At 43.1% G+C, this 72,089-nt stretch overlaps 2 protein-coding genes across 7 annotated transcripts in view; both read right to left on the bottom strand.

Annotated features, from left to right (window-relative positions):
• Nucleotides 1–14,862: 14,862 nt before the first annotated feature.
• lrrc4ba (leucine rich repeat containing 4Ba) lies at nt 14,863–53,059 on the bottom strand. 2 transcript variants are annotated; one of them, XM_020645744.3, is made up of 3 exons: nt 52,812–53,059; nt 27,898–28,438; nt 14,863–24,478 (listed from the first exon to the last, which is right to left on the bottom strand). In XM_020645744.3, the coding sequence occupies exons 2-3, from the start codon at nt 28,141–28,143 to the stop codon at nt 22,520–22,522; spliced, it is 2,205 nt and encodes a 734-aa protein (XP_020501400.1). In that variant the 5' UTR covers nt 28,144–28,438; nt 52,812–53,059; the 3' UTR covers nt 14,863–22,519. The 2 variants fall into 2 exon arrangements, with proteins under 2 accessions (XP_020501400.1, XP_065820783.1); XM_065964711.1 differs by lacking the exon at nt 52,812–53,059 and adding an exon at nt 33,170–33,278.
• A 6,884-nt stretch (nt 53,060–59,943) lies between these two features.
• The window catches only part of med25 (mediator complex subunit 25), a 21,783-nt gene continuing 9,637 nt past the window's right edge, over nt 59,944–72,089 (bottom strand). For 2 of the 5 annotated variants that reach the window (XM_020645747.3, XM_065964882.1), the window contains exons 14-20: nt 71,979–72,086; nt 71,331–71,507; nt 63,424–63,537; nt 63,133–63,204; nt 62,295–62,465; nt 62,064–62,184; nt 59,944–60,522 (exon numbers count right to left, since the gene is read on the bottom strand). In XM_020645747.3, the coding sequence (XP_020501403.2) occupies nt 60,419–60,522; nt 62,064–62,184; nt 62,295–62,465; nt 63,133–63,204; nt 63,424–63,537; nt 71,331–71,507; nt 71,979–72,086 (867 nt within the window). In that variant the 3' untranslated portion in view covers nt 59,944–60,418. The remainder of the gene's footprint in view (nt 60,523–62,063; nt 62,185–62,294; nt 62,466–63,132; nt 63,205–63,423; nt 63,538–71,330; nt 71,508–71,978; nt 72,087–72,089) is intronic. The other 3 variants (XM_065964881.1, XM_065964883.1, XM_065964884.1) reach the window with 3 other exon arrangements.

Below are 72,089 nucleotides of genomic sequence, written 5' to 3'. Positions count from 1 at the left end.
GAGCTTTGGACATTTTTGTCGTTGTTGTGCGAAACAAAATGTTTTGATTCGTGAGCAGCAGCATTGTCTCAACTACAGCAGATCAAAACATCACTGAACCTGCATCAGAAGATTGTCCCTTCTCTCCTGCCTTATAATGAGTTGCGGAGGGGTGATGGAGAGGTTTTCCCCTCTTGAAAGAACCTCCAAGAACCTCTCACCACATGCAGTTCATGACACCACATGAAAGCGTCTACTGGAGGACTGGAGCCGTTCTGAAGGTTTGCCCTCCTCCTTATTAGCTGCTTGATATTCACATATTGCTGGGGTGCCTCTGTTATTTTGTCAACCCCCTGAATGTGTTCATTTTGTTCTCTCTGCGTGCGTTTGATCATCGTGTCTTCACCTCTGCTGGCTCGTCATTGTTAACTGCCGGGGATCCTGCAAAAGTTTGCCTCCACAGTCAGTCACAGAGCGGATCAGTCTACTTTGTAATCCCACTGCCCTAGCCCTACCACACACACACACACACACACACACACACACACACACACACACTCACACACACACACAGAGGTTCCCAGAGAAGACAAAACGGCTAGTAATCTCTTCATATTCTGACTTTTTCCCTTCTGATGGTCTCCCCTGCAATGGAAAGCGCTTGACATTGAATTCGATTTGATTACTTTTCCTTAACGATCTTCAAAGGACTCAGATAATACCTTTGATTCATTTCTTGCTACTGTAGTTTTTTTTATTTCCACCAATGAGAAATTCCTGAGCAGCTCTTTTGGGAGCAGACTTGTGTATACCGCTTTCATCTGCATTAGGGTTAAGTCATAGTAATATTGTTCAAGGGCATGATTTCGCTGTTTGTTTTTTTCTTATTTAGTTTTTTGCTGTTAATGTTTTCTGTATGTGTTTTCTTCACCCCCCTGATTTTGGAGACAGCCTTGCGCTTTAGATGAGACGGACTCATCTGCTATCACATGGTGGTGAGAAGAAAAAAAACCTCGGGTCTTTTCATTAAAACAATTACAGTAATTTCACTTTACTTGCTAAGGACAAAGTGGAAACGCTTTATTTTAAGGAATCCAGGGTGAGGAAATGCAAGCGCCGAAAGAAGAAAAAAAAAGTACATGATGAAAGAGTGGGTGAGAAAGAGGACAAGAATAAGATTGCAATGATTCATGCAGAATAGCCATTAAAGCTTTATATTTGTTTCCTTGTTGAAGACAATCAGGGCTATATTCGCTGTTAAAGGGACGCCAAGATTTCCCTCCACTATCTGCAAGTCCTCCTTTATCATTAAGGATGGAAATTATTTTATCTTCAGTTTCATGTTGAGATTAATGCTTTTAGTTTCCCTGTGCTTGTATGAATACAGCCTTACAATTAGATTCCTCAGATAATATCAAGGCCTGCTGTCGCATCAGAGCTGTTGTGAGATATCAATTATTACAGACTGATCTAAAAGAGGACGGATTCAATTTCACAATTATGCCCCCCTTTTTTGTCTTTCCCTTTTTTGGCACACGAGAGGAGTCAATCAAAGCATTGTCAGTTCCATTCCTGTTCAAGTGTGTTCTCAAACATCTTTAGTCTCAGTCAGCACTGTCACATTAAAAGCCCCAGTACCAACAACGCTCAGATGTGAACCAAAGATTAATCAAAATAGGCAACTTTTAATGGCTCTTAGATGAGAAGTCAGACCCTGATCATGTATCCATGTGTGAGCCAAGTGAAGCTGTGATGTGTTTTTTTTTTTGGGGGGGAGGGGAACGTGACTTTTGCAAATTTGAGACACTTGACACTATATGCTGCAGAGGATCTTTCATCTGAAGAGGGCTCTATCAGAGTTGGAAAACGATGCAGTAAACATGTTGAGGTAAAAGCCATTTCAACCAAAATGCCTTGGTTTTATGTCCTCCTCTGTCATTTAAGTGAGCATCGGCAACATATTTATTGGCTCATGCAATGCAGTGCTCCTGTAGCCTTTAAGATGCATTGACGTTATGCTTATTCACACGTTAGAATGAAAACGAAGACTCTAAAAGAAAAGTTGTCTTTTAAGTGCATATAGCAACGACATGTTCATCTCATTTCTTCTGGAGGCTAAATCTGTATTAACTTAACTAACTTTATGATGCACCTACAGGAAAGCCAGCTTAATTAACAACAGAGTCTTTCTCTTTAACAAAATATGATCTATATATTTGCTTAATTTTAAATAGGTATGAACTTGTCTTTTTTGGTATAGGTTTAACCCCTTATCATGTAATATTTAAACAATGTTTAATTCATTTTTAGATCCTGTACCAACATATTCTAAAGCACATTTCCTCAGTACCTCTTCATGCTGCAGATACCAACAAAAGCACTTTACAGATTGTTATTCTGCAAATAACAAGGTTCTGTCGTCATCACGTCTTTACTTAAACACAGATTCGTAACAGATTCACATACACACATACTCACACATGTACACACAGCGCTGAGCCAACCTGCCGTTTCCAACGTTACACATTGCAACCATCTCACCCCCATTGTGTTTCTGCTACTCTCTCTGGTGGCAAACAAATGTGCACTATGCAATACCCGATTTATATACTAAACACAAATTAATGAACAGGTTTCAGAGAAAACAAATACCTAAATACTTTTTTTTACCAAAATACCTTTTTACCTGATGCTGTCATGTACAACACTTGAGCTCTCTTCATGGTCGCGTCGGGAGTGTAGGAATGAAGGTAGGGCAAGTCTTCTATCACAGTTCCATTTTAACACTCGCACCATCAACTCAATCATCAATCACCGGCAGGCAGGCAGCATCAGCTTCCAACCAATCAGCAGCAGGCACCTGCAGCACACCCAACAAAAAAAAAAAAGAGACATGCAACACAGAAAACAGTGCACGGCAGGGGGGGGGGGGGAATCACAAGGGAATTACTTTGATGGTGTTTGGCTTACGTTAACATTATGCTATGTTGGATGTTAACCCATGTTCAGCCTTTGTCGATTAAAGCCGAACATAAACTATACGGTTGTAATCATGTTGATGTTGATTTATATGCTCACAATGTATAATGGATCATTGACAATTGTCAGTAAAGTTTCCATTGAAACAGACGGAGGTTGAAGTCAGATGTATGTGTGTTTCAGTTGTCTCGTATGCATGCTCTTGCTTTCTCACACTCACTGATACACACTCAGCATCAGCATCAAACACAACTCATTCTTTGTTGCACAACTATGTACATACGACATGAAATATTTTTTAAACTTGATTTGGTGGCTGCAAACAAAGTTTTGTAAAAGCTGTGCCTGGACTCCCATGCCGCCAGTCAACTCAGTCTTACTCCGGTTCACATCATCAGACTGCATCCCTGGGGAGGAGTCTCAAGTTTGACAGGCGGGCATGCAGCTGAAACACTTGAAAGGACAGGCTCAAGGTAAGTCGTGGAGGAGGAGAGGAGGAGGCTTAGGCATTATGCACTCGCCCATAATCATGTTTGCTTCACGCAGAGAGCGCGCAGGAAGAGGATGCAACATGCACGCACACAATGTGTGATGGAGACAATCAGCTCACACAGACACATGGTCAAAACACAAAGCTCAAATCCATGCATGTGGACAATGAGACAGCTTTGGAAATGTGGCTTTAAAGTTAACATCTTGGGTTGCACAAACAGTTGAATAAAAACACTAATAACTACGACTGCAACAATATTTTCTATATACTGAAGAGGAGAAAAAGGAGGGAGTGAAGACAGCATGAGGGAGAGGGAGAAAGAGGTAGTAGAGGGGGACGAGTGCAGCAGTTTTTTTTTTTAAGCGTTTGGCTCTGTTCAAATAGTTGCCATGGTTTCTAGATGTTTCCATGGAAATGCTAGCTGCCAATAAAATGAATTTGAGGAGGATCTTTGCGTCAGGTTGGCAGGAAGGTGAGAGCGAGGCAGGAGAAGGGGACAACAGAGTCGGAGATAAGGGGGAAAGAGGGGAGGCCATTTCACAGAGCGAGTGCAGCAGTAAGTTGCATGCATTTGAAAATGATTTGGGGACAGGGCAGAGGGGAAGATTTAAGGGAAACAAGATGAGGGAAACATGCCACACAATGGAGAGCACACCAGAAAGAGACTATTCATTTGGATGGCAGCAAAGAAGATTGCAGAACACAGACACAATACAGAGGAGTCTGGCCGGCCACTGATTAACAAGTGTGCAACCACACGTGTGTTTGTGTGCGTGTCCGATAGAGATGGAATGAGAGAAGCGGAGTGTATCAGAGAGCGTATGCATGTGATAGTGGTCATGTGTGTGTTTTTTTTTTTGCGCAAAGAAACTCACTCAAAAACACTTTGGCTCTTTTTTTTGAAGTAGAGCAGTGAGGAGAGCTGCACGCATTAGCGGGGCACCAACTCTGACGCACATCTGTTTATGTGTGTACCCAAATATTAAAGATCACAATGTTTCATACTTTAGCTGCTCCTTCAAGAGCTTAACACGGCCTTTTAATGCTCAAACCCTCACCGACCCCCCCACCCCCCCCCCCCCCCACCCCCCTCTTCCTTTCCTACCTTCTTTTCTTCCTTGCACCCTTTGTCTCATTCCATCTCTTCCTTCTCTCCTCTCTCTCTCTCTCTCTCTCTCTCTCTCTCTGAAGGACAGAGGTATTCCCACAATTCTCCGTTGCCATGGCAACGCTGCAGCAAGAAAAAGAAAGAGAGGCCGCAAGAGTGAGGGGGCTGGGGGGGGGGGGGGGGTGCATGTGGGGAGCTGGGTGGAGGGGTTGTAGGGTGGTGGGGGGGGTTGAGACTGGGGTTGTGTGAACAATGTTAATGCTACTTGACTAATCATTGATTGTGTGTTTTTCCCCTCTCTCTTTCTGATTCACCAACTAAGCCAAAACTATGACACCCCACTACCCAAAGCAACAGCACCTTGACCCTCCCAACATGCAATCCCCCTCTTTTTTTTTTTTTTCATGCACTTTCATCCTTCATCCTCTCAGGCTGCCATCCTTCTTCTGCCTGTGGTTTTAAAACTCAATATCCACACATTGCTGTCATTGTTATCATTATTGTTATTGGGTCATTTAGCAGGCAACGCTGGTATCCACGGTAACCCGGAGAAGTGGCAGCAGCTCCTCTGTGAATACCAATATAGACAAGCATCCATCAATATCCTAGTGACTCATTATCAGTGTAATGGTGAGGCCATCGCTGTCACACTAGACTATAAATAATGTAGTCTCATTAAGCACCATGCACTGCTGGGCGTAAACAGGTGCTGCATTTGTGGTGCAGGGGTGGCCACTGCATGGGCAACCAAGTGGGGACTTTGGTGGTTGCACTGAACTGCGGGAGGGGTGCAAATGCTGCCAAAGCCTAGTTAGTTAGCTCACAGAGGTAGACGAGGCAGCTGCATCCGAGCCTGACTGAGGGGGCTGACTCAATAAAACTAGGTTGTGGAGTAAATAAGGCTCCCGCACTCCCTTGCATAGGTGTGCACGACTATAGGCTCTGCCCCCGTGTCTGATGTCTGCAGCCTTATCTGTCGTTCACACTTACAGGCCAGCAGATATCCACACATAAACACACTAAGGCAATCCTGCAGAACTGCAGAGGCTGCTGCTGCCTGTCAGTCCTCTTCTGGAGCTAATCGATGGATTGAAGACGCTGATGAGATTGATAGAGAGAGAGAGAGAGAGAGAGAGAGAGAGAGAGAGAGATTCAACTCATCCGTTGCGTCCTTACCTTAAGTCATTACCACAACCACATGAATCGTTTAGCGCTGCAGCATAAAGATGAAGAGGAGGGTTGGCAGCAGTGACCACACACGCAAGCAATGAATGGCAAGAAATGAAGGACCAAGTGCGCATACATGATGCACATCACCTTGGGGGAAAAAAACACAGTTACTCTATGTAACCAGGAGACTCAGAGCGAGGAAAAAGAGCACTTTCCAGACGAGGGTTGGGAGGGGTGAGGTGGTGTTTGCACGTCAATCATCTCAAATCTGTAACAAACCTGAGAGGACTCTTAATTTGGAAGGATTATGCGACAAGTTTTTGTGTGTTGATTGGCTGTCTGCTGGATGATAATGCATTCATAATGGCATTGTGTTTGTTTGTACAGATTGTCTGTGGCTTTTTCTGCTCTAGTCTGGAATGCTGAATATCAGAGCTAATTATCCAAGATAGCAGGCCGCAATCCGACCAACTCCAACGCTCTGCTGGAAGTCTGGATTTGAGCAGCTGAGGTGCAGACTGGAGCGTGGTATCACAAGTTAATACCCCGCAAACACTGGCACCCCCTTAAAGCTCTGTTTTTTACTGCGTACACACCTTGGCTGATGGACTAGTGCTACGTTCATTCCTCCACCGCTGTCTGACAGAACATATGCTTTCTCTCAGGGAAAAAAAAGACATCTCTTCATGGATAGCTGTGCGTGAAATAGTGTCCCTGGGTAAATCCTTGTTATAAATTACATCTTGTGTTGTCTGCTGGATTTTTTCGACCTTCTCCTGGGATGACATATTCTCTGCTCTGTCTAACTGCAAAACTGCCGGTGTCGTATACCTGCCCTTGTATGTGAGCCACATGTGGCCCTGAGTGTGTAGATTTTTTTCATTATGTTATGGTGTGCTTAACAGCGCGATTAAAACGTGTCATAGTCAGATGAAAAATGTGTTCCCCTTCACGGGAATTGGAAAAAAAAACAAAAAAACTTGTGTTGAATTTGACCAACATGCAAAGCTGCCCTCACTCTTACAAACTCTGTCATGTATTTTAGTTGGGAAGACATTAACTGATTAATTTAATTCAATTTAATTATTGCCCGCCAAAGCTTAGCATCTCATCTCAAGGGCTTTTCATCCGATACAACTAAACATGTTTCAGCAGTTTTATCGTAGGGAAATTAAGATTCATGTTTTACTTGTAAGTCGTGCAATATTTTATCACAGTTTTCCATAAGAGTCAGCTGTCATCCAGGCATGTAAAAAAAAAAAAAAACAAGCCTTCTACGTTCATAGTGTTTCAATACATAATGCTGTTTTATATGTTCTCATAACTTCAATTTACCCAAAAATCAATCACCCATAAAGATGATTTTTAGATACTCGTTCGGATGATTTAGAGTTTGTTGTGAAGTGGGATCTCTGTAAATAATATTAAACTACTACAGTCTAGACCTGTTCTATATTTAATGTGTCATGAGATAACTTCTGTTTGGGCTCTATCACAAAAAATTAACAATGTTTGGTTGATTGTTAAAAAAAAAAAGGTGATTCATGCTGCATGCTGTGGGCATATACCACCTTCTCCATCCAATGAAGTCCCTCCATCCTGACACACAGGACGAGTTAGCAGTTACAAGATCTAACTGTGTACTAATCATCTCACATTCATCACTTAGGCTGCTGAAAACCAAAAAAAAAAAATGAATCCGCCGTGAATACCCTTGTTGCTATTTTTAGGGTACAAAAGTAAGTACTGTAATATTCCAACAACTGGAGGATTATGGTAACGACTTAATTCTTAAACCAGGTTTTTTTTATTTGTTTTAATCAACAACTGTATTTGTTTTTGAGAAGAGAAGACCTTACTAATGTGTCTCCCACAGTGAACACTGAAAGATCAATTTGAGACTGTTTTAAGAATTATAGCCTGCAATGTTGTAGTGCTGGCATTCCTCTGTGTGCCTTGCCAAAGCCTTTCAGGGCCTCCTCTGTTGATGGTACTTATGTTTTTTTTTTACTTAGAGTAGTTGTTGATCTTAAATGATTAAAAACAGAGAAGCAGTTACTGAGTGTACATCCTGGTTGTCACCTCAAATATATTCAAAGGTAAGTTGAGAGAATACAAAGCTAACACATCCTGAATAGCTGTCATAGCCAGTCATCTTTTGTTTTGTTGAAAGCGTGATCCAAACACCAGCAGAGTCATGTCAGTCTCCTCCCACTGAAGACACCCCTATAATCATCAGATCAAATTTAAGGATTTTAAACACTGTAAATGTAGCCAAATTTTTTGTATAGCCTGGCAGGTTGTTGATTTCTCCACCTGCTGCCAACCATGCGTCCCTTAATCTGTCACACATCTGAACAGCAAAGATTTTCACACCGTGGTGTCAATTTGTGCCACCTCTAATCACGTGTGCATGTAACAGTGTGGGACACGCAGCACATGGCACATATGTTACAGTGGCATGCGTGGGTATGCTGCCTTCATACAGTATGCAGGATGTGTCATAGGTTGTACGTGTCATCCTGTCTCCTCTGTCTCTCTCTTTCTGAGTCGCATTACCTCTCCCCTGCAACCTGCTTTCTAATCAATAACTCATCTCTCCATGTCGATTCCCCTCTACCCCCACAGGAAAACAAACGTCCTTCCACAGGACAAACAAAGAGAGAGGAGGATGAAGAGGAGAAGGGGGGAGGTACAGAGGTAGGTAGATAATTGAGAAAATACTGTAAACCCAATGTAATAGCTAAATAGCCTGTTGCAGTGGAGGAGAGGAGGTGGGAGGCGAAGGTGAGGAGGTGTAAAGAGACAGTGAGGTGGAGGTAGAGCGATTGAAAGGGTAGCTATGGGATGGATGATTAGCCCCCGTCTCCAAGGTTACACTTTACAACTGTATCACTGCAGAGCGGTACAGTGGGGAGGGGGAAGGGGGGCTGTTGAAGGTTGACATGCACCGTTCATCACCGAGGACTGAATTAAAGAAGACAGAGGCACCCTTTTTTTTCCGCTTTTTTCTCAGCTCTGACCTTCACATCCAGGACTATCGCTGGCCTTGACCTCCAGGCGAAGCAGGAGGAACCAACGACGAAGACGACGACGACCATGCCAACGCAGCAGGAGCATCGGTGCAGAAAAACACAGACAAATGGCAGCAACGTGGAGAAGAGTGACATGCGACAGGCCCCAGAAGGGGAGAGGCAAGGGGGAGAAATCACTTAAATTCCAGCCAACTGAAAGAATTGGCCTTTTCACAAGAAGGGGAGGCAGAAAACGGAAACTTGTTTGCTACTTTAGGAATCCCCTCCTCCTCCTCCCCTTCCTCAAATTTCCATCTCTTTCCTTCCAGCAGCCCTTGACAGCACCCCCTCCCCTTCCAGTCCCAACAATTTTAACCTAACTAGAGCTGAGAGAGAAATAGAGCCATCTGATTGAGTTGCATGCTTTAGCATCCCTGCAGTCTGTTCCAATCCTAAGTACGTACTTTCTGCTCTACCCTTGAGTCATGTTGAAACTGGAGTCAGTGAGGTGAAAATGAGAATTGTTAGGTGGTTTTGCATAATCTATTCAGTGCGACCGCTGGCTGCCCCCTTGGTAGCATGTATGAGAAACGGAGGTGGTGTCGCATCAGCATTTTAAAGTTCCAACATGAGTCCTGTAAAAGGAACCCTCACATTTTTCTCTTACTGATAACCTTCCAGCTCACGCATGCAGGGAAACAAGTCACTTTTTTTCCTCTTTTAAATATGGTAAGACAACTCACACACTGCTCATGTAATTCAAACCTGTGTGTACAGACTTCATGCAAAGGAGGACAGTGCTTCATAGCATTTTTTTTTTTTTTTTGCTACTGCTGCTTCTTTTACGCACACCCACACAAAGGCTGGAGGAGTAATACATAACGTGTAACTGGATTACAATAATCTGATTACAGAATTTACTGAATTTTTGGAGCAAAAAAAAAGGAGAGCTAAATTGCTAGATTACCAGCTTTGAAGAAAAAAAAAAGAGTAAACGCTTCCTGGTTTACATGTGAAAGCTGTTAGGAGGGAAACGGCAGTTTACTGTATGCAGGAGTCTCAAACAATAGCGTGCACGATGAAATACATTTCAGTACATCGTAGCTTTGACCTGTATAACTTCCAGATATCATTTAACAGATTCCTGTCAGATTATTTGGCATTTTAAAGAGGTTTTCGATTAAATTCTTCATACAAGTTAAGTTCTGAACATGTTAAAGCAAAGCTTCTCTCTGAAGTCCTTTGGAGAAAATATAAATCTCAGGCTATGTGTCAAGCCTTCATGAGAAAATCAGAGTCATCACTTTTTACATGTGTCAAAAATGACCTAAAATTAATAACACCTTATTTTTTAGATGTTGAGCACCCCAAGGAACAGCAATGTCTCTCTGATAGTTTGTTCACATGTCAGGCCACAATTCATTAATAACTTAGATTACATGGATGGAAACTTGAAGTATCTGAGGACAAAGTAGTCATAACCTGCTGATAGTCACTGCAAAATGAGATTCACATTTCTAGTAAAATCATTTAATTCAAAGGGATGAACATGTGTGTGTCCTTTTAATTGGTACACACATTAAATCCTCTTTATGATGGCTGTCAACAACTTTCTCTGCCCTTTGACTTTTTCCCTCATTACAATCATCTGGACACATTTTAAATTCAACATGTGGGTATATGATGATAGAACCTGCTAAACTGAAGATGAGCTGGTATGTGTGTTCACTGCTCATTTGGAGATGTGAGCATGCTAAGGCACTAAACTGGCATGGATAGGGTAAACCTTATATCTAATGTTATCATGTGAGCGTGCTATGGCTGTAGATGTCAGCTTTAAACTACTCTTGGGAATAAATGAAGTCTCGCTTGAAAGCGCCATCTATTGTTTTAAGTTTTTCTTTCAGGAGCATAACTTTTGCTTTCTTCAAAACTCGAGTCTGCACTACTTTTGCATTTAAAACAACATCAGGGAGGGATTCGGATTGGTGCGCTTTGGCGCCAACCAAAGGTCATGGAGAGCAACTGGACTGTCGTCAAAACAACATAGAGAATAGACAGAGCTTGCTCGACATCAGGACTTGCAGCCTACCGTTTCAGCTATTGCCAAAGTGTAAAACCTCTCCAACATTTACTCTAGTCCATCTTCTTGCTCGGTCACTGACTAATTTTCTCTCCTTGGCTTCATCCAACACTGTCCTCTTCCGTCTCTTAGCCTCGGCCAGTGTACCAAACAGTGGCGAGACGGGCTAACTGGATCTTTAAAGGCTGGTGTGTGAAGGAGTGTGGCTCCTAAGCAGTACGCACTGCTCATGAGCGAACTGCAGCCTCCCACCAAAGATAGTGCCGAATGGACGCTATACTCCCTGTTAAAAGTTATTCTACTATAAAATCGAATTTGAAACACATTTATTACGATGATGAAATTCCAAAATGTTGCTTTAAAGGCTGAAAACTAGCAGCCTTCACCTCAACCCTCCACGATTTGTCATATCAACACAACGTAAAGAAACACTATGAGACTCTGCTGACCTTGTTGTTTATGCTAGCTGCTGTTGTGAAGCTAAACACTGCATTCGAAGATTGTACATCTGCCAAAATGTGCAGGAGACGAGCTCCTTTTCAAGCAATTACTGTGACTAGCAACCTTATTAGTCCTGTATGGGGCATCCCTCTTTGTTTACAGCATGTGAATGCAAAGTGTTTTGTGATATACATTTTCAGGCATATGAGTCTGGACAGAGATTGTTTTAGACTTAATTCATTGTTTCTGTTGTATGTATTAGAGTTGCAGAAGCCTTTGTCTTTTCACATAGACCTGTGTGCTTTAAAAGTTAAGGTCTAACAATGTTTAAAACTTGCACATTTTTTTGTCTTGCTGTCACATCCACTCAATTATTTTGTCAGTCAAGCAATACAGCACCCCAGGTCGTTTAGGTTATTGATTGTGTTTAAATCCAGATGACATCATTGAACAGTTTAAGCCAGGGTTTTTTTTATATATATATTTCTCATGTGCTGATAAGGACACACACACATGCAGTTAATCTGTTGTGTATCATTGGTTGTGCTCAGCCAGCTGTCAGCAGGTTTGTCAGCTGATATGTTTCGAAGGCACTTCACTAAAAACACATCTCACACTTTCAGAGTGCGATGCCTTTGAGCTGATTGACAGTTAGCTGCCGGAGTTCAACATTAAAATAGATTAAATAAACAAACTTTAAAGGAGGATCAATGTTAACCCACCCCCGACAACCCCCTTCCCCATTCTCCCTCCACACATGTAAACACACATACACAGTGAGATAATTATTGTAACCTCGAGTCAGTAGCATTCAGAAACTGACCTCTCGGCAAACCCCCAACCAGCACGAGCTAAGTGTTCACCGCAGGCTAAATAGCATCCCACGAACAACACACACACACACACACACACACACACACACACACACACACTCACACACACACACATATACACATGGGCAGACGTGGGGCGCAGGCGGAGGTCAGCCACTTGGGTCACGATACACACCCTGCAGCCAGCCGGTCCGCAGCCTCTGTGTCAAATCAGCTTTGACACACTGACACAAAGCCTTCATAAACACTTTCACTAACACATACACATACACACAAACACACACACACACACACACGCACACGCACACACGCACACACACACACACACACACACACACTCTCTCTCTCAAAGACTGCAACACTGCTGCGGCACACTGGTGGGAAAAAAAAAGATTCTGACAGAAAGAAGAGGGGGAGGCTCTCAGAGAAAAGAGCAGCGATGAGGAAGAACATGCACATTTCTCACACACACACACACACACACACACACACACACACACACACACACACACACACACACACACACACACACACACACACACGAGCCAGAAAAACAAACATTGGACTTCCTCTTGCTTTCTGATTTAATACAGCCTCACAGTAAAAAAAAAAAAAAAGAAAAACACCCAAATCTTCCTTTGAATTTTGTGAAAAAAAACGTTATTTTTATTTCATAAATTTCTCAGTATGGCACATGAACAGAGTTTGAATGTTCTGAAAAAGATTTGGCACAGAACCTTGAAGCAGAACAAATCCACCCTCCTCCATTCACGCATACACACTTTCTCTCTGACACACACATGCGTGCGCACAGACACACACACACACACACCCCCAGTGACATGTTCCTCCAGTGTTAATACGTACATCTGTGGTTATAACAGGTTGAAACACAGTCTTTAAAAACAATCACAAGAACAACCATAGTCAATATTGCAGAAGAGAAGCCGAAGCGAAACAAAGAAGCAGATGGAGGCCATGTTTAATTGAACAGAGGGAAGGAAATATCAGAAGCCTTGTTTTTTTTTTTCTATGTTGTTGTTGGTTTTGTTTTTCCATTTTCCTGAGAGGGGATCAGAGTGATGCAGGGGGGCTAACAGGAGCGTGGGAGATTGTCTGTGTCTGTGTGAGAGGGGTTTGTGAGGATCAAGGGGTTAATACAGAATCACAAGTTGACATCTAGCTGCAGGGTGGTGAAAAATGGCAGCGGGAGAAGGTGGGAGGGGTGAGACAGGAAGCGTGAGGTAGATAGAGAAGAGTGAAGGAGGGGAACAGGAGGGTTAAGGGGGTGAGGAGCAAGAGTACAGGGAAAAAAAAAAAGGGGGGGGGGGGATAATGTGAGACGTATTCCCGTAAGCAAGTGAGCATACGACTATGTGAATCACAGAGAAAGAGAGAGAGATAGAGGGAGAGGCCGTGACTGAGGCTTTCGCTACATTTCTGAAGGAGAGGGTGAGAAAAAGGCAGGAGAGCGGGAGAAGTCAGCCGTGCTCCTCCTCTGCCTCTCGTAGGTTGGGGACAGAGAGGAGTCATTCCCCCTCCGGCGCTGGCTGACATATAAGCACCACAGCGGCCTCCTTCCTCCGTCATGTCTTTATCTCTGCTGCACACAGATACACAAACACGGATGCTGTGCGCACTCGAGTGCACACAAGTATGGACGCAAGCAACTTGGACGTATGCATAAATATGCATACTTACGCTGCTCATGCAGATATTACACAAACACATACACTGTATCGCACTGAGCCGGGGCCCCTGTGTGTGTATGATACATCGCACACACGTGCAAACACACTCTCACATGTGGACTAAAAGCCTACAAAGATATGTAGTGACAGGATGCCTCTCATTGTCATCTTTCATTCCTCCTGCCATCGTCACATCTCTTTTCAATCTATCTCCCCTGTCTCTCGCTCTCTATTTCTGTCTCCCTCCGTCTTCCCTTGTCATTCTTTCCTGTGGGCGCAGTGGGGTGGGGGAGGCCCTGAGGTGACGCAGAGACTCCACCGCTGGGTGAACCTGGTGAATGCTGCAAAGCCATGACCATAGCCCCATGAAGGCTTGCTGTAGCGCCCGCTGAATGTCACAGTTTTAGGTTTCAAAATATTGAACATAGACAGTTGGATTCACACATATGGGAGCAGGAATTGAAGCAGACATGGAATGAGGGTTTTAAGGATTGGACTGGATAAATAAATCAGCACCAATGAGGAAAAGACAGCATGCCTCACTTGGCAGAGACAAAAAAAAAAAAGGGTAAAGAAAAATCTATATCTGCAGTAAAAACTGCCTCCTGTTTAAAACAAACAAAAAACTATTTCACTTTGAGGATGCTGCAGGTTGGATTCTAAGCTCAGCTTGGGATTCTTTTTTTGGGTCAGGCTGGACTTCCTGCTCTGGCTTTCACTCTCTTAACACAACTCCTGAGAGCAGGGCAATAAAACTTCTCCATGAAGGATTGAGACGAAAGTAATGTGGATAACAAGATCAACTTAGGACATTTTTAATCTATGTGGACACACCAACACAAGGAATAATAACTCCATGTAGTTTGACGGCTCACAAGAAAGTGGAATTAACACCACTTATCCTTCAAGAATAGGAAATTGTTCATCAAAAACAATTGTAACATGAATGTAATTACAGGAAGAGAGGCAGCTCAAGTAGCAGCCCACTCACCGCACGCACATCCTGAGTTCACCTCTGTCCACTGAAGAGCAATAGAGAAATACTTTTACACAAAGACTGCTTTATTCAAGTTTTTTTTTACTTTTAATCAGCAAGATTTTTAATGCTGGAAAAGAGGAGACCTCTGTGGAAGATTCAGCTAGCCGGTAAAATCTTCATGAATGATGAACATGAAGGGAATCCTGACCTAAAAAACAGGCCAAGCTCCAACAAACAGCTAAGGGAATGTTAGCACTGACTTGGCTGTAGCGGCGTCTCTTGTCGCCAGAGAGACAGCCATTTTAAATATTAAGCTGCTTTATTTCATTTTTTTTAAAGATAGTAATGGACAGGTCTACTGTCATGGAGAAAATGAGACATCCCTTGGATCTCTGCTCCTGTGAAGCTGAACACTGAAAGAACACTAACGTAACACAAGCTGAGCTCTTAGCGACAAGCTAAGCTAATGCTAGCTGTGGTCCTCTGACTCCAAGCATCCATGAGACTGGTTTTGAGTGTGACTCCTTCTAATTAAGTGTTTTTACAGGGTTTTTTTTTCATTCTTTATTAACAAAATAAAGCCTGCAAACTTACAATTAGTGACTCACTTCTGTTTTTATCAGGCTATTTCTCAGACAGAAAGCATTATGAAACTATCAATTGTTGTAGTATTGATTCTGATAAATATAGAAACTTATATCATCTTTGTATTATTGTCCAGCCTTGCCAAGTTCTCGGTTTGACCTCACGCTCTCCCACACTCCTGCATCGTCAGCAGATAGATGTGGGTTAGACAGCTCTATTATCACACACGCAGCTCATATCCATATGGCCGCCGCTATCTCCTCGCTGCCTTCCATACGGTGCTCCAAACAGACCTGAATTTACACTTCAAAGCAGGGAACTGTATCCCGTGGCCTCCGCCCAGCTTCAAACAAACATGACACACAGCAGAGTACGATGCCAAGCCAAGGTGTCCATAAACAGTAAATCTGGGTGCTGTGTGCATTTGGAAACTTAACAGTGAGCGTGTCCCCATGAGAGGAGCAGTGCTGCTGGGTCAGCACTTCCTTTAATGGTTTGGTACAGTTACATTTGAGTGCAAGTCCAAGAGTCCACACACATCACAGAACCGGAGGGGCGGGGGGGGGGTTTCCACATTGCTCCGAGGCATGGAGCCACTCCAGAAGTACGAGTCTAAATCCCAAAATCTGTACTAGAATGCCCAATCTTTTCATTCATGTCGTCAATAGAAGCTTTTCCCCAGGAATCTCTTTTGAACTTCACCCCACGAAGCTGTGGGAGAATTTCACCAGCGCGGAGGAGTTTTCACAGTGCAAATAGAAAAATGTAATCACTCCACTGACGCTCAAAAATGCAGCTGCAAGGTTTTAACATGACGACACTGATATCCTCCTTTATAAAGCATTCAAGTGAAGCTCGCCGCTAAGCAGCGCTCCGACTTTACTATTCCCATTAACGGCTACTTTACAATTACACGGGCTGTGAGCGTGTCCATTTGACTATTTTCACTGAGTGTGTGGATTTTTCTTAGCTGCAGCTCACAGGCCTGCTGACCCGCAGCTGAGTGACACACACAAGATAGTCATCTGGGCTGAGACACAACTCATCACTCTCACGTCATGGCCCACACACACTGACAGTGTGTGTAAACGTGTGTGTGTGATTTCACATGTGCATGTGTATGTGAAGTTTAATGATCAGCTTCAAGGCAGGGCTTTCACAGTGATGACACAGAAAAAATGTCCGCACAGATCACATCTCGAACAGCAGAAGCAACATGACAGTGAAACACACACAAAGAAAGAACTCGTCATTTTCTCATCATGTGACTGAACAATACGACGGTGGCGTAGAAAACAACTGGTGCCATCAAATCGACCCTTGGACCTGCAGAACGGTGACAAATCCAGCCCCTTGACTGCCAAAAATCACACGGCAGCGGCCAACAGGGGGGGGAGTGGGGGGGGGTGGGGGGGGGGGGGGGGGGGGTGGTTGTTCGGGGTCCTCAGAGACACAATCACAGCAGCCATCATGAGCTGCAACTTTTGGCTCTTTTCTGTTTTGTGGTTTGATGCTTCTGGCCTCTGCAATTGGAGAGACAATTAGAAGCAGCGCCTTAGCACATGCCTCATCCACCACGTGCATCAATAATGCATCGGGCTCAGCTGTCTTTCGCGGCCATTTCTAAATGGAGGTAGGGCAGACATGAAATTAAGCAGCAGTGTGCAACACACACTTGGCTTGTAGCTCCAAGGTTAACACCCCTGCAACACTGCCCTCGGGGACAGGCACAAGTTCAGCCGTGGCTTCTGACACCGCCTGACACAAACACAAACATCTCAGTCTGTAACATAGATATCTTTCATATGCTAAACAATATGACTTAAAGTTACCTCCCTGTCAAGGCAATTATCTTTATAATTGATGGAAATGCAAATTTTAAATCACTTCAGCCGTACAAACATAGGTTTTACTGTTGTGTAAAGGAGAGATAGGCCAAAACAACCGACTGTTACACCTCGCCCGTCTACATTATTGTCATGAAGGCACAAAGGTGGGCATCAGAGTTAGCAGCAGAAGCGCATCAGAGGCAAAACAGCAACTCTGTAAACGTTTGGGTTATGGAGTTAGGGTTAGTGTGTGTGTCTATGTGTGTCTGAGTGTTTTTGTATGGGAAGCTTGCGTTGTTTGTTTGAGATCGGGACCTCATGCTTTAATAATGCCGCGACGCTATGGATCAAACACATCAGAACTCCAAAATAAAGCCGTTGCAGGGTTCAATGTCAAAATACAAAGGCTAAGTGACTGCGGAGCTTCGTTACGGCACTGAGGCAGAATCCCCAATGTAAAAACAGGCTGCATACTCACTTAGTTACTTTTAGAAACATTTTGGGAAGTTCCCTGTGGGTGGCGGTCTGGGTCAAGGGATGAGTCAAGCAAAAATGAAAAAGGAATATTTGTGCCCGAACAAATCTGAACAGGCTACAATGGTGTTTTTCATGTTCATAATATCACATGCAGCGACATCACTGTCACTTCACTTTTTAAAAGGGAGCTATAAAAAAGTCAAACGTTTGATGGTGGATATCCGAGGAGCAGTCTTGTCGTACTTTTCAATCACTGTGACACTATGGAGACGCTGTGATGGCTTACCTACGGTGCTTCGAAAGGGACAAAACGCTGAACTGATTAATGCGATAAAAAAAAGAATGAGTTCATTTCGGACTTTGATCGCATCACGTTTAACATGTTAACCCTCATTTTCAATAAATCCTTTGAAAAGATTTGGAAATAACTTCATGATAATGCAGATTTGTAAAAAGCTTTTTTGATAAGAGTTCAGATGGACCAAAAACACTTTAAAAAGATGTCATGTTCTGTACACACTGCATCATTAGAATTTCTGACAGACAGGAGTCTTTCGTGCAACCAGACTTGACCCTTGAGTCTTAACTTGGTGTCGAAGAGGAGAAGCAAGTGTTCTGTTGAGAGTTTTTTCTGATTGAACAGACTTTTTTTTTTCCAGGATCACCCAAATATGAAGAGAGAGACACAGAGTGGAGGCTGGAGCTGCTTAAGCAAAAAAAAAAAAGTGTCAGTGAGAAGATCATAAAGTAGCCTGGAGCTGAGAGCTGAGAGAGACAGACAGATTTAGTTTGAACTGGGGGATTTAAAATGGAGGTCTGACCATCCCCTCCTTCTTTTTCCACTCCTTACACAACCTAAAGAGCGATAGCCCACCTGAACATACACACACACACACACACACACACACACACACACACACACACACACACACACACACACACACACACACACACACACACACACACACACACACACACACACACACACACACACACACACATTATGCACACACACACGGGCATTGCATCAATAATGGTGTAACATCTTTAGCCACAAACAGCGTACCACTTCACATGTCCTGATTTCTTTGCCTTACACAACAGTACAACAGGCTTTTTATGATCCAGCTCTGCGCACACAAACGCACGCACACACACACACACACACACAAGCACACACACACGCGCACACACACACACACACACACACACACACACACACACACACACACACACACACACACACACACACACATTGTGTTGTTCTTCACCTATTCCCTGAATGGTTGAGCAAGAGGGTCCCTTCCTGCACAGTAAAAACAGTATTTCCATTAGAGTGTTGGGAGTGTGTTCGGCTCTCTGTGACTCAGACACTGCAGCACTGTGACTTTGTGTCTCCGGCTCAACCGCTGCTCTCTCTAACAGCGAGCCTCAATAACATCCCCTCTGGTTTGTGCCACTTCACACCAGCTATAAGGGCAACACATAAAGCTTTTCCCAAAGTGATCATCTGCAGGCGATATGCAGGGCACGCACTTTTTTTGGGGGGAGGAATTAGGGCTAAATAGCTTTTGTAACAGTCCTTGCTTTTTAGCCACACAAACCTGACACAGAAACACACACTCATACCCAGGAGCATGCCCACATGATAATGTCTCTGTTATTTGCACACACAGAGGCAGATGAATATGTAAATAACTTGTGAGGAGAATATGGATCGCTTGTGCTGGGGAAAGAATATGTTAATGACTGGTGCAGGGAATGAGTGTTAATCACAAGTGTAGGGTGCATAAATGCGTTTAGAAATGGTGAGGCCTATGCAAATGAAATACACAGGGGATGATTGCATGTAAACCGCATGATGCACGGACAGGGGTGTGAGAAAATATAGATGCAGGTGTAAACAAATCACAAACATGAACAAGAAATTAGGTACAAGTCTGAGCAATGGATGCCAAAGGATGAGATTCTATAGCGTCTGCTTTTATCTGTTTAGCATTCGAAATCAAGACCCTGTTATAAGGCCTGTCGCAGCGGCAACAGTTACCAGGGAAACCTGATGGCAGGATGCAGAGGGCTGAGGAGGGGGGGGAATGGAGTGTGGGGGGGGACGACGACATATATGCAAGGACATGGGTACAGTGCTAAGGCTGATTTGCTACCATTGAAGGAACAGTGGCAAGCTCTTCCAGATATGGCACCTTAATGAAACAAGACTGACAAGTGGCGTAGAGGCGCTGTACAAGTTGGTGATGTTGCCGCCGTTTGGTGCATTTTGTCTGAGTGTGTAGTCATGGCAACGAGGTGTTGATATTGCGCAAGCGCACTCTGAAAACTGAGATGGCGATGACATTCAGGAAAGCACTAAGCGAGTGTGAGTGAGCTTGTAAACCAGAGCAGGGCCTTTCCTGTCCCTCTGTTGCAGAAGAAAAAAAAAAAGTGCTGACCATTTCACATTCGCAAGGTCTCATCTCAAGCCGAGCCAAAGGGATACAAACAATGATACTACAATTAAAATCATAACAAGAAGAAAACAAAAAAATAAAATAGCCACCAGATTTCACAGACTTCAAATGCCATTGTATGTGCCAGGTTTTTTTAATTTTCAAAGTGACCTCTGCTAACAGAACATCTCTCAGAATTATAACCAGTGTAATTAGCTAATTATAATAACAATATTACAATAAAGATAACACTTGATTTAAAAAAACAGAAAATAATCAAACTTGATAAAAACCCAAAATGAAAAACACTTATCATAATAATTTTGTATTTTTTTTTAAAAGAGATCTATAAGCTTCTATATTTTTTTTCATTTAATTGTCCTTTATCTTTAGAAAAAATTCACCCACCACTGTATACTGCACTGTATGTTACCTTCTGCTTCACTGAACGAGCTCTGCTTACCTTTAAAAATGCTCGTCAGTGCCTGTCGTCCATTTAGCGCCCTGCTGCCATGAAATCCACTCATACACGATAACACTGAGATACAGTTGTGAAATAATCCCCTGCAAAGGAGCAGTCCTCGTCAAAGGGTTCATGTCCAGTCCTAACTGTGTGATAACATGAGGGGTCCTTGCCTGCTCAAGAAATCAGAGCAGATGAGTCAGTGAGGGCTGGAATGAGGAAGCCATTTTTGAGGGCCAGGTTATTTCCTGCGGATGCATGTGGCGTTCACTTAGTGGCACGCTGAGTCCGCCCCAGTGCTAATTGTTAGCCGGAGTCCAACTGGATCAGTCACTTAACAACTTCAGTGTCATATACAAATGAAAAAATATGTATTCTCAGCTATCTATAGGCACAAGTAGTAATAATAATAGTCATGTCAATGATAACAATGATAACATAATACCAATAGTATGTCATATCTTCATTTTAAAGGATCATTTAAGTTGGAACTGGATCTAGCGTCTAGCGAGCATGCTAGCATGTGTGACATTTTTAGTAATAGTAATAATACAGCAAAATATTGTAACACATTATTCATTATTAAATGGCCATTATGACAAATAAAGCTAACGCCTGTTATCATTATTACCATTATGATTATTATTATTCATACTCTAGCTATGCTGTATACCAAATGATGAAGAGCTGTAGTCTTATTTCATATTTTTCGCAGCGGAGTGTAAAGATTTCCCTTCTGCAATGACCCTGTTTGTGTGAACGAGACAGGAGAGAGGGAAACACTTTCGTGTGGCTACAAAAAAGTCAAGACCCAAAAAAATTCACTCAAACACATTGCCAAGTTGTTGTTTTAGCTCCCTCTCAACGGATGCCGCTCTCCCACATGTGTTCTTATGCAGCACAGTCAGAGCGGCCATCTTGTTCCAAGTTCGGAAAAGTCATAAGGGAGGTTCACTACAACAACTTTGTGTAATCTTCTTTTTTTTTTTCTTTTTTTTAACTATTCTTCAGACTTTGTAGTTTTAAGTCTCAAGCTTGATAAAGATTCTTTATAATTAATTTCTTTGAATGAAAATATATTTACGGTATATATAATATGTACTTTCAGTCTGTTTTATATCTCTCGTTGTCCTTTATGCCGTGGGAATTACCTGTGTTCAATTTCCCATGATAAACCACTTGTCCTCATTCAAAGAAGACAGTAGCCAGTCAGGTGTAAAAGGGGAAAAAAGGTGAGAAATTAAGAGTGAAACCACTCTGAAACGAAAATATTTTTGTGTTGTTTTCTGTCTCCCTGCAAAGTCTGATACGTGTGTCCTGGACAGAACCATTGCACTGCTCTAAATTAGCTTTCTCTGCTTTGTGTTAGTGCTTCCTGGAAACCTGGGAACAAAACAATTGTTTGTCATCAAGAGTCTCTGCCAAACACTAATACGACAACATGTTCAATGGCCAATGTGATGTCGCTCTTCAAATATATAAATTGAATGTGTCTTGATATATGAATTATTCTCTATTCAACCTAAAGAGGCGCATTACTCATGTTTTATTTATAGCATTCAACTGTGATTGTGTAGGCAAATGAAAAGAGTTGGTTTCAGCTTTGGCAAAGACTACTATAGGGTTAACGGGCGACTAATTGATTCAAAATGTTTGGCATGTATATCTTATATGTTTGTTTCTGACTGAGTTTAAAAGCATGTGCAAATGCTACTGTTGGGACTAGTGCTGATATGATATTGTACTCTGTCTCCTTCTGTCTTACTATCTGCTTCTTGCTGTCAACAGACTGACAATGTAAAGCAGGGACTTGGTGAAATATAATCTTTTCTGGAATCTGTCCTCGAGGACAGTAGGCTACAATCAGTCCTGTTTACCCGGTCTCACAGGTTCTTTTCTGTCTCACTGTCTCTATTAAGCATATTTAATTCTTATTCCACTCTCAATTTATTTAAATTTGAGTCTCTTGCACATTTTCCTTGGAGCCACTCTTAAAAAGCAGGGGCTCGTTCTGGCTTTTCCCCATAAGGCCTTTGAGAGAACTGTGGAGGCCCAACTGGGGCAGGGGCACAGGGGAGGGCAGGGTGCCACCTGTGGGTGCTCCTCCACTGGTAGAGGTTGGAATCTGGGAGCAGGATATGGACGTATTCTGAGAGCAAGGTGAGGGGTTGTTGTTATTGTTGAGGCCCACACCAGAGCCTGTGCCGATGCCCAGGCCCATCATGTTGTTGTTAAAGTGATGGGTTTTGTAGTAGTGGTTGAGGTGCTCTGATCGCGCCAGGTTTGGCAAGTTGACTATCTCCGGATGGTGCAGCCTCAGACTCTGGCCCCCTCCTAATCCACTGTTTCCAGTCTGGGTCATGGTGGAGCCTCCTGAGATGCCGCTGCCCCGACTGCTGGCCCCAGCCCCCAGCTCATCCTCCACATTAATGATCTCAATGGCTCGAGCAGGGCCATGGTGCTTATGAAGCTGGTGCTGCTTCCTCAACTTATAGAACACCACCAGCATCACCGCTGCCATGAAGGTAATGGCTACGAAGCAGCCGATGATGATCTTGGTGGTTTTCATCACATCATCCAGGCCTGAGAAGCCTGGTTCAGTGATGGGCACAGTGAAGGTGGGTCTGGTGGCCCGAGGAGAGGATGAGGACCAGCCGGCTGACAGAGAGGACGCTGTGGTAGAAACATGTTCCGGCCACAGGTGGCCCGAGGGAGTTGGACCAGGGTGAACACGAATGAAGGTCTCATTGATGGCTACCAGTGCAGACTCCTCTTCTCCTGGGGTCTCCACTGTTTCCACAGTGACAGTTGTGAAGTAGGTGTAGTTGACACTTGCATCAGCAGCAGTGACATTGAGGACAGCGGTTGCCGTTGTGTTGCCAGCAGCATTGGTCACCATGCACGTGTACTGGCCCGTGTCACGTAGAGTGACGTTTGTGAAGTTGAGCGTGCCGTCGTGCAGGACAGATATCCGAACCCGGTAAGATCCATGGGTCATTAGGGTTCCATTAGGAGTGATCCAGTTGACCGATGTTGTAGAGGTGCTTGTACGACACTTGAGCTCAGCAGCCATACCCTCAGTGACATTGAGATCTGTAGGTGGCTCCACAATGACAGGCGCGTAACACGTAAAGTGGCTCTGGTCAAGCTCTCCAATGTATTTACCCTTTAAGACTGGCGGAGCGTGGCAGCGGGCACAGCAGGTGGTGTTGCTTGGCACCGTTTCCTTCAACCACCAGCTAAGCCAAAGCACATCACAGTTGCAGATCCATGGGTTGTGATTGAGGTGGACCCTCTCCAGCTGGTGCAGAGGTGTGAAGAGGTCATGGGGCAACGAGTGCAGAGAGTTATGTGACAGGTTGAGCTCTTCTAGGTTTTTCAGGTCATCAAAGGCATTACGCTCAATGACAGACACCTGTGAGTGCATGAGCCACAGTTTACGGAGAGACACCAAGCCTTGGAAGGAGCCAGGCCGAATGATCTCCAGCCTGTTTCCTGACAACTCCAGCTCCTCCAAACGCACAAGGGCTGTCAGTTTGGGAATGTCCTTCAGCCCACACATGCCAAGGTTCAGGTATCGTAGATTGATGAGGCCAACAAAGGCTGCATCAGAAATGAAATCCAACTTCTTGAGCTCACCCAGGTCCAGGCGACGTAGCGAGGGCACTCGGTGGAAGGCATAGCCCGGCAGAGTCTCAATGGGGTTGTTGCGCAGCCACAGCTCCCGCAGTTTGCTGAGGTACTCAAAGGCATGTGATGGCACCAGTGTGAGGCGGTTGTCAAAAAGCTCCAGTGTGTTGAGGTTGGGGAGGCCATTGAATGCTCCGACTTCAATCTGACGGATCTGATTCTTGGAGAGCTGGAGGATCTCAAGGTGCCTCAAGTGCTTGAAAGTGTCTGACTTGATTACCTGGAGAGACAGATAACAATAGAGTTAGACATTTAGGTTTTAATGTGATAACATTTGACAATGGAAGGTTTTGGATAAGGTTAAAAGGAGGAAATCAATTGTGTTTAACACTTTTCACAGTGTGAACACCATGTAGCTTCATTTCAAGGTGGCCCTGTTGTTTCTAATTAATGGAGCTCAACGTACAGAACAAAATATGATTTGTTTCTGTTACAGGTTATAACTATATAGTGTTACATGCAGTGTAAGACTTCGTTAAATTTTCAGTTGCGCTTACATTTTTTTTTTTTTACTTAATGGAAGACAGATTCATTTACATATATATGCAACACTAATGCTGAATCATTATTTATTTAGATTTGGATATGGTTTGGATGAGCAAAACGTTTCACAACCATTTAAAGAAAGTTAGAAAAAAAGAAAAAGATTGTCAATGAATGATTCAAAGACAGACATGGATATGGCTGAATGCATAATTAAACAAACAAACCACACAAATATAAATGATTCATTGCTCTGCTAATAATGGAAACAGCTGACCCTTCCACTCCAATGACTAGTGCTGCTGTCTGCAGGGGAAGGTTAGCTTTGCAGACGGACTCCTTCTGACTGCTGACAACAAGCCAGTTAACATGTGACTCCCAACCTCATTTTGGCAACAAAGACCCCCCCCCCCCCCCCCCCCCTCCCCAAGCTGTGTTGTTACTTCCATGACATGGAGTTATATTTTCACTATCTTTTTAAGAGATATCTGCATATTAATGTAGAATCAGTAGGCGAGAGATATTTTGGTGGTGGAAATAGTCTGTTTTTTGTTAACAGTAGCATATGTTAGTATTGACTCATTACCCAATCCAGAGTTAGAATGCATTGGCTAAATGCAATCCCAGGACCCATTTGCTATCGGCTCTAACAATGAATACACTTTAAATTAATCTCTATACATTCATCTGCATATGTAGGTACTTGTTCAAACTGTAAAGAACAACCAGGAAAAAAGACAAAGACATTATTGCCCAGAAGTCCTTAATCACTCCGGTAGTGATGACTTTTCCTCCATTTTAGTTTTACAGACAAATAAATGAAGCTTTATAAATAGTGACAAAAAAAATAGGATTCTGAAAAGTCCATCCATCTCACTTAACAAGAATGGCAACAATGAAAAACACAAATTATGGGGTACTGAGGGGGGGAAATGGCTAAAAAATCATCCAATTTAATCTGTTGCTCAATGCTTATATTCATCAAGCAGGTGTTAAAACATGGCTTTATGTTACGTCTAAGCTCTATCATTAACCTACTGCCGATCACATTTAAGCACTTTCTCCAGACTGAAGGACATTTTTCTTTGTTTTTTAATTAGACTCAGGGGTCTTTCTACAGACACTTCATATTTCCTTGGCAATAAACAGGAAATCAGTGTTGTTCTGTTAACACCGAGGAACACCACGGAGGAAGGATCTGTGACACTGCTCAAATCTATCCATCCAACTGTCTTAATAGTCTGTGTGTCACCTTTTTTTAAATACATTTTTGAAATGAAAAACTTTAATTGAGGTTGTTGTTTATTTCCTGCAGGGGGACATTGGTCTGAAAAATATGACTGCCACAGGACCTGGACAGCGCCCACTCGTGTCTAACTGGACATCATTTGGTGAAAAGTTGAAGACACACGCACAACTAAACTGTCTTTGAATCTCGGACTGTTTGAGAAGCATTTGGCTAAAACCCCTCCACTCCCTGCGCGACTCACAGAGACTCCTGGAGTCAGGCCATTGCCTCTTCTGTATGTAGAGCAGGAGCGGGGGGGAAGGGGGGGGGCATGTTAAGAGGGGGTGGGAGCTGTCAAGGCTTTACTCTCAGGGTACTCAGTGAAGGGAAAAATAAGCCACAGAATCTAGGATGCCTTCAGGTGTTAAAACATTTTTAGATTTTTAATCATTTCAAATGGGGCTGCAGGATACACAAAATGAATCAGAATTTGTAGGCTAAAAATGAAACGGGACCAATATTTTCATCATTATTTATTTAAATGTATTTATTTGAACTGATTCTCTTTAAACCTTCCAATTCAAATTAACATTAAGACGTGAACGTCACGTAATGTTGAATAAGATGGAGTTTTTTTTCTGAGGACGGATGCACTGGACAATTGTTGATTTCCATTAGAGGAGATAAGATGTAGTGGAAATGAATTTAAAATCACAAAAGAATAAAGCACTGTCAGCAACACGAGGAAGGATCCAATTACCTCAAATGCTGCTGCAAAGAGTAAAATCAACCCACTCTGTTTATAAACGTGGAGATTCATGTGCTTTGTATCGATGGTTTGTGGTTAAATGATCTAGCCTCGCAGCTGTAAAGCCACAAAACGATGTCTGGGGACTCTAGATAAATTGGTAATGCATACAAAAGGCAGCATGGTGTCATGGAAATATGCCTTGCTTTCAATTCATAAAATATTCCCTCAGTGCAGGAGAGGCTTAAGTGCCTTTTTTCTATTGCTGTTTACGATACTGTCTTTGTAAGAACTCAAGTTTTTTAAAGAGAAAACCTGTATCAACAAGTTAATCCTCACATCCACAACTAGCTGCCAAAACAATTGTTCCAACTGGTTATGCAACTGCACAAGTGTTTAAGACACATTTATGTGAATGTCTCTGTATTGCATTTATCTGTGTTAAAAAGTGTTCTTTCCTTGAGGTTGCTTTTTCTCCCCAATCAATGACTTCATGAACAGTAACGTTATGGATCAATAGCTGTAACCAGATGTGTCAAAAGGCTTTATGCTGAAAAGACATGGTGAGAAGCAGACATGTTTAAAATGTTAAAAAGAAATCTCCTGGGGCGCTGGTGGCGCAGTGGTTAGTGCGCGAGCCCCATGTATGGAGGCTATAGTCCTCCAAGCAGGGGGGCCCAGGTTCAAATCCAACTTCTGGCTCCTTTCCTGCATGTCATATCCCAATCTCTCTCTCCCTGATATCTGACTCTATCCGCTGTCCTGTCTCTCCAATAAAGGCAGAAAATGCCCCCCAAAAAATAAAAATAAGTAAAATGTAAAAAACCTCCATCAATAAATCACACTTATTATCACAAAAATAAATAGGCTACGGGTTTCATATTTAGGAATTATGAGGAAGCGGAGCATCTACGCTCAAATGCTGGCCTATGTCATCAATGGACAAAGTATTCAGATTGAATGAGGGACCAATTTTTGCATAAATTGTCTGCCTGTTTTTTCCCCCCAGTCTGGCCTCTATGTGGACTGTAGTAGACAAGGGGTAGGGATAAATAAGTTTATACTCCGTTGTACTCATCTTTCTAATTACATTTGGCAGGTGTTTATATTCTTATTCAAGACTCCTGAAGCAAAACACAATCAACCCTAACAAGATGTGACCTGGCGAGCAAACATTTACCTGTATGGAGTTCTCCTGCAGGTTGAGGTATCGAGTGTTCACAGAGATGCTCTCCGGCACGTCATCCAGGCTCTGCCGGGTGCAGATGACTCGACTGGCCTGGTTGGAGCAGGTGCAGTGGGAGGGGCAGGAGGAGGCGGCTCCCACCAACTCCGGCCCAGGGAGGAGGAGCCGCAGTAGCAGCTGGGCCAATAGAAAGAGGAAGGGGGAGGGGCCGGGGAGGCAGGTCAGCGTGGCGATGCGCATGGCAACTGGGACATGACCCTGCTCTTTAATCCGGAGGTACAGGTGATCTGACTCCACACTGGTGGATGTGCGAAAAAAAGGTTTATCCAATCCCTTTGGTCCTCCAGCGACAATTTGTTCTTTCTAATTCTGCATCCTCGGAGGTGTTTCGTGTCCTCTGTCGATCTCTGTGTTTTCTCCTCTTGTGTCTTGAACATAGAAATATGCAGATAAACAGATGTTATTCCCCTTTTCTCTCGAGCAGTCTGGGGATTTGAGCGATGCTTTTTTGGAAGTGAGAGGAACCCAGGAGTGACTGTGGAAGAACAAAAGAGAGAGAGAGAGAGCGTTATTAGAGACAGAACACAGACTGCCATCCGTGTTTTTACCAACAAAGAATGAACAGAACAAATAAGAGGCAGACATCTACAGTATATCATGGGAGGGTTTGCAACAAAAAAAAAAAAAAACCTTGAGGAGCATTAGAACTACTATGTCACTGCTCATATCAAATCCCACATAATCCCTGAGCAGACATATAGTCACAAATCAAATCCTTTCACCTGGGGCAGGTGGAAGCTGGTTCCTGTAATTAACGGTTCAAGAAGGTGTTGCGGAAATATGGAAACAGAAGTAGAACAACATTTCTGTTTTTTACAGCACTGCATCAAGTATGTAAACATGAATTAAACAGAAAACATTCCTTTTTAAAGTGGTATGACAGAAATGAATAACAAAAATGAACAAGTAGAATAGCAGTGAAGAAATGACAAGTTAATGTAAAACCTCATACCAAAGCCAAGGCCAGTACTAGCCTGGTGAAAGTTTTGACAATAAGGTCTCAATTAGAGGCCGAGAAGAACTTCAACATCAGTCCAAGACAGACAAGAGGCAAGTATACCAGTGTGAGAAAGAAGGTAAGCGTGCGCACCTCTCAGAGTGGTCTGTATGATGATGTGGATTAAGACTACAGAGATCTAAACCTCAGTGAGAGACGGGAGGGGCAGGGAGGACTCTGCTTCCTGTGCTGCCTTTAGAGATGGAAATAAATGTTTTAATTACGAAAACAAAAATTTTTCTTCCATCTCTCATGCAAAGTTTTTGACCCTTCAAGCACTCAACAACTTAAGACATTCGGAAATGTTTAGGGCAGCTCCATAGGCCAGCACAACATGTTACTGATTATATTAACAGGAGTTTCTCTCTCTCTCTCTCTCTCTCTCTCTCTCGCTCTCTCTATCCAACATAGCCACAGGTTGACATAGACGGCTGTCAAATTACTGATTGAAGTAAGTTAAGTAAGAACAGTAACAAATGCCAAGTGAATAACCTTTTTTAAATAAACTGCCAGGCAGAAATAAAAAGGACCTATTATGTTGCAGATGAACACTGTCATTTGACATTTTTTGTCTGACAATAAAAACTTATGCACTAATATAAAAATGTTAAATCATATAAACTACAGCACACCAAAAAGTAGGAGAAAGGAAACAGGTGTGTTTTGTGTTTCTAGGTTTTATTACCATCTATGGAGTGTGGAACAAAGACGTCTTCTCCCCTGAATAAAACACCCACCCTGTTATCTGAGGCATGAGGGTCTATGGGACAGGTGGTCTCAGGTTTAAGGACCATTAATAACAGCACTGGTGTGAGAGAGCGGCGTCCAGTCATCCAGCCAAGCTCTCATTTGTTAACACTAATTACACCAAGTAGGAACCATTAATAGGACGGTGATACATTAGTGTTTCAACATGCTAACTTTAGCAGCTTTAACAGCATTCTACCAACATATTGAACAGACAAGGAGTAAAGAGACATACAATAAAATGTGAATGTATTTTCTCAAAAGATCATTGTTAAGGTCATGTCATCTGAAAAAAAAAGGAGAAAACTCATTCATCACTTAATCTACTTAGTTTCTAAGTCTTTCTCTCATAATGGGCAACAGTAAAGCTACATATCCCAGTGTAATCAGTTGAGAACTTCTGATTCTTATTTGCATTTTGTTTGAAACTGAGAAAATACTCACTCGTGAAGGTCTATTTCTGCTGTATCAGTGTCTCTGTCTCCTACAAATGACTGAAAAAGTGCCTCTTCTCTGCCTAAAGGAGTGTGAGACTGTACAGCACCCATAACAAACACAATAAATTGTTCTATTAAAACTGCGTAGGCAGCATTTAGTGAATTTGTAGAGGTTGTTTTTTAAATACTTTCCTCTATTATATGTTTGTGAAGCATTTTGAAAACCAAGAAAATTGAAATCTATACAGCATATAAAAAAAGTTATATCTATGATATTAGTCTATACGTACTTTTCTTTTTTTAAATGCCTAATTAAAACAGAATGATAAAAAAATAACATGATTGATAAAGTTATAAAAAGTTGGAATAATAGAAAATAGGACCTGTGATATTTGACGGAAAGTAAACCTCTAAGCCCTGCTGGTACCCTTATCAGCTGCATACGTTTTTATCAAAGCAGGCCTCAAAGGACCTAAAGACCAGTAACAGACACTAAATCCAGAGTGCATCACCACTTTTTCACCACCAGCAGCATAAACACAGCAGTGCGACTGAAACTGTTAACTCTGTTCCTGCACAAGTGCAGCGCTGCACGCTCTGGGGGCTGCAGAATGGTGAAGCGAATGAATGGTGCAGTCTACATAACACTAATAGATGGCCGGCTGATGTCAGGCTCCAGCAGCCTCTGTTCCCTCTGCAGGTTATTTAGACCTGAGCAGCCTTAATAAGGGCATCCAGCAATCTAGATGTGGTTATTAATGATGATGGTTGTAATGATGGGATTCTGACACGCACACTCATTTGACACGCTGAGCATCCTCACTTGGCACAGTAAGAAAGGAGACAAGAAGGGGGGGGGAGAGAATGAGAAGGAGAGGAGGATTATTAATCTGATAGATGACTGTATGGCTGCAGGCAGAGAAGGGAATTATCAACACTACAGTAATAGATGAATACTGAACAGCTGCAGAGAGCCGGCCGGAGAAAGAGAAAGAGATGGAGATGGAGACAGATGGAGGGAAGGTTGAGTGAAAGGGATGATGGGGGGAGGTAAAGATCCAGAGAGAGGTATAAATAGTAGAAAGGAGAGATCAGTAGTAAAAGAAAGACAAAAAGGGGTGAAGAGGGAAAATAAGGAGGAAGAGAAGAAGAAGAGACGCATTAATATTAATAATCTCTCGCTCAGTGAGAGAGAAAGACGGGAGAAGGGAGGGCTCAATAGAGAGATGAATATAAAACAGACAGAGATGGAGGGAGGGGAATGACAACACAGAGTAGCATATAAAACAGAGAGCGGCAGGGAGGTGTAGGCAAAGAGACAACACAGAGGGATGAATATGAAACAGGTGGAGATGTAGAGGGAGGAGAGGAAAGGTGGGGGCGAGTTGATCAATAATGCCTACGCAGTGGTTCAATGACATTAAAACACACACAAGGACACTATGATAAATCATATCGGCGGCAGCATCTCTGTCCAGCAGAGCAGGATACTATCACTAAGAACTGCAACAGCTGCAAAAATGCTAATGCAAACTGCAACAACTGCTACTGCTACAATTGCAACAACTGCAACAAGCTACCGCAAAAAGTGTCACTCTAACTGCTTCTGCACAACTGCAATAACTGCTAATGTAATAACTGCAAAATGCAACCACTGCACCTGCCACAGTTATGATGCAATAACTGGAACTTCAACAACTGCAACAGCATCATCTGCAAAAGTGAGAAATTAAGCTGGAACTGAAAGTACTCTTAACTGCAACAACTCTGATCACATCCAGTGCAGCTGCATCAACTGTGGTTTTAACAACTGGAGCAGCTGTATCTGCTACAACATCAACTGCAAAAAAATCCTAATGCAACTGCAACAGCTGCTACAACTGTGACTACAACAACTGCTATTACAAAAACTGTGACAACTGCAACTGTAATAGCTGCTCCCAGTAGTGCGAGGTAACTGTAAGTCCACTATGTGTCTTAACTAAACTGTATCTGTTTCCAAATTCAATAACGCTGTTACAATTACAGAAATTTAAAAAGCACTCATTACTCGTTACTGGACAGTATGTGAGTGGGAGAGATTATGATAACATTATTTACTCGCCCATCCCTGCATGCCACTGCAACTGTAACTGAAACAACTCTAACTACAACAACTACTAATGCAATAACTGCTACTGACGCGACTGCAATGCAGACAGAAAAAAGCATCTACTGCATCAACTCCAACAATTGCCAGGAAATAACTGCATTATCTGGTACACCTGCAATATCTGCAACAACACCGACAACTGCAGCTTCGACAGCTTTAATTGCAATACCTGTAATAACTGCCACAGCAACCGCTGTAAATAATGCAGCAATTGCAGCAGTTGCATCCGCAGCAAATGCATTTGCAACAGCTACAACAAGCACAACGAATGTTGGCGGAGCTGCAATATCTGCAACTGCAGCACCAGGCAACAATGCAGCTGTCTGTCTCCTGTGTATCCTGGAATGAGAAGCAGGTGTTATTTTTGGATTGACTCTCACCTTTTTAATAAATTTTAACTTCCAGCCACCTTTTTTTCTTCTTGCCAGCGAGAAATAAGTGCCAGAGCTATTTCAGGTAGAGTTACGAAAGGTGCAAAGAAAAAAATAAAGGGAGAGAAAGAGAGAGAGAGAGAGAGAGAGAGAGAGAGAGAGAGAGAGAGAGAGAGAGAGAGAGAGAGAGAGAGAGAGAGAGCAGGTGGACGCTGGGGTTAAGATGGAAGCTTAGATGTTTTTGAGGGAGGGAGAGAAAAAGGAGGAGGTGGAGAGCGGGAGTCAATAGAGTAGACTGAGACTAGTCAGAGGTGACAACTGGTTAGAGGCTGGTTGATTGCATTCAGTCTTGCTGCAGTCACTCTCCACATGTTACAATAGTCTCGACCTGTAACTCTCCCTACTCCTCCTTTTCTACGTCTCCCCTGATATCGTCCTCCTCCCATCGCCTTCCGAAAAGTAGGAACTCTTCCCCTCCTCCTACTCCCACCAGCTGCCTTACCTCCTTCCTCCCTAGTATTTCCTGGAGCCCGACTTCTCCCCTCACCCCTGTGAAGTGTCCGGTTTTCGGGGTTAAGCACTGTATTGACCTCTCAGTTTGATGAAAGATTAACCTGCTACAATGATGCATTTTAACCCTTAACCCCCCCCCCCCTCCCTCCAACCCATTCTATTAGCGCCAAACACACAAACACTCTGCAGCTTCCTTTCCCCCTTTTGCTCTCTCTCTCTCTGCATTCAAATCTTAGCCAACAGAGTAACCATGGTTACCTATTCACCATAGCCTCCCACTCTGTCCAGCTGTATCCCACCAATTCCTCCTCCTCCCTCATTAGCACCCTATACACACTCTTATACAAATGGCACAACCCAAACTTGAGTGTGAATGACATCAACACTACAAAAAGCAGCATTTTTTTTTTAGCACACAAACTGATGATACTTTGATTTACAGTGTAGTAGCCTACACTTTAATTTGTCTGCTGTGTCACCACAAATCACAGGTGCAAAGGTCAGGGGCATGTTACCTGTGAGATGATGAGGGAATAAAATGGGAATTGACATTCTAGTGATATAGAATATATATATAATACATTTTGTATTATATCTAATGGTCTACACTAGTGTGTTTGCAAGATTCAGCTTTTTGAATGCCTTAAAAATATATAAATATTTTTTCTCATTTAGTGTTACCCTAAACAAGAAGGTCCTTTAAAATAAAAAATAAAAAAGACACTTAAAACTCCTCGCAAAAGGAACAGATACTGTCCGAGAAATATACTATATTTTTTCAATGGTATGTCAATAAAGGTAAAGGGTGAGTTAAACCTTGAGATTAAGTTAGATTTGGGTTTAGGGAATAGTTAAGTTATAGAGGGAAATACTTTGTAAGGTGAGAGAAACATTGTTTCCCTTTTTTTTTTGTAAATATCCAAAATTCAAAAACTTTTGTTCCTGTGATCTCGGAAAGTGGAATCAGGGGAAAGAACCCAGATGCAGACCACTGCAGGGTAATCACAAACATGTATCAGATTGCTGGGCTTCCTGGTGGGCACACACAATGGTGAATAGTCCAAAGCAAATCAGGAACAGAGCAAAAAAAAAGTCTAATGGCATGCATCACCTTGGGACTTCAAATAATTTGTACTAAAAGTAAAGGCAGAATTTGTTTTCTTAACCCAGTGCAATTCTGCCATGTCTGTGATTTAAAAAAAAAAATTTAATTCCCATCTTTAATTTCCAAACAATACTTTGCAGAACACAGAAGTAATGTTAATAATATTATCATCAGTCACTGGAGTTGTGGAAGGCCATATTGTTAACCATGTTTTTCCCTTCCCTCTGTGTATCCATTGTGTCTCTTTACCAGCCAAATATTGTGGAGGCTGTACAGTCATAAAAAAAAAATTAAAAAAAAGTTTCTGACAGAGGAAACTCTAATCCATTAGAATAGAGAAAGATTTGATGGATTACATGCATGGCAGCTTGGGACATTTTTGGAATTTTCAACAGGCTCAGCTGTGATAATGTGCTATAATTTATTTAAAGTTATGTTATGAGGAGCTTTGAGTTTATGTCTGGGTGATGAAGAGAAATATTTTGAGTAAAAGTGATCCTTACATGGGGGGGGGGGGGGGGGGGGTCAATTTCTAAATCATGTGAAGGCTTATAAAACAACTGTCAAAGGAATGAAGGAAATGGTCCAACATGTAAGAAGTGATGCTGATGAGGGGGGCTGGAACAGGTTAGTATATGGCCGGGTAGTCAGGAGGAAAAAAAAAAAGATGGAAAAGTCTGGGGGAGGATGATGAGAAATCACAGTAAAGAGGCTGTGGGAATAAAAATGTAAAGTAAAGGGATGTTAAAGAATGAATCGTGCTAGAAGATGAGCTGAAACATCCAAAGCGTCTGGTATTCTGCTTTAAATGTAATGACGGGGAAAAAAAAATGTAATTCAAGCTTTTATCCCCCTTTAATCGCCAACGTGGAGTGTTCCCAGTGTTCCTCTTAGCTTCTCCCCTGAGCTTCAAAGAGTAGCTTCAAAGTTAAATAAAACATTTTCCCACTCTGTTAGACAACATTACATATACAGTATATTCTGTCTTCTATGAAATATTCAATTCTAGACTTGCCAAAGGCTCCGTGGAGTTGAAGGTTAAAAGACCCCTATCTCCGTGTTTTTGATCCCTGGTGCAAGAAGGTTTCCTGTGAGTTTTATTTCATAAAGATTTATGTCGGCCTCTAAAGGTTCGGGTAATTGAGTTTGGATAATTTTACCCTCCACTACATCTCCAACTGTGACCACAGAGCCGTAATGGAAGAGGGGAGGGCTGCGAGCAGAAGGAGAGAATATAAGGTGTGTGTGATATTGTTTCCTTTGTCCATCAAAAGTCACGGAAGTACAACAACTATAATGAACCGTGCAGGAAGATGGCTGGATAGAAACTTTTCTAACTGACACAAAGAAAGGAGGAGAGAAAAAGATGATCCGACAGCCGCACAGTCAGAAGTACGCTCCCTCTCTCCAGTGTCCTGTCTGCACATCAGCGTGGAGGCCCATCAATAATGGCTCGACACACACCAAGATGGCAGCTCATGCAGCCATGAGAAGGATAAAAAAAAAAAAAAAGAAAAAAGAGAGGAGCTCATCATGTCTGTTGTGTGCGTTGGGAAAAGAGCCATGACCTTTCCTGATCACTGTGACATCGTGGCAATCAGGGTTGTGCCTGTGAGGCTATAAGTCAGAGGAACATCTGCTCCCACACACACACACACACACACACACACACACACACACACACACACACACACACGACAATTACTCAGAACTATTTAAATATGTTAGAACACTGATTTTATTACAAATTGTACCAAGTCAGATTATCTTCAGCACCAGAGCTGATACTGGTGTTATGTCGGGGTTATTATATGTCACGGCAGCTGCTGTTTCAGTCAATTTACTGCATGAATTTAATCAATTACTTCTTCATTAAAATTCAGTTTGTGGTCAAGCATGTCTGATATGAATGATATGATAAGTTTCTCCTGATCAATATCAATCCTGATCAACACCCACCCAGTCATAGGCATTGAATCTGGAATAAATTCGGACCCCACATTTTGATTTTTGTTTTTTCAGGGGGGGATTTCGGGACAAGTTTTCTGTGCCCTTTGCTCTACAGAAACGGATCAACAGCGCTGAGAAAGATGTCAAATTGACTCCTTTGATCGAAAACAGCATCAATAACATAACAGCTATCAATAAAAAATGATTCAAAAAATTGATTGTTCACAATTTACTACACAAGATTTATCTGTTTGTGGACTAATCCCTTGCAATAGACCATTTTGGTGTTTGTGCACAGTGATGATGATGATGATGATGTGTTATGTGGGCGGAGCACAACTGGTGGCAGACGATTAGCTAGCAGTAGCTTGCGGTCAAATCACATCAGGAAGTTATGGACCATCTTTGCACCACCTCCAATTATGTTAATGGTTTGGCAGCCCAAAACAAGTTGACTTACAGTGACAAGCTAGCCATTAGCAACGGGCTGAGGTTTCCTGACTCGTAATCACTGTGGAGTCAGCGGGTCAAAGGTCAAACTAAATGGACAAAGTTACAGGGGCCGGACTTCGTATACCTTGTGGAGAAACCTAGTGTCTATACTGAAGAAAAACTAAAGGCATACCAACCCACTGGCTCGTATATTTTGTAATTTGCGGTCATGTCCAGGACATTGAACACTGAGATTTGATGGGTTTTTTGTATTAAGGATACCGTACTGCCTAGGCAGCGACAAAAACATCAAACGCAGGATTACAAGATGCATACATGTTGATGGCAAACTGCACTCTTATCGTTGGGTTACAATTAAGTCCTTGTTAATTATTTAATTTAGTTTAATGTATGTGCAAGGATGTAAATCTCTTATCTCTTGCTTTTGCTGTTAGCTGTCAAAATATGCGGTAGTGCTGGGACTAAAGTCAACAATATTATGTCACTTTTTCCACCTTAAAAGAGAAGTTTCAAAGTTGATCTAATTACAAACTTTCTACAGCAATAGCCAGTTAGCTCGTCTTGATACTGTTTGATACAATGGCTGAGGCTACGAGATGGACGACGATGGTGACGGATGAAACTAAGCAGTCAGCACCTTAAGATTGGTCTTCTCAAGATTGGTTTCTTACAACACAGCTTGTCAACAAATGCACATTGTCTGTGATGTTTTACAACTTTCAGTGGGCCCCAAAGCGCACCAAACCAAAGTCCTACAAAATGTTGCTTCAATCGTGACGTCTACTCCAAGTTGGCTTATTGGAAGCGGATAAGTGTAGCAGAGGGAGTAATGGTGCTCGGACACATGCACAAAACTCCTGAAAAACTTCCTGATTATTTCAGGGTGAGCTGCATTTTTAAATGCAAACAGCCAAATGTGAGAATGCAGCAGGAAATATAAAGAAAAATTCACCATGAGTGAGTGGGAGGGGGCGTTGACATTTATATCATGTGACCAGCGCACTACCATAGACTGTATAGCGCTCCAATGTCCATGCACGTTTACAGCTGCTACATTATGTTTTTCTGTTCACCACTATGTTCTTCTCTTCTCTTTCAGTTGATATTATGAATGTGTGGAACTACACGTAGCATTGATGGGAAAGCAAAAAACTGTCATCATAGTTTCAGACTCTATATCTTTGTCCGCCGCGTTGTTCTTTTTACATCACGTCCTGCTTCCAGAGACAACCGCCAATCAGATGGTGGTTCAAGACTTGAAAATGGCTGAAGAGGGCAGGAGGCTGCCGTGTTCCCTCCAACCCTTCTGCCCCCCCCCCCCCCCCCCCCTTCCCCACTTCAATATTAATAAAACAGAGATGAGACGATGTCAGTGACTGAGTCATAATCTGACACAGTCTCGGCCCCTTGAGGCGTCGCTAGGGGGCGAAGTCTCAGTGGAATAGTTTATTCTTTTTTATCAAAGATCCACACAAGATCCTCCAATTTTACAAGGTATTTTTGGGGGATCATATAAAATCCTCTCACTGGGTCGCTGAACTGTGTCCCAGGCTAAACCAGTTTTAAATGTCTGTAAAAAGAAGCTCATTTTTTAAATGTTTTAAGCAACTTACCAAATGTTAGTTTCATATCATGAGCAACCTTCTCTACTTTCCGATGATGGTAGCAGGACGCAAAGGTTTAATCAGTTGTATTTCATGACTAAGTTTAAATAAGTTGTAGGCTCTACTGGCTCTAAAAGTACTGAAGGCCCAGTCTTCAAATATTGTTAAACAGCCTATCCAGTAGCAGCTAGCTGTTCAAGCATAAGTCTGGTTCTGCTTGAGATTTATAAAAGGACTTAGTGAATGGCCTCAGTGTTGAACATATCCTCCAACCAAGAGCTTTTGAAACTAGACAGACAACGTTGGTGTCAGAGTTAAAAAACACAACTCGACAATTCTGTTTACTGAAATGATCGCATTAAAGGAAGAGTGTTTGACATTTCAGTGTTAAATACAGCAGAAACCAAGTATATCCTAGTTATTGTGGTGTGTCCGGCTCCGTCGCTACCTGTCAGCGCCTGTCGGCCTTTGAATGTTTATGAATAATCAGTGAATAAACTCAAAGCTCACTCCTCTCACACAAGTCAATGCTAAGTGTTAGCATGCAACATTCAGCAGTCTAGCAGGCAGGAATCTCTTTTTTTAGATTTCTCATCATTGAAAAGTCCGGCAGACAAATGTCCTCTAAATACCAGAGCGGCTCAATCATCATTTCTTAAAGTGATTCAGATTTCCAAAGAGGGCTGGCCCCCCTCCAGTGAACTGCATTTGAACACAAAGCGCCAAACCAAATCAGTTTCATCTCACTGCTTCTTATTAGGAGAGAATATGACGGACCACAATACAATCAAGTGAGAGGGCTGCAGCGAGGTCTCCAACTTTCTCTAGGATCTCCACCTTGCACAGAGCTCATAAGGCGCACACACATTTAGGAAATGATAAATCAGCGCTAATATGATACCCTTAGTGTCTGCTAGTTAACATAAAACAACCTCTAAATTTGCACTTGGCAGGCGCTCCTCACTCAGCGTGCGATCGCTTGTTTTTGTCCCAACCAGGGAAAAAAGCCGCTCATGCAGAATAACATACAGCGTGCCGAGGCCAGACTGAATATAATCTGTGCCACCTAAACTCAAAACAGTGCCTTCTCACTTCTAAATAATGAAACACATTTCATTTGTTCCTTCTGTAGTCATGTCAGATAGTGTAGTAATCCTGCCATGGAGACAGTTTCTACATATTCAGCCTATTATAATCCCATCCAGACCGTCCACATGTCTGCGTTCATTTTCAGCCCATTCTGCTCGTCTAGCCTCGTTTTTCCTTCACACTCAGCCCCCGTCTCAGTCCCAGGGTAGTCCATCACACTTAGGCTTCCCCTCTTCACAGGCACTTATAAACATTTAAAGCACGGGACTAACCGGCGAGGGAAATTGACTTTAGGATGGAAGACCAGGGGGCTTTTAAAAAAATGAAAAGGAGGAAATTCTGCAGCAGGATGCATAAGCCCTGATTTAATGGGAAACAACAACGAAAAAGGGTTTTTCTTTTCTGCAGAGTCACTCAGAAGGCTTTCTTTTAATGATCCCGGGGTTGGGGTGGGAATGCTGGGCTGTGACAGAAGGTGCTTGTGAAGAGTTGTTAAATGGGGGACAATTGAGGGGGGGGATGCCACTGTCGTTTTGTGTGTGAGAGAAAGAGGAAGCCCCGTACTCGGCCACTTCCTCCTCTCTGTCTCATCCGCCTCCTGCCCACCCTCCCCACCTGGGGCTGAAAGAACTGGCCTTGCTGGTGAATGAAGTCCTGACGTCACCTGCCCACACACACACACACATACGCACAGTAAGCAGTGTGACTAATAGCGTACTAACGTCCTTTGTGTTGCTTCAGTAATACCTGATTCATGTCTGGCTCAGAGGGGGAAGGAGGCCCCCAGGTTATTGAAATATTCACAGACGTTAGATGTTGGTGCAGGTGAATCAATGATCCCCGTCGATAACCCCCCTCCTCCCAAAAACCCCGAAAGGGATTCAAGGACAGGGGTGTGTTCTGCCAGCTTGCCACCAGATTCAGGTGAAAACACCACTATTGTACTTTGTATTGATTTTCCTCCCCCTGATATTGCACACAGTGATTTCCCCACATTGTACTTTTATGTAGAAACACATTTAAGTCTCCCTACGTATTGACTCAATCTGTGTTTTATTGCTGATATCATTAAGTGGTCGGTACCAGCAGGGGAATGGGAGGAGGTGCTGGATGTGGTTTCTAGTTATTACAGATGAAACAAGCCGACAGTATGAGAGACCTGCAGGAGAGATATGTGTCTGCAGGGATGTGATGCTACACCGAAAACATGAAGCTACGTTTATCTGCACCCTGAGATTGCTTTTACTGTACAATGTGCAGGCCTGTGCAGAGAAATGCAACCTTATGAAGAACACAGAATTCATGGGAACGTCTGTATCTGTTACCTCATACGGGAAATACCATCTGTTGCATATGAGAATAAAAGTAACTTAATAAGGAATGAGAAAAGTGCCAAATTTTTATTGGACATTACTGAACATTATGTCCAGTGTCACTGAGACAAGTTGACATTATTAAGTTAATAATATTTAAATGAGGGATAATTATTGCAAAAAGGTAGGATGCTTCTGGGGGATCAATTCAAGAATGATCTGACCTTATTAAGTGAAAATGCATATTTGCAATATATTTCAACATTTTTTAAAAATATTTGAAATATTATTTAAGAATATTTTGTTTTCTGTTATGTGGGAGTATATGGAGCTCCACTTGTGATGTGTTTCCTGTTAGAACAGACTGGAATCAGGACTGTATTTTTAAGAAATCATGGACATTAATTATTTTATTTGGGGTAATGGTTAAAAACACACACACACACACACACACACACACACACACACACACACACACACACACACACACACAGTCCTGTTATTCTACAACCAGGACAGACTGCATTCTTCAGCCCTGTTTACTGTGTTTGTTGGGAGGGAACATTTTGAAACTTTTTCAAATTAGATTTGGTAGAGAGCACAAATGGCCGAGAAACGAGTGAATCTTAATGCAGATCCAGGATTTTTTTTATTTTTTTTATGACAGTTCAATTTGTTCCTCATGAGTGAACAGAAATAATTTGCACAAGAAGCACACACATCGCAAAGTTGCTTATCACTGTTTGAAACATATCCACAACTACACAGAGACTCGTTGACATACAAAGTGCTTCATTAATGTATTTGGAATCAAGAGCTTGTGTTTAACTTTCAAATAAAGATACATATATATTATCAAAATGAGCAATGACATCTTACCCTGTAGGTCCTATTTCTCTTGGTTCTCCTCTAAATGCTTGTATTTAATTGCATTCTAATGGATTACAAGAAGATATGTTTATCAATTTCACGTTAACATTAACTCATCCTGAACTTTAAAGGGCTATTCTGACATTTTTGTGCCTTTTTTGTAAAGATGCGTGGACAGAGTTGTACATCAGGAAGTGAGAGATTGGGGAATGACATGTGGGAAAGAAACCACCTGTCGGATTCAAACCAGGGCTGAATCCTAATGCCTTAAAGCTTTAAATATTACACAGAACACAGGGAGTTACTTTTCTGCCAGGTTTCAGTATAGTTCAATGTCCTTGTCATAAACATCACATATCCCTTATTTAGTAAATGCATGCTTGATGTCCTATAATGACTTGTTAGCACTCAAGCTAATCTGTCATTTTGTACTCCTCAATGTACAGAAGGTCAATTGAGCTTATGATTGTACGATAAACTATTAATTAGAGAGAAACTCCTCCTCGTTTCCTCCCTGTTTACTTATTAAGCTCCTTAATGTGATACAATGACAGGACGTGCCGCCTCCAACGCAGCTGAACGCTCACATTCTGTGTCTATTTTCTGCCACCACAAACTGTTTAGTTTGGTTATTGGCGCAATATCACAATAAGAGCTTTTATTTTTAGAAAACAGCCTGATGAGGTTTCTTAAAGTGGAGCATTCGGCGTTCCACATTTTCTTCTTTTTTTTTTATCACAACTCATCCTCGACAAATGGGATATTCTGCAGCCCCCGTTGCTCTGTATCCATCTCCCACCTCGCCCTCCCACTCAAACTGTCCAAAGATGCCGCGTTGCTCTCATTAGGATGCAGGATGCAGAGAGAAGGCCTGATCTATTCAGAGAGTCTCCTACAAGACTGCCGACCTCCTCCCTCCTCTCAGGGCTGCAGATTAAAAGTCACTGTGTTCATCACCCTGCTAAAGCACCCCCATTAACACACATTACATTACCTACCACACACGTCCAAATCCTGCACTGGGGGCTTCACACCACTCATCAGTACATGCTGGGATGAAAGTCTTTTTGAACATCTTCACATTCATGACACCAGCGCTCGACTTCAAATGAAACCCGGGTATTTCTGTCCCTTCTGTAGTCGGGACTTCGATTTGGCGAACAATTAATCCTTATGTAAGGTTGTTAAGTGAGCTGATACACCCAATTCCTGCAGACTGAGGGGGAGGGGGGGGAGAGGGGGAGAGGGGAAGGGGAAAAGGCCAGCAGCAAATCAAAATGTCTCTCAGCCATTTACAGGGCAAAGCAAACTGCACAATTTTCCGGGGTTGCTCTGAAACTGTTTCCCAGTGTTTCTGGGGTGAGCGTTTGTTGCTCCCAGCTGTTTTGGAGGGGACGACTTGGTTCAGCGTTTCTGTGTCCCTACACTGCCCTCGCTTTGATTTTTATTTTTTGCACAGGAAAAAAAAAAAATGTGTGTGTGTGTGTGTGTGTGCAAGATTTTATTCGGGAGGTCAAACTGTGGCGTGCCAACTCTGACTCCATGAGATTGTTTGTGTGTGTGTTCAGTGACATTTCCCTGATGGGGTCAGTCCGTGCTGGGTTCACTGTGTGTCGCTTATGATAAAAAAAAGTTACTGTAACATGAGAGCACAAGCTGCAGGACTTTGTGTTTAAGCGTCACGTGTTTGTTCAAGCGACTTACTCTCACCTCCTCCCAGGTCACAGTCAGGCTCAAAGATTGAGGTGGGAACAAAAGGTTTCATTTAAGAAACTCTCGCTTCTGATTTTAAACGCTATTTTTGACAATATATATACTAATTTTCTCACAGTTACACCTTTGCTTATCTGATTTAAAAATTGCATGTTTGATAGAAAACAATGTGTTCGGGTCAAATGTGGATATGCTTTTCTATTGTTTTTATTTATTGATTCTAGTGGAAACAGCTGAATGCTTGGCAGCACTTTGAGTCCAAGACAGACTTCCCCAAGGGGACAATAACATGTATCCTATTGTCACATTCTACTGCACAGAATATATGCAATACCTTCTTCAGGTAATACAAATGTAGGCAAAATATGAAGCATCTAAAATCCTAAAAGCTCTAAATATCATGTGTAAAGGAATACTTCTGGATAATAATGAAAAGAGTATGAGCAGGATGAGTTTTACATCACTACAGTGAAATCAAATTGGCTGATTTCAGTGTGATGAAATGCATGAGGAATGTCTGCAGAGCAAAGAATATGGGGCAGTTACAGCAATTACAAATCCTCCCACGCAGACGTTGAATAAACAAATATTTAACTTGAACACATTGTTTGTGCTGGGCTGGATTTCATATTCAGCTTCATTTTAGACTGCAGTTACATGTGAGACCCTTAAAGGAGCATTCACCAAAACGAATGAAAGGAGCAATAAGTAACTCTGACACATAGTGTTTAAAATGGGTACTGCAGTCTAATTTCAAGTCATTTGAGAAAGTGGTCTTCCCCCAGCCCCACCTCTCTCAATTTTTCTGAAGCATCTCCAATCTTTTTACGCTGTTTCAACATGTTTCTGGTCATGAAGTTCATAAAAAAAAAATGCAAAGTCAGTTATATCTGAATCTGTTCCACTTCGACCTCCTATCGCTGAAACACTTGGAAGGGTTGTCCAAAACGGCCATGTGGTGATGCCTTACTTCTCTGGTCCAACCAAGACCAAACCCTGCCGCACAAGAAAGGAAACTTAGAAGGAGGACATACTGACTGCTGTGATTTAATTCAGGAGACATATTGGTCCTTTAAATCCTTCATAAGTTCCGCCTTCTGCATGTGTGTTTATTAACTTGCACTTTTCTATTTGCACTGGAGAGTTGTTTGTAGTTTGCGCCACTAAAGAGGTGCACATCCCCACAGTGAGCACCCTTGTTACTCCGTAAAACATCTATATAACAGTATCAAAGAGGCTGGTGTGTTGCAGAGTCACATAGCAGGACACAGCACATGGAGCCTCTAATTGGATTCTCTCGTTTTCAACAACATTGTGCAACAGAAGCACTTTGGTACTAACAGGTGGAGCTTATACAGTTAATGGTAAGCCAGGTTTTCCGCAGAGCAAAAACACCTTTTAGAAATGACAAGTGGTGTTATTCAAAGTGATAAATCACAGCTCAAGGTCAAGGTCAAGGTGGGCGTCATGAATGGAGCGCTGTTGTCATACTCAATCTTTTTAAACAAGAAATGTTGAGATCAGCACAAGTGAAAATAAAAAGGTTTGAACATTGATAAAAGGTGGAAGTGAATCATTGTGTTGTACATTTTATACAAAGACTATCTACCACATTGCAGCTGACAGAGAGTTGAAAATGTGTAGACTGAATTAGTGCTACACACTACACATCCGTACATAGATTTGGTGAAAGAGGAGGACGCACTACAGTCATCCGGGTTTAAATTGAGTCACAACACTCCAGCCAATCCCTGACCACTAAATGAAAAATATCAGGGTTCAATCCGGTCACTTCCTCTCACTCCAATCTTGCCAGCGTGGTTGCAAACAGAATTGAACATCCAGTGTTTTTAACATCTCAACATGTTCTTCCCCCGCAGTCAGCGGTGAGTGATGACTGTTTTTTTTTTTTTTTTGAAAGATTTATTTTTGGGCTTTTTTCTGCCTTTAATGGAGAGATAGTACAGTGGCTATATTCAGAAATCAGGGAGAGAGAGTGGGGAATGACATGCAGTAAAGGAGCCACAGGTGGGATTCGAACCTGGGCCGCCCGCCTGGAGGAGCAAAGCCCCCATACATGGAGCGCGCGCACCAACCACCGCGTCACCAGCGCCCCAGTGATGACTGTTTGAATAGTATATTAGAATGTTTTCACCGTACTGTTAATAAACTGCTCCTAATGGCATAGCCCTTAGAAATACCTGCTGTTGTTTCTATGTAAAGCTAATCAGTTAGCTTGACCTGCTAATGCTGCTTATGACAGTTTCAAGGTGCAGCAAATCCGAATGGAGATTATTGATTGTTGATAAAGATCTGGACCAAAGTTGACAAACTAGCCATGAATTTCCAAACCTGAGATGAAATCTGAACAGACCCCTGCCTTCCAGAGTAAGTTCCCCCTTCTTCTTTCTGCCTCATGTGGTCAAACATGTAATATATCATTTGAATGTAATTGTGTGATGTTATTTGTGGCGTTCAAGCATCTTAGGTTCTATGCTATCCTCTGTGAGTCTCTGGTCCATACACATAACACATTGTTGCTCAGGAATAATCAAAGCTGGAATGAGAATACAACAAAACAACGAGAAGCATTGCAGTGAATCAGCGTCTCAGTGTTGTGACGGTATCATATTGCTGTACACGGCGAAATATTGCCAAAAAGAGTTGTGCAACATCAGCAGCAGTTTACAGTTTTACACTGCAGAGCGGCTCAGAGTTTAATGAGGATTTCCAGGAGGATAGAAAAAAACAAAAACAATCAAACAATGTGATGCAACAGGTGTTAAATGAAGCAAAGGTGGATATGCTTTGAATCTGTCTGTGCATCTCCACATCTATCTGTGTACCAACATGAGACCTTACAGTTTTGCGTACAAATGCTTGTTTTTCTACAAACAAACAAACAAACGGAAAAAGCTTAACAAGTAGCGTGTGCGTGCACTCCTGATAAGCAATGCTCTCTTGGCCTCCATCCATTCAGGCCCCTGCACCTGCCTTCTCTATGAGTGACACACTGACTAATACACAGACAGATAAACACTCACACTGACAAACACGATAAGGCTCTGCCCAAGAAACAACTGACACGGACTGACTGATGGACGTCTCCATGGAGACCAGTCACCAAGACTGACACAATGTCTCTTGCAGCTGAGTGCCGTGCCAACTAAACCAGAGAGGTGAGGAAGAGAAGAGAGGAGAAAAGAAAATAGGAGAGATATAGAGAGTGGAAGCGTGAACAGTACGCTCACAAAGCCACGCTGAAGTGTTCAGGTGTAACACGGATTCGGTACAGATCCCGTCTCACGGTCCATGTGATTGTCTCTCCTGCCCCTTAGATCTGCCCTTCTCACACATGCATCTCACCCCATCACTCGCACCTCTCCATCACTTTGTCTCCTTAACACCCCTCTCCTCTAACTACACCCTCCCTGTGACTGCTCCTCTCATACTAGCCCGCCTTTTTTTCCCCCCTCTCCTACACCTAAAGCATGTTATTCCACACCTCACCTCCGCCGCGATTTCTCCACCCTTCTTTCTCTCTGCGGGTTCTTCTCTCCACCCATCTCTCCCTCTCTCTCTCTCTCTCTCTCTCTCTCTCTCTCCGTCTCTCCCACGCTGTGCGAAATGGAAGCTCTCACAGAGACCTGCGGTTGCCATAGTAACCTGCCATAGTAACCACTCACCATCTTGCGTGTCTCCGTCATGGCGGCATGGGGGGGCTTCTGGGCGTCTGCAGCCCTGTTCTGAAGCGCTCGAAGCGGGTCGTCGGTTCAGTAAACTCTGCTGAGTGATGGAGAGGCACCTGAATCTAATCTAAAACATTTTTTTTTTTTTTTTTAACTCCCAGATGACAACGCTTCTAAAGGAGGCAGTGACTGACAGCTGACATAACAACTGATAACCGTAGGTCGGATTGATTTATTATAAGACTCAGGTCACCACAGGTACACAAATGAGAGTCTTAAAATGCTTTAAATAGGCTTTTATGGCTTCCCAATGTCCTCTGTCTTAACAAAAAACAGAAACAAGTTTGACTCCCTTAGGTACGGCCAATATTTCCCTAGATCCTTTTCAATCAACAGATTGTGTAAGGAAATCTGAGCCTCAAAACATGATCCACGCAAAACCCGATCCAAAGATACCTCGGGGAGGGGGGGAGAAAGTGCAAGAGGGGCAAAATATATAAATAAATGAGAACAACTGAGTCAACAGTCTATAGATATCGCAGAGAGTCGGGGGAGTGGGAAGGCAAACAGGGAAGGCGTGCACAGGTTCACGTGACGGCACTGAGAGTAATCGTCCTAACCGTAAAAACCCAATACGTGATTCATCACAGCCATGGCGCGTAGCTTCACTAACTACCTCCTCCGTGACTGCAGCGGCCTCAAGGGACCGCTGCTACCAAGTGTCAGAGCCCCCCATACCATCTCACTGTGACATCGCCGATGTCCCTTCCCGTCACTACCTCCCCCCCGCCTCCCCCATCCTAAAAAACCTCCACAACCAGATATGGAAAGGACTTCTGATTACGTGTCGTCTTGTGCGACAGTGCGCCCACACTTCTCTTGGAGTCTGAAGAAGAAGAAAAAAAAACCTGTCTGTGTCATGCTTGATTCACGAGCAGTGGAATAACAACAAACTGTTAAGCATCACACTTTGGTCATCAGGGTTATAATATGTTTACTGCTTCTGTTTCCTTGCATCTGCATCATCAATATTTACACTGTCATCCTCAGCAGCGGCATCAGTATGCCTCTACAGTTGTGCCTCCAGCTCGGCAGCCAGTCAGCCAGGCAGACAGAGGAAAGGCCCCAGCCTGACTCTGCAATGCTGTATTGAGCTCGTATGCTGTCACTGACCCGAAACAAACTCCCCCAAGACTCAGTGCCTGGATGCAGCCAAGCCGGCAGCCACTGCAAAGCACCGTGGTCACTGGGGCCTAACCGCCTTCATTACCCAATCACATTTACTAATACTTAATCTAACCAGGAGAAGATAATATCGCTCCTCTTTGCCAAACTCAATATGAGACACGCAGGGCTGACCGCTCTCTCTGGCCGGCTCATTTCAAACCGCACAAACTGAACTGTGGCCGGGCTTAAAGCGATGACTCGCTTCTTTCCACCACCGTCTTTACTAACACATGATCGGATACTTGGTCAAGCCTCGCCGGGCAACTCTCCCAAGGCGCACTCATGGACTCATGAGGAGGGAGGCAGGAAAGGAATCGCCTCGGCCCATTTTTCAGGCAACCCTCTCCAATTTAGGTGATGGGGGTGGGTCGGGGGGGGGGGGGTTTCAACATTTCTAATTATGTCAATTCAATGGATTATAGCATTCATTTTGAATCATTAACCATTGCCATTCCTTCAACTATTATTCAATAATTAATGCCAGGACAGTCATCATGATCCCCAAAGGGCCAACATCCAGGCATGGACAGGGGACTCAATCAAACCAATCAGGGCTAATTATATCCACCTCACCATCACAGGCGGCTTCACATTTCCAGCATTTTCTGCTGTGGATGGGTCAGTGCTCATTCTCTCTCAGCCCTGCCTGGCTACTTAGAGTCAAGTCGTCCAATATTAAGCACAAAAAACAGAATCCCAAATCAGCATACCCAAGTTCAGGCATTGGCGAGAAGAACAAACTGTGTGTGATTTGACTCAAGCTTCTCAGATGGGGGGGGGGGGGGGGGGGCTCTTCTTGCTGCATTGAGGCAGCTGGAGGTCGTTCCCACAATCTTCACCTCTCTTGGTTGATCAGTGACTCTCCGTTCACCCTTCAACCTGTGTACATCAGCAAGTCGTGCTGCAATCAATCAATGACAGCCTTGCCCTATGAGGAGATCAGCGACCAGCTTGCCCTGATTAGAGCGGTTTTTACTGTCATCTGGAATCTCCAACCCTCTCTTGTTCGCTCTCTCTGCCATGGACAGAAATAAGAGTATGCCCATAAACACGTAAACACACACACAGACACCACATTCAGGGCAACAGTTACTCTCTTTGCATTCTAATTTAGCAGCGCAGTCCTTTGCACTTACAGGTACAGTATGGATGAGGCTAACCAGACCGACCTCTTGTTTTTAGTTTTTGGAGGATTTGCCCAGACTCTGCATCACCTCTGGGAATAATCTGCAATGGCTCCACAGTTTGAAGCAACGGGAGGGGAGGAGCTGAGCATTATCTCAAAGTCACACCTTCCCTCTAGGCCAGGTGTGCAGGTGTAATTTACCATGTCCCTGTTAACCTGCTTGCTTGTTTTCATCAAACTCATCAGCCATGCATAAGTGGTGTGCCTCAGAAATTAAAGAGCAGCCTGGCCTGATTCCTCAAATGACTGAAATCGCTCAGCCGGTGCTTAATTTGCAACACAGGAAGGAGGAAGCGCCCCGTTTTGCGGGACGAGTGTGCTGTGTGTTTAAGTAAACGGTTGACAATTAAGATTAGTAAAATGACCACGGGCTGGGACTGCTGGAAAAATGTCTTTTTGTTCTTATGCGGTAGTTAAAATGTGGAGAAATAAAAACCTTATCAGGTCTGTTGATCGGGGAAAGGATGATGATGATTTCAGCTTGCTTTCAGGGAACGTCTTCGCTTACATCCCCCACAGAGGGGTTGAACTTGAGACCAAGGTTATAGATTTGGATTTCTTATTCGTTTTCATTTTTATTTCGTCATGAGTTTTTGTTTTCAATTTTGAATTTAGTTTTTAATGCTTGTTTGTATAGTTTAGATTTAATTTTGTGAAAACGTTCAGTTTGAGTTAAGTTTGAGTTTTTATGAAACACGGGATACCTGTCAAGAGCGAGTATCATAAACATCTTCAAAAACAAGGATGAACAACCACAAAAGATTTTTTTTTTTTAAAACTGTGATAGCCTTTTGGGTGTGCCGATCAAAATGGAAGCGGACCGTAAACAAACCGTAGAAGAAGTGTCCCTACGTGTGCTTGTTTCAAAGACGAAAACTAAGGACATTTCCTCTATCATTAGATGGTGTTTTAGTTTGTGAAGCCTCATTTTTAGTTTAGTTTCAGTTAACAAATTTTTTTTTTCACTTGTTAGTTTTCTTTATTTCATTCAAGTTCAAAATCTTGCTTTAGTCCAGCACGAGGGGAACAATCTGGATGTGGAGCCAGTCACAGCAGAATCCTTAAAGGTGAACCCCTCCCTGAATCATTTCTAATCTGCATCACATGCATAAATCTGGTTAACCTCTTCAGGTGAATCCTGACATTGTTCAATATTAACAACATGTATATTAGGTCAGATGTGTCATGGGGTTGTGATGTAAATGTGATGTAATTCTTATAAGACTTTACAAATTCAGGACATGTCGTCCATGATTGTTTTCTCAAGCCGAATCCCCAAGAATCAACATCTCTCATCCATGAAACCCTCCTGAGTGGCCTCTTTCTGATGATAAATGGTTACCTTACAGTAGCCTGGACCACTTTTCAACTAGGTAACACTTGGGAATGAGTAGATGGCAGCAGCAGAGTTCAAGATGAACAAATTCGGCTGACATCTTGGACCTCGCTTTTCCAGCATTGAGACGTCTTGATATTTTGAAGCTCTACCCTGAGCTGGTGGACCTTGCCTTTAAATGTGATATCATGTGACAAGCCTCTCATGAAGACTGGCGCTGGTGTACACAGCTCATGATCAGCTGGTAGAGAAGCCTCACTCTTTGCACTTTCAACACAACACCCCACAATAGGATTGGATAAAACACATACTTTCAGAGACAGCATAAAAACTTACAATCCCCTTAAAGTTTTATGTCTACATGCCCATTTTGGATGTAATGGAAAGAAAATGCTATGAAAAGGCGGATCATAAATGGTATGTGTCATGGTCAGTGCTTGACTGTTGATGGCTTACAAGTTTACAGGTACTGTAACAAGCACTAAACCGAATACAGGTGCATGAATAAAAATCACAGGACATAAAATTCGGGCTGCAAAACAGAAGTGCTTAATCCGCCTGTGGGGGTAACAAAATATTTAAACGACAGTAACCATCCACAGCAGTAGACCTATTCCAGAAATCCCTTTAAATTCTTCTTCACTTTTTCCTGTCTGCAGGTCTTGTTTGAAACGGGAATACAATTCTGTGACTAGCATCTCATAAATAGTACGTGTAATGTTCATTGTTTAGTGGCTTAAAAGTTTTTAAAGGTGCTGTTTCCACCGTTAAATTCTCAAACAGGTGTATGAAAAACAATAACAGGACATAAAATGAAGGCAACAAACAGAAATCCTCAAAAAGCCATCAGGGTAACAAAACTATATAACGAGACCAGCCATCTTAAACAAAAATGCCTCCTTCATGATTCCCTATATTCTTCTAGTCACTCTAAAGCGTCTCCCTTTCCTCACATGCAAATCTGCAAAAACTTGCTGTGTTGGCGGTTGCAATACCCCCACATCCCCTCTTGTTCAGACCCACTGGCTACACAACCCAACACTCCCTCCCTCCACCCCTCTCTTGTCTAATCCTGCCCCAGTGCCCCACTTCACCTTCCAACACCCCATTAATAACTTATTCTCTCTATCATAAAAACTCCGGAGCTCATCCAGCTGGTCCACAGCTCACACTCGCACACATTGCCAGCAATCTCATCCCGCCAGTCCCAGCCCCATTCGGATTGCTCTGAAACACTGCACATTAGCATTTAAATCCTCTCATAACCGTATCATTGTGTTGCAGATAGAGGCAGTAGATCTTCATTCATCAGTCCTAATCTATCTGCTCCTTGTTCTCAGCCAGAGGGGCCCCCAGGCTCTGACTCAGAGCTTAACCCACCACGCATAAGCCGCAAGGTGGCTGCGCATTTTTCCTCCCAAATCTGGGGTCATCATCTGGGGGCCAAATGGGGGGTAAGTGAACCCCAACACACACGCATTACTCTGTAAAATGGTCAGATTAGGGAGGTTTAATTGGGTATATGTGAGTGAAAGCTGTGTGTTAGCCGGATCAGACAGTAAGCCATGTCAACAGCTTGTGCTACAGTGGATGCTCCTCTTATCGCCAAGGTTATGTTCATTTATATTGACAAACAAACAAGTTTTTTTTTTATGTTCAACACAAAGGCTGAAACACTGTGGGAAAAGTTGGAATTCTAGATTTGCAGCAAATCAGTTCATGCAAATGCATATATTTCAAATCCCCCCTCACCACACACACACACAAACAAGCACTCACACACAAACACTATACCACACATACACACACACACACACACACACAGTCTTGTCATACATACATGTTATTCCTGGATATCAAAGTCAGGCAATCAGCGAGGGGGGGGGCGATACCGGATTAGATTACACGCACGAGGACAGTTCACGCACAACATGTCAGGTCATGAATGCGGATTTCCATTCTAACGCATTAGTAGTTTGTTGCGCTTGAAGCGCGGATGCACAAACTGTCAGGACGCGCGCGCCCGCTCAAACACACGCGCACACAGCAGGGCAAAACACCAAAAATGACTGAGTGAATGTCATCGATGGACTCACCTTTATCTCATGATGCTGCGTTCAAGTCCTCTCCTGCTCCGCACGCGCTGGTCGGATACTCCGAGAGCTCTCACCTTCCCCTCAAATAGGAGCGTATTCCACTGCAGAGCGGCCGCCGACGCTGTCTTCTTCCTCTCCTCCTCTCCCTCTCTCACACTCCCTCTCCTCTGTCTCCCTCACTGTTTCTCTCCCCTCTCTCCGTCTCTCTCTCTCTCTCTCTCTCTCTCTCTCTCTCTCTCTCTCTCTCTCTCTCTCTCTCTCAGATTGATTCACCCCTTTCCAAGTGCTGCGCTGCCACCGCTGGTAATAAGAATTGTCTCAGAAATCTTCAGGTGGATGGAGCCCAGCGGATGATGGCGACGGGACGTTGGTCTGCTGCTGCTGCTGCTGCTGCTGGGATATGAACTTTATTTATTGGCTTTTAATCTATTTTCTCATTTCTTGAATGCAAAATACAAAGAATGACGCTGTTGCATTCTGCAAACGCATCAGCATGCAAATTGCACACAAGAGCGAGTCAGTAGCAAGGGCTAAATCCTATAGGTCAAAATTAGATGACATTATATAAAAATGAGACACACACACAAACAAACAATTCAAGAACAATTTTTTTTGTCATATTTTCAGTCTTTCTTAATGCAGAAAATTTTATTTAATTTAATTTAACTCAAGAGACAGCCACACATGATTGTGTCCACATATGGACATATAATCTCTATAATAATAATATGATGATGGTGGTGTTTACAGCTTGTTACAGGGAACATTTGCTGCTTGGCCGGTTCCCTTGGCAACGCTCAAGCACACAGTGCTGATGGAGCCCCACCTGTACAGCACCGACTGCCTCATTGGATGTGCCTGCCATTGTAGCTCCCATCATTACGTACAGTACATTCATGTTATATATACTGCATACAACACTGAGCATGTACAGGTGTTTATGGATTGACATGCTTGGACGGAGGGGGAGGAGTCAAAGGAGGGGTTGTTTGAGTTGTTGTGTTGAACAGGAACTGAAATTGTTCTTTAATGAATGTGAGAATTTCGGTTATTGATCACAAGTGAGAGCAGTTTAGCAGAGACTCTCTGGGGATAAAAGCCAGGGGTAGGCCGTGAGGGGGGGGGGGCTTAATTAAAAGGGGAGCAAGTTGAGGCTGAAGGTCAGGTTAAGGTTAAAGGTCTGATCACGCTGGAGTTGTCAATCACCACCTCACAGGGCATCAACATGTGTGAGGAGAGAGGCGTGAGTGGGCGGCGGAGTGTCCGTCAGATAGCAGGAGAAAGGAGGGAGGGAGCAAGTGTGTGTGTGTGTGTGTGTGTGTGTGTTGCATAGGGGGAGTGATTGGGGGTGGTGGGTGGGGGTGGGGTCAGACGGGTGATTAGTGCTGGATTGATAACGTTCTATATTGAGACTCAGAGGATCGCTCTTTTCTCACATCCTTTGCACCTCGACACCGGCTCTCGATCACGCACAGGCACGTGTTTGAGCACACAGTCCTCACACACGTGTCTCCCTCGCAACGCTGCTCGCACGCACACACACACACACACACACACTCACGCGCACACGCACATGCACGCAGCATGATTTAGATGGCGAGTAAGGTAATGACTGACCCCGACATTTTTAGTCTGGATGATGCAGCAACAGGGTGGCCAACCTGTTCCTCTCTGCACCGCCTTTTTCACTTTATGTTCCCACTTACTTAACCTCCCCCCCCTCCCCAAACACACACAGCCCCCCCACACACTCTGCAGTGAGGGTCCAGACTCATACCCCCTCTCCATCCCACTCCTCTGTAATTCAAACAACACTGTCTCCCGCTTGCTGCTTTTGCATTGCGTCGCTCCTTCCTCTCTCCCCCCTCCCGTCCCCTGCTGCCTTCCTGCCTCCCTCCCTCCCTTCCTCTCTCTCTATTAAATTTCCAGTCACACAACAGTGCAGTGGATATCCCTCCCTCTCTCCAGCGCTCACACACTCCCTCTCTCCCTCTTCCTCTCACACACACACACACACACCTCAGTAGTCTGTGGAGGTGTTGTCATCACCCTGGATCTCTCTCCCATCAGCTCGCTCTTGATATTGACGGTTCTCGCCCTCCTTTTACTTTGAACCTCACTCACTCTTCATACAAGGCTGCTTTCTTTTCACCTCCAGTTGTCTCATCCCTCCCCTCCCTCTTCTTTTTTTTTTTTCCTCCTCCCCCTCTTTGCCTCATTATTTAAAAGAGCCCCCTCACATTTCCTCCTCTTCCTCCCCAACCCGCTCTGTTTGTATCTCCGTGCTGCAGTGTCTGCTTAGGCGGTTATACTATTTGGAGTATAACCTCTCCTCCTCTCCTCTGTGCTCCCTGTGTGTGTGTGTGTGTATGTGTTTGTGTGGGTGTGCAGGGCTCGCTCCGTCGGGCCAGCCTTTAAGTGACTGATTGAGTGGACACCACAGGTCTATGAATGAATAAAGATGGGAGCCACTGTGAGGATTAATGCGCCTCATATAAAGACAGAAAGCTGGCCATCAAGTATTTCTGCCTGTTGGTGTTGCTGTGTTGTGCAGTGTGTTTTGCTGTTACAGCATGTTGGTTTAAGAGACATGCAGGCCCCTCTGTTTGCCCCGGGTTATGTTCAGGTCCCAGGGTGAAACCTCTGCCGCGGCCACGCTGTGCTGTGCTGGAAACGGCGTGGTTTTAGAGGAAGTGGGGCAGATACGGCCTCGGCGTTGAGAACACGCTGCCTGCCTTTCTCCTCCTGCTGCTTCTGTATCTCCCTCCCTCCTTCTTCACACGCTATCTCAAGTCGGAACTCCTCTCCACAGCCTCTGAGGCCCTAACTGAGCCCTGATCCGTATCTGATGGCGAAACAGCACGCCACCGGCTGCAGAGATTCTAACCTGTGTGATATCAAATCGAACATTCGGGTTGTCGTGACAAGCAAGCGAGGGTTGAACGCTCCAACGCTTCTGCTTGTGTACACGCTAAAAAACAATGTGTTTTCACCCACAGAGAAAGAAGAAGCTCTTTTAAAACACAAAGTTAACCAAGCTTGAATCTCCACTACTGTAGCCAATACTCCTCTCTTATCAGAAGCAGCCCTATCTGGCATCCATTAGGTCCAATGGAGCCATTGATCTCGACACAGCCGGGCCAAGTGGACCCCGACCAGCAGCCCCTGAAGACAAATCCAATTTGAGGTGTTATATGCTCCTCCGACCCGCGTCCTCCTTGTAATCTCTCCATGTGACGGTTTAACTCATCCACCACAATACCAGCACTTACTTCCTGCAAGGCCAGGCCTAATAATACGGCTCCCCTTCCCGCTCCTCCGTCACCTGCTCCATCAACATCTCCTCTGGCAGGGCGTTAAAAAAAAAAAAAAAAAAACTTTTGCCCCAGGCCCATAATGCAGAGCAAAACTCCTGTCATCAGGCTGTATAATCTTCATCTCTACCCAAGAGCCTCCCCTAACTGGCTCCTTAAACTGGTCCACTGCCTCCTCCGTCTTGGTGACGACACGGAGCAGGAGTGTTTAATTTAAGACTGGACCGCGGAGCAGTAAAGAGCAGTCACAGAGCTCAGACTCTGGTCATATGTAAGGATGTGTTCAAGGGTGTAATGGGTAAGGTTAAGTGCACTTAATGTGTTTAATCATATTTTTAATGCAAATGATATAAATCTATATGGGTCATGAAAAAGCGGGTTCCTTTACTACTACATATAGTAAGTTGTTAAATGCTTCACAGGAGGTTTTTTTTTTTTGTCATGCTGCTTATTTTAAATTGAGATTTCCATCTTTATGTCCTAAACCTTTCTTTAAAGTCCCAACGAATTCACTACAGATTTTTGGAACAGAATGGGACGTAAAATCAAGTGAACATGTTGCATCATGCGGAGCAGGTGCATGTGGAGCTTGTTGGCTGGTTGCAGCAGCAGAATGAGCGCTGCGTAGCAGTTGGGGGCTACAGAGTTTGAGGTTTGGAAAAATTAAAAAATGTTCATGGTATTAGAATTACAATTGTTGTGATTTCCTTTGAAGCGTGTCTCAGTATCTGTGGCTTTCATTGTGTGTCTCTCTGTCCTCATGTCTAAGTCCAGTCACAGCAGATGGTTGGTTACCAATGTGTCGGGTTCTGTTCGAGGATTCTACCTGTTAAAACTTTTCTTGCCACTGTTGCCGAGTGCTTGCTGGTAACTAATGACCTGCTCTATTTAAATTGCTATTAGATCACTTTAATTGCGATTTGGTCGCCGTACAAATAAACATTGATTGACAGATGACTTATTGGTTGGCCATAGACATTCCAATTGTAGAATAGAGATGAAGACTCGGCTCTTTGTGGTCGATGACAGTTTGAACTGTGAACAAGTCAAATTCACACACTACTCAAACCTAAATGTTAAATAAATACCACTTTTTTCTGATGATTATTAAGGGATAAAATCATTTTTAACTTTGCCCATTTTACAGATAATTTGAGGGAAGTTTGATTTAGTGAAGTGCCGTTTATTTTTGTGAGTCTTCAAACATTCATGGAATGCTTGAACGCAAATGTTGGATTGTGGAATACATAAATTATATCTTTATTGCTGAGTGACTTCAACTGGAAAGTTTTTATGTACAGTATTTTTTTTTGTTGCATCATTTAACCCAGAATTATGAAAATGTGAACTTTCTTCATTGCAGTCTTATAATTCCTCGGTTCAGAAAAAGCAGCACTATTAACATTAAGATGAAGCTTTTCCTCTAATATTTAAAGGTTTGATGTTTCTGAGAGAATATGTAATGTAAGCAAAGCCAACTACCCATAGGGCTGCTACGACTCTCTCTCTCTCTTTCTCTCTCTGGGTGCACAAGGCCAGATGGCTTTGATGACTCCTTCAACAGCCCTGTATCCCCATATTCCCACGGCAACCACCCACATGACAACCCAGGGGACACGATCTCCAAGTCCACAAAGCACATTTAGACGCCTGCCTCCACGAGTGAGGCTTTGAACATCAACCACTCTGGTTTGCTTTCTCCAGAAACCCAAGAACGAGAACCCCAAACCACACATTTGAGTTTACTAGTTCTGTCTGTCAGTCCTGATCCAACAGAGAACCAAAATCACCCCTTGGGTTCAGATCAGGCAGAATACAGCCCCAGAAATCCAGCACCAGGTTTTGCAGTGTTGTTCAAGCTTGGAATCTTCTGTTCTTTTTTTGCTTTTTCAGCTCCAAGGCTTTGAGGAATACAGAACGAGATCTGGTTGTATTTGCAACAGCACTACCAACAGTAATTCCACTTGGTACATCAATAAGGGGAAAGCTGGGAAGTCTTCTAGTTTGCTCTTGGATGGGTGAGCAATGTTTTGAGAAATCAGTCAAAATGAAAAATGAATGGGAGGAAGAACTCAGGTTTGGAATCAGAAATTCCCAACCAGGTTTGGAAACTCCAGGAGAAGACAGAGGACACACTAGGGCCCAATATTCTGCCCCGGCCTCTTCCACTGTGAAGTGTAAGGAAACTATAATTACAAAGAAAAAAAATTAAAGCCACAGTTATGTGGCAACAGCTCCACATGAGCTTTCCTCTGGAAGACAGTCATTCATTCTTTTTCCTAGAAGGCCAAAAAAAAAAAAAATCGATGTCACCCATTTATGTCTCCACGTTGCCCTTTAAGTGTCCAATTATGATCAAATAACAGCGAGCATGAAGCCTAACTGTCAGAGGCTGAGACTTTAGAAATAAAGAGCAGAGGACTTAATGTATGACGTGACTTGTAATGTTATACAGAGCTGAATTTTCAATTGTAAAGGATTTCTGCTCCTTTTATGAAAATCTTAATTTTCTTCTTTAATATTCATATATATGCATCAAGGCCCTTTAAAATATGGTCAGATCAGGGAACTTTAATAGAGCTACAAGTTAGATCTTTAACGTGTGAGTTACTGTGTGTGAACTATGTGGAGCTCGTGTAAAACCTTGATAGCTTTGTAACAACATGTGTAAAGAAAAATGTAATAGACACATCTGGTAGAACCAGACGTTTCAAGGCAAGGTATGACATTGGTGCATTAGCTTGAATATGGCTTAACAAAAAATCGTGTTTTTCTCTTGGTATGACTCATAAAAAAACATTGAGGTTGATGTTTGCCTATTGGACATGATGATTGAAGGTCAGCTTTGACATAATTTTATTTACCACTAAAGTTTATCACATGGACCTGTGAACATTTAATTGAAGAGATACTGAAAAACTTATGAGCTCAGACAGGCGCTAATAGCTCGATAGTGCGATAGAGACAGATAGATGGAGTGAGAGAGAGAGAGAGGAGAGAGAGAGAGAATGATAAAGTGAAGCTAAGCCAGGCTCTGAGGGCCGGCCAGTGATTAAGGGATGGGAGGATTGAACAGCAGCCACTGAGGGACTAGTGTCTATCTGTGTGAGTCCATGTGAAAGCGGGGCTGAGGGAAAAAAAAAAAAAAAAAAAAAAAAAAAAAAAACCTCAGAAACAAGAACCCACTGTCACGGTATCTTAGCAACCGTCTCTGTCTCCCAGGTGACAGGGACTGACATCACTTCCTGTTGGTTAGCGAGTGTGCATGTGTGTGTACACAGTGTCCAAGTGTAAAAAAAAAAAAAAAAATACACAAACTGATATGTGTTTAGGACGTATGTGTGAGGTTGAGCAGAGTTCACCTGCACGGCTCGGCTCTGCAGCTTTAGCACCCGTGTCAATCTGCTACCTGACAGGAGAGTGTGTGTTGGTGGATGTTTCTTGAATGCATGGTGCCTGCACGTTCAGGGAGCACACTGTGGGCATACATGTGCAGTGTGATCCATGTGCGCATGCGGTCAGCCTGATTGTACGTTATGCCAATGGAAGCATGGCCAACTGATGCCATCTGGTAGGACTACTTGGCACAGGACGGCTCTCTATGGTTCCACGACATATTGGAGTAGTTAAAATTAACACTGTGACACTATTTGGCAGAAAAAGACACTGAACTATCTATTACAGTGTCTATTTCAAGCTCTCTCTCACCTTACGGGTCCAATCTGCAGGCACACAGCGGGAGGCGGGTCTGTGAAGACTTTGGCTGGCCATCACAAGCGCAACATCATCAAGAGCAAAAACCTCTTCACACAAAAAAATCTATGCTCCTTCTTTTATTTTATCCAAATAAAACAACTTGACCTTGATTTAAAAAACAGCAACAAATGAAACAGAAATTGTAAAATCTTAATTAAAAAGAAAAAAAAACAGTATTTCAAATGTCAATGATACAATGTATAGAAAAGTGGAGTTTGCAGGAGGTTTTTCATAATTGTCTCTTTCCACTGGTTGGCTTTCTTCAGAGTGGAGGATTAGCGTGCTGTCGGTTTGACCATTTACATGAAAAACTAATGCTCGCATTGTCTGCCCCTAATTAACTTCAGCTGCTCAGTCCCGTGAAAAGAAGAAGAAAAAAAAGGGAACTACTCATGATTTGTTCCTTAATTATGTTGAACATTTGTAGCAATAAAGCAACCGAGCGGATGCATGTGTCCAAACTGGCAAAAAATGCTGCCAAGATTCAACTAAAAAAAATATATAAAAAAAATCTATTCCAGAGTCCAGTACGCTCGCTCAGAGTAGGTCCATGAGGATTTCATCCTCCATAACACTGGAGACTTGGGGCATCCCGGGCTGGGGAACAGCACCTCTCTGACCTCCAGACATCAGGATCTGACCTGCACACAGGTTGAGAGAACAAGACATTTAGAAGAAGGGGAAATAGTCATTCCTTTTGTACTCATGTAAAGTCTGACTTTAAAGAAGAACAAATAAATAGAAGCACTGTCATTTTGCTCATTTGTGCACTTTTCTTAGAAAGCTACGAGCTCAGTTCAGAGACTTATTTGGCTTTAAATGGATACAGATTATGAATCACTTCTTTTTTTTTTTACCTCGTACTCATTTTCAAAATCACATCTTATTTTTGCATTTGCCTCTTTTCTCCCCTGAAGCCATTTTCTTTCTGAGGTCAACAAGTAAATTGGAATTTGAGTATAAAATCAAGGTGCCCCAGTGGTTTGAAATGTTTAAGTTCTTGAATAAATGCCCTGCGGTGTGTTCAATCATCCCAGAATTTTCATATCAAATATGAAACTGAACTCTTTCCTACATGAGTTTGTCAGAAAATCAAACCTAGCCTAAAAATGAGCTCAAATAGGCGAGGATGGGGCTGGCCCGTAGCCTGCTGGTTAGCGCGTGCCTCCCTTGCGCAGAGGATACGGTGAGGATCCCAGTTTCGAATCCAACCTGTGACTCCTTCCCTGCATGTCATTCCACTCTCTCTCACTGATCTCTGACTCTATCCACTGTCCACTGTCTCTAAAAAAGAAGTTCATTTAAAGTTTCACCCCCTTAACAGGATTACTTAGATGGGTGAAAATACACATTTTCTCTGCAGAAGCCCTGAAAGGAAAGTGCAAATAACTTAAATCTGATCTAAATTGTATTCCTGCTGTAGTCTGATTACCCACTAAGAAAAGGTGACAAGTAAACAATAAACCATTGATTTAAAACAACATTTGTGCAATGTGAATATAAGTGTTGGATCTTGAAAAGTGAAATTAGATTTTTTTTTTTTTTTTTTTTAAATAAATGTACCCACTTGCTCATAAGCCATTACCCAGGAGAAAAGCTATGTATCGGTATGCTTAGAGGATGTGTGGAAAAAATGAATCATGAGGTATTCCGTGTGAATCATGCGTCAAAACACGATCAGTAACCACTGACTAGCAGGTCAAATAAAACTCACCTGCATTCACACTAAGTGAAAGTCATCAGTGCAATTTGATTTTGTCTAATTGGGACTGTCTTTGAAAAAGAAAATCCTCTTTAAAGTTGGAGCTGTACATCAATATATTCAAGCACCAAAAGTTCTCTGAACTTTTACAATCAATTCTCACAAAAAAGAAGGAACACTGAGAAGGAATATTTCACTAAAAAACAAGTTTCTGCAAGGTGATCGTTGTGAGATATGAAGGCAGCATGTGACAAAAAATTCTTGTCTGTCTATATTAACATCAGTCATTCTGACTTTACAGATGTGTTGAACAAAAAATAACTCATGTTCTTTTACTTTTGTAGCAACATAAGTTTTCAAACTTTTTTCAAACTTCTTCGCCATCATTGAGTATTTATCAAGACCTATATTCTCACGTCATTTCTTCTCTAATCAAATGTTTTCTGAACTCCTCCACCTCAGTGGGGGTTGCTTGCTGACCTGCCAATGGCTGCCTCCACTGGCCCTGCATTTGAGCCCCCCCTCCTGGTGCCTGATGGACCAACTGCTGCCCGAGTCCCTGGTGAGACATCATGCCTGGCATGTGAGACACCCCGCCCTGCTGTGGACACACAGGGACAGAAGAGACATCATGATTAACCTCAGTGAAAAAGAAGAGAAGTGACCGTCGCCGTGGGACGTGCTGCGCCGGCTGCAGGTGGATTCTCTTACTGGTTGCTGTTGGCTGAGGAGAAGACTGCGGAGCTGGGGATTGGCTCCTGGATTTGAGAGGCGGAGTATGGGACCCTGGGCCTGGGCTTGTCCGCCCTGTGCTACCTGGTTGGGTGGAGCACCGCCGCCAGGCTGTTGTTGATTGGCTGGTCCGGCTGCTCTCATCGTCATCTGAAGGAAAGTTGAAGATGTCTTACAAAATTTTACAATTTATAACTTGTTAAAAAAAATGTTTTGTTTCTGCTGCATGATCCTTTTTGCACAGTAAAACTTCCTCCTGTGTTGTTTTAATCTAAAATTGAAGAGTGTACAAGCTGTCAGAATGATTCTACTGACTCTGACATCTAACATGTGTAGGTATATCAGGAAAGAAGCCCCTTACCTCATACAAACTTACACATGCAGGTTAATCATGAAATATATTTAGGTCTTTGTTTCAATGGCATGCTACATGAGAAACAAACACATGCTGATAGAAAGTTAGCTGTCCTCCCGCCTGATTCTGAGCAGTGAGCTGGGCACTCAATCAGTGTTTATGTGTATAATACAAAATAAATAAACGCTAAAACGAATCACTTCAGAGTGATTAAAAAGGATGTTTCCAAAAAAATATGAGTTGTCTTTAACATTGTTTCAATAACAATATAGGACTTCCTGATTAACATTACTGATCAGGGACTGCTGAAGGAAATTCTGTTTCACTTTCGATCCGTTGTGTAGTCAAACAAACAATCATTGTCAGGATTTTCATGCATACATAAGCTCGAGCTCATGTCAGTGAGGTACCTGTGGACACCCTGATCACTTTGCATTGTTAAGAGATTACTGCTGGTCTCACCATGTTGTTCTGCCTCTGCTGCTCCTCCATCATAGAGACCTGACTAACAGGGGGCATGCCCACCACCACAGACTGCACACAGGACAGATATGAGAGAGGAAGGAGGAGGTGGGGGGTGGGGGGGGGAATGGTGGAAGTGTGGAAGAAAAAAAAAGGAGGACAGTGGAGGAAAAGGGGTTACCAGTGAGGCATGCAGAGATCAGCGGGCACCGGAGCAATAAAAGTGTCAAACCCAGGCAGTGTGAGAGGGAAACACAGGCAGGCATGCCAGCACAGAGTCAGATCAGTTACCTGCTGCTGGACGTTGCCATGGGAGACAGGGATGGGGCCAGCAGGCCTGTTGAGGAAGTTCTGGTTGGGGGCAACCTGACCGGGCTGCATGGGACCGCCGGCTCCTCCTAACTGCTGCAGGAGACAAAGCCACCGTGAGACAGCAGTATGCAGCTCTGCTTTCCCTCCGCACTCCGCCAGTACACACACTTTGAGTCTTTGTTTCAATCCTCATTTAACAGTCAAGTACATACACAGGAAAGAAGCATTTAAAAAGTAATGGCAAGTTGTTTCAAAATTTAATTAAACATTAGCAGAGTTTTTGCAGATCTTTGCATGTTTGTAAGATATGAAGAAGTCACACAAACGATGAGTTTAACAGTACAGACACCAAATGTATGATCATGAAAACACGGCAGTCTGGGGTTATTTATTAGACATATCATGTATCAGTTTCACTTTACGAGGCATGCTTTTTTGACCTGTAAAAAAAACAAACAAAAAAAACAGCACATCTGCTGTTTCCAAGTACAACATTTTGCCCCCTGTCCGTATCGAAACCCTTCAGGACACTCAAATTTAACTTGCTGCAAATTGTCATGAAATATTCATGTTTCCAGCAAGAAGAAAGACATTTTAACACCTGCTTAGTGAGTTAAAGATCTAAAATAGGATCCCTGTAGACGATCAAATTGTGCTTTTCTTCTACATGTCAGAGAGTCTGTGCTCAGCATGTTCCTTTGTCTATGAGGAACATTAAATTGTTTATATCGTGGGATGAATTAGTGAAAACTTTTGCTTAAAGTCCAGGTAAGCACATTAAAATTGTAATTGGTTGCTTTGAATAATGTTCCTGCTTAACAAACTTCACTCATTTAAACTGTCTCCATCTGTGATTGAAATGCTTTCTTCTTATGTGAGAAACAGGTCGCAAGTTGTCAAAATTGATCGTACAACATCCCAACCTTTAGTCTGTGATATGGGTGTTCCACAAGGCAGCATTCTTGGACCCTTACTTTTTCTTTTATACATCAATGAGCTTCCTCAAGTGTGCAAATATTCAAAATGCTTACTGTATGCTGATGATACTGTGATTTTTCTCTCTGACTCAAATCCTAATGTCATAAATTCCAAATTATCGTCTGAGCTTCTGTTCTTACATGACTGGTTGAAAAATAATCATATGACCATCAATGTAAAGAAAACGTATGTACTTTCACTCCCCCAGAAAATGTATTACATTCACTGATCCCATCACCTTCGCAAGCCAAGATCTTGTCATCACAAAGACCTACAAATATCTTGGTGTGCTACTTGATTTGCATCTTACATACCGGGAACACACCTCTAAACTAACTACTAAGCTGAGTCAGAAACTTTATGAGTATAATAAGATCAGATCATATCTTTCCTTCTCTGTTTCTGAAACGTACCTACATGCAATTGTGTTTTCATCAATTTCCTCCTGTCTTCCAATTCTTCCAAAGGAGATTACTGAACCAATAGCACGACTGTACTATCGAGCTCTTAAGATCCACAGTAACCTCCCAAAGTGGTCACACCATTGCTCTGCACTCACGCTCCAACGCCTTGACTTTCCAAAATGAAATACACAGCCACGCCATTACATACTATTTTCAGATTAAAAGCAGCACTTCACCAACACTTGCTGCACTTCTACCGACACATATTATGAGACAAGTGCGCCTCACTAGGTCAGTCTCACAGGCACTCATCCCAGTCCCTGCATACAAAAACAACTATGGTCGGAAGTCCTTCTTTTATACATACACCAAGATTTGGAATGACATTCCCGATCACATTAGAACTTTACCTCATCAACACCTCCCTCCGTCACTGGATAATGGACTTTCTGACCAACAGACCCCAGTATGTTAGGTCAGGACACACCTGCTCCACCACCATCACACTCAACACAGGCGTACCACAGGGCTGTGTGCTGAGCCCATGACTGCAGACCTGTACATAGATCCGACACCATCATCAAGTTTGTGGACGATACGGCGGTGATTGGCCTCATCAGCAACAACGATGACACAGCCTACAGGGAGGAGGTACAGCATCTGGCCGCCTGGTGTGCTGACAACAACCTGCTCCTCAACAACAGCAAGACGAAGGAGCTCATTGTGGATTTCAGGAGAGAAAGAGGAAGCACGCACAACCCCATTCACATCAACGGGATGGCTGTTGAACGTGTCTCCAGCTTCAAGTTCCTGGGGACCCACATCACAGAGGACCTCTCCTGGTCCACTAACACCTCCAGTCTGTTTAAGAAGGCTCATCAACGCCTGTTTTTCCTGAGGACGCTGAAGAGACACCACCTGTCTTCAGCTGTACTGATGAACTTCTACCGCTGTGTGATCGAGAGCATCCTGACCAGCAGTGTCACAGTCTGGTACGGAAACTGCTCTGTCGCAGACCGTAAGGCGCTACAGCGGGTGGTAAAAACCGCCCAGCGCATCACAAGGTGCCCACTTCCTGCCATTGAGGACGTCCAAAGAAAACGCTGTCTGCGGCGAGCTCACGGCATCCTTAAAGACTCCTCCCACCCTGCCCACAGACTGTTTACCCTCCGGCAGGCGCTTCAGAAGCCTCCGGACCAGAACCAGCAGACTGAGGAACAGCTTTTTCCCCAGAGCTGTTTCTCTTCTGAACTCTGCCCCCCGAACTCTGAACTCTGTCTCCCTCCCGAACTCCGCCCCCCGCTGACCCCCCTTCCCCTGCACATCACCTCACACCCATCATCCCCCCACCACTCCTCCTGGTCATACACACATATCTCTCATCCACCTGTATTATTGTATTATAGTATGTTCATATCACCTCAATAAGTTATCGACCTGTAAAATATGTCCATATTCTGTATATTATCTGTAATCTATATTATAATCTGAAGAATATACTTATATTTATAGCATTTATTTATATTTATAGCATCCCATTAATCCAGCCATATATACCCAATAATTCACTTTTTTTTAGTCTACATCTGTAAATTTTGTAATTACTGTACATAGCACAGACTCTTGCACTTTCTGCTTATTGCACTTCTGGTGAGATGCCAAACCTCATTTCGTTACTCTATACTTGTATATGTGTAATGACAATAAAGTTGAATCTCATCTCATATTTCAAAAATACATACAAACGACACCTTCTCCACACTTACACCTGCACTCATTAATTGTTCATGTATTGTTAAAGTATTGTTCGCAGTATCTGTACTGTTTGTTTCTATTTGTCTGTATCTGCCTAGCCCATGCTAATGTCCTGTAAATGTATTTGTCTTGAGGTGTCATGGCTGTGGTTTATGTTTCATGTTCTGCAGAACAGGAACCTGCTGGAAACCAGTTTTTTAAACTGAGTTAGGCCCGTTAAACTGTAACTTAATGTTACTTTTATACTTTCCTGTATAATAAATGAAATGAAATCAAAAGAAACACGTAATGGAGAAGCTGATTCAAAGCGAGAGATAAGGGACAAACCGATCGCTCCTTGTTCAGGGTTACAAGTATTCTCAAGTTCAGTTAAGCTTCATTCAGGCCTAAGCAGTCTGAGTTCATAACAAGCGGTTACCTTCCTCAGGTTGACACTATTTGGATCCTCTTTCACTCTGCGTTCTGATTGGTTTGTCACATAGTTCTGGAAAATACCACCCTCTCGTTTAAAAGATTCAGACCCGCTTTAAAGACCTGAACCACGGGCTCACCCTTCGCTCACAGTCTGACGTTTGGCTATTTTTGCACTGTTCAAATGAACCCATTATCTATATCTTCAGTCGACATATTCTCCCCGTGTAATGGATGTTTACTGTGTTAACAACCTTGAGAGCGTCGGGCTGAAAACCAAACACTCGCTTTCCTTTGCTCGTGAGTCTGCAGACGAAAAAAGCAGAAAACAAACAGGGACATGATGACACTTGAAGCACCACCTGCTGCTGTGTTTGCTATTTTGAATTCCACGGTTTAAAACAAACTGACGCTTGATGACTAAAGCCGTTAGCAAAGTGGGGAGTAAAAAAAAGAAGAGTCACATACAGTATCCACCCGCTGCTTTTTTTTAATTTTATTTTTTTAAAGCAGAGTTAAAAGGAAAAGGTGGCGACATGTTGGAAACACACCTGTTAGCTAGATACTGATCATCCACATTTACTGGACATCATATTCCCTAAAACTCTGTAATATTTGATTCACAAAGACAGCCCTGACATGGCAGAAAATCACAGTATGAGACTGGTAACTATTCAGAAAGGGCACATTTTGACGCTGGTTAGCAGCTAGCAGTCCTCTGCAGGTGCTGTGGCGGCTTCTGTGTTTCCACACTGAGGGAGAGACAAGGAGGAAACCAGGGTGTTCCATCCCTCGGCTAAGCACAAATTATTAACTAGAGTGTGATGGAAAAACACCTTCACTTATCCATCCCGCTGAATCTGAAAAACACTGCAGGATTTGGCTAATGCAGGGTATGTTTTCTGACTAAGAGTAACAGTGAAAGACACAGATTGGGGTCTTTTGAGGAAGCAAAAAGAGGACCTGCTTTTCTCTCTCCCTCTCTTTTATCCCGTCTATGATTTATTTCTTGTCCTTAACCTCTTAACTTGTAAAAATCCCACATCAAGATTTAGAGCTCTTTTCTAGGAAAAACATTTGTTTGACTTGCTGAACAGTACAGAACAAACAAAAGCCACTCCAGGGCTTTGCACAGAGAAATCTTAACTACTGGTCCAAATTGAAATTTTAATTACATTTAGATTGCTGTAGCGCTTCCCTATTAGCAATGCAGCATGTGATGATACACAAGAGGCGGAGGAAAAAGAAAAGAATCTTCATTACAATTTCATGATGTCTGCCTTCTCTAAATGCCCTGATGCTCATACACACAGCGCTCTGAGTCGCATGTAGCGCTGTCGCTCTTCTGCGAGGACATGGAATTAGCAGGGTGAGCAAACAAGCGCTATCACCGCAGATGAGAGCAGACTGCGAGCAGACTGCGAGCAGAAATGTAATCTAAGTCATGTAAGGCTGACAGCAGGCTTCAATTTTAAATGGCGACATAGTGCTTTCTCTCCGACTGGATGCAGCATTGTTTCCTCCGTGCAGGCTGCACATGCTGGAGCCGAGCCCTGTGATGGAAAAGACGGCTAATCCAGAGGACACATTTTAAATCAGCCTGTCTCCAGGGGAGACGAAGAGCACAGAGTGGGAACGTGAAATTTTCATGACATGTGAGCAAAGGAAGTTGTTTGTGACCTCAGCGGCGAGAACTGGTCCACCTTCACCACAGAGGCGGGAAGTCGTCTGATTTCCTAACCCTGTCCCTAAAGGTTGTCCCACTCCATCGCTGCGCCTACAGCATGTCATCTAATGTTAACGACGGCGCTGAAAGATTCAACAACTGGAAGCGAACAACTGGGAGGGGAGGGGGGGGGGGGGGGGGGGGGTTGGCATAATGAAGCGGAATCTTACAACTTTTCACATTTTTGAACGAGAGCAAACATGACAGAAGTGTGTGAGGAGTTAATAGTTTGAATGTCTTGTTCGAAGGATGTTCTTCCACCCTGACGAGAACTGTGAGGACGACATTTACACTGCAGGGGAACTGTACAACAAGAAGGCTGTAATAGAGCCAGAGCTTTTAGAACTGATGACATATATAACTGGTTACATTTATGTTTTCTACCCGATTAATATGTGTGAATAAATGAAAACAAAATTGTCTGGTGAACACTGACAATGCTTGTCTCTCCTCTTATCAAAGATTATACATATATATATATATTTTTTTAAGACCACTCCGGTCTTTGATCTATTGTCCCTTCCTCACTTCATTCTGTGGCTGGTTTAACTTCCCGGTATGTTTTGCTGATAGACTGTAAATATTAATGAACGAAGCCTGAGTGACATCAGCCATCTGATACAGCAGAGGGCTCCGAAGATCATGGGCAGCCGCCGCCATGCTGGAAATGCTGTCTCACCCTAAATTTTCAGTCAACCTAACGACAGGCTGAGAGCTGGGGCTGAGTCAGGTTTTAAGCCTCTTGACGAACCCTCACCTCGCACTCAACTGTCAATCACATCAGCTTTGCGCCTAACTATGGATAACAGGCATCGTTCGTAAAATCAAAACGGAACCGTTTATAAAAAATTCACTCCCTGTACAGTGTGTGCCCGTGATGACGATGCCTAATCAGACTTGAACCCTTTTCACACATACGGAAATCTGAAAAACTCCGGAGATTTGGCTACCCGGAGGGGCTTTAGGCTTTATGTGTGAACGCAAACAGCCGCATTTATCGCACAGACTTTACCGGGAGCTTCTCTGGCCAAATCCCTAGTATTTTATCCGCAGAATATCCGAGTGAGCTGATGTCTGAACGTGGCAGGATATACTCCGGAGATTTCAACTGGAGCCAATGGAAAGAGAATGATGTTGAGATACAGTGACTCCCTAAAGTGTCTGCACGCGATCACTACGATCTGCGTGCACGTAATTAAACGGCTGCATTCTGTTTTCTGTTCGTCAGTATGTTGTTCTCCACTCGCTTGTGGATGTTGTCATTCCACTGGACTACACATAGCATTGACATAAAGGCAAATATTCTCATTATAACGTCGTGTAGCGGACTCTGTTGCTTCGGCCGCTACTTCCGCGACGTCTTACCTCAGGAAATCCCCCGACCCCCCCCCCCTCCCCTCTGACAGGGAAAGTCCACCGCTGTGAGGAGCATATGTGAACGGCTAGGTCGGGAGAATCTCCGGAGCAGTCCTCCTGTAAATATCTAGATATTATCCAGAGTGCATATGTGAAAACGGCTCTATTTAGTACCAGGCTGTAAACATGTTGATTTCTGATCTTTTTTTGCCAGTGGTGTTCCTGGAGCCAGCCTCAAGTGGACACTCGACGAACTGCAGCGTTTTGCACTTGCGCTTCATCAGCTTCATTTTTCCAGACCGGAGGTTGCTGCTTGGTTTTGCTGCGTTACATGTGTATGCCTTGTGTACTTCTTGTCTTTTTCTTTCACAACAACAAGAACATAATTTTACAAAGCACTCCAGTGTTGTGTTCCCAAATTCAATAAAACAGCTGAGCCACAACTTCAACCTTCTAGAAGTTTATCACGTTGATGTTTTAGTGATATCGTCAGAAACTTCCATCAATCCATCGATATCTTTATTTCGGAGGCAAGTTGTTTGTATTCCTACTAATGTCAGGTGTTTTGGATTTTTTTTTTTTTCATCCTACCTTTATGCACACACGAGAGGTAAATAGAACGCAGTCCAGTGCAACACCATAACAAAGGTGTGACGTTAGTGCAAAGAGATAATTTAATTAACACCTCCTGACAGAGTTAGAAGAGAAAATTATAGGCTTCATAGGAAAGAGTTTATGGCAGAGCGTTGTTTCAGACTGCATTAGATTGTTTATACGGTGTAACTCATAAAGTGGACACTGGATCTATAAAGACAAGCTTTAAAACTGTCAAACTGAAAGAGCATGCTAACGCAGGAATATTTTTTTTCAACCTAATAAGAGTACATTAAGTACAGCGTGGAGGATGCAGGAATTCCACAGAAAGAGTATGCGTTGTCTTGCACCAATAATTCCCTCCCTTAACCAGAGATAATGAGTGTTAATGTTGCAGCAAGAATTTAGCTAATGCTAGCTCCATTAGCCTCAACTAGAGCGAGAGCTGTTAGTGGCTGCTGTGAAGATACTGGGCTCGCTAAATGAAATGTCAATAACAATGCACCTTAATGCTGTAAACAATACACCTCAATTCCCGGGTGCTCCTTTATAATGCCTCCTCATTATCACCTCCTTTTAGTCCCCACCCCCCCCTCCCCCCATGTACACTGAAGCTCTCCTCTCTTCCCCACCTCCTCCCTCCTCCCTCCTCCACCACTCACCGCTCTGTGCTGCTGGACCTGCTTGTGGTTGGTGATGACCTGCCGGATGCCGTTGACGAATCCGCTCTGGTCGTTGGGGATGAGGCCCATGAAGATTCTCTTCTTGGAGGAGTAGAGCAGCATCAGCACCCGCACTTCACAGGGTGAGGTGGTGTGGGGGAAGTGGACGCAGCCGGCCTGCAGGGAGGGTAACAGGGGGGAGGGGGGGGGGAATTTTAGCCATCAAGACACATTGGTTTTATAAACAGAATGCATAGAAAATACTGCTCTAAATCTATTTAAGGCAAAAAAGGCAGCGCTCAGCCGGGCTGCATAGAGTCAAACCTCTGCTTTTTATCAATGACATTAAATGATTTACATCATTTTACTAAACTTGTTTATATCTGGACTGATCAAGCATGTTTAAAATATCATGAGCTGACACATGATTGACTACATATCTCTAAATGGTACGGCCTGGAACCCCCTCTAGAGTCCACACCACAACACTGCAACAAAATACTTTCAATCAAACGACTGGAACCTGAACTCTGTTGCCACTCATGGAAAATGTATCGAGGTGCACTAAATGATGGATACGTTTGGAGACATGGAGGGAATAAACACTTTGAGGCGCAAAGGAAGTATAAAGTGCTCCAAAAAACTCACAAAACCATTGGCCATAATGCGGTACAGGCCTTTCAGCGACTCCATGTCTTTGTGGGTGAAGAGAAACTGAACCATTCGGGAGTTTCTGAAGAGGTGACCTAAGGTTGCCTG

This window comes from Labrus bergylta, chromosome 16, assembly GCF_963930695.1.
Source record: "Labrus bergylta chromosome 16, fLabBer1.1, whole genome shotgun sequence".
Lineage (NCBI taxonomy): Eukaryota > Metazoa > Chordata > Actinopteri > Labriformes > Labridae > Labrus > Labrus bergylta.
Note: the sequence above shows the minus strand (reverse complement) of the source record. Positions and strands in the feature narration are given on the sequence as shown.

Excerpts from the sequence above, each read along its gene's own strand:
- lrrc4ba (XM_020645744.3), bottom strand. The coding sequence starts at position 28,143 with ATGCGCATCGCCACGCTGACCTGCCTCCCCGGCCCCTCCCCCTTCCTC. Across the intron at positions 24,479-27,897 it reads TGCAGGAGAACTCCATACAG|GTAATCAAGTCAGACACTTT; the intron begins GTAAATGTTTGC and ends CTGTCTCTCCAG.